Below are 68,872 nucleotides of genomic sequence, written 5' to 3'. Positions count from 1 at the left end.
ACCTCTTGCAGAGAGAGGATCAAAATTTAAATTCCAGTGCCCCTGTCTGATCACTCACAAATCCCTGTGACTCTAGCTCCTTGGGATATGATGTACTCTTCTGACTTTGTCAGATACTAAAAACATAAACATGTGCATATTGGGGAAAAGATATATATGTGTGAGAGAGAGAGAGAGAGAGAGAGAGAGAGAGAGAGAGAGACCCATAGACAGACACATACATATAGAGAGAGGGGGGAAGAGGAGAAGGAGGGAAAGAATGAAGCACAGGCATAGAAACAAATGTCTTCTCCATCTAGACAAAATCCATGGGATCCAGAAGGTGGCCAAGAGGGTCAATCTGGAGAGGAGTTAGAATCTAAAGCTTAGACTTCGAAATCATTTCCAAACTTACCCCATCAGCTTTTCCTCCACTAATGGCACCTCTCCTGATACAGGTCAAGATAGAACTTCACAATTTATTACAAACACTTGTTTACCCTTCTGTTCTCAGACTACATGTACTCAGCCCTTTAAAAAATTCAGACTCTTGAGCCGGACGTTGGTGGTGCATGCCTTTAATCACAGCACTTGGGAGGCAGAGGCAGGCGGATCTCTGTAGTTTGAGGCCAAGCTGCTCTACAGAGCGAGTTCCAGGACAGCCTCCAAAACAATACAGAGAAACCCTGTCTCGGAAAAACAAAAAAAAATTCATACTATTAATGTTCAGGATTTCACTCAAAAATCTGGGCTTGACTGGCCTTGAGTATTTGGTTCTAGCTAGGGTCAGGGGAACAACAAGCTTGGATAGACACTCCCTACTGTCACTCTCTGTTCTTCCCATGAATCAGGACAGTCCCACATCATGGATGCAAGCAGTACTTGGATCTAGGGGCCTGTCTTCCCTGAACACAAAACTCACACCTTAGGGACTCTCATAATTTTCACTTTGCCAATGGAAAATGAGGAAATAACACAATAGGCACTGTGCTGTCTTCTTCGTCTCCTCTGGGCCAACAGCCGTGAAAAGTTCTGCATAATGACCTGTGGTTTTCTTATCAAGCGTTTCCTCTTTCTTACCAAGTGTCTTACCAAGTGTGGTTCCTCTTTCTCTTGACCAGGGCATAAAAGAAAACTGTTCTCTTAAAATATCTTTGTGCCTGCCCATGTCCTTCATGAACACCATCTCTCATCCAAGTATCAATTATACACCAGCTATGTTAGCCCTAACATGTCCAGAGAGATTCTAGCTGCCAAATTTGAAACATGGTTGAATTTGAACACGGCATCACTGTATCAGGTATGCCTAAAATAAAACAGGGGACCTTAAATAAACCACTTTTCATGAAACCTTAGGTAGTTGTGTTCATTTTTCTGATCAACTGGTACATTTTTACAGTTGTGGCTATGGGGGGAGTTGGTTCTATGTGTACATGACACTTGAGATACACAAGTCTGTGAAACTCTTAGTCTGAGAAACATGCTCATCAAAATTCCTAAGAAACTGTATAACTCGAAGCAGTTAAACATGAACCAGCTTGGAGCTGGAGTGGATAGCTAGGTGGTAAAGAATGTATACTATTCTTGCACAGGACCCAAGTTTGGTTCCCCACAACCAATTCAGGAGGCTATAACTACCTTTAACTCCAGCTCCAAGTGAAGTGATGCCATTTTATGGCCTCCACAGACACCTGTATGTACACACACCAACTCTCTCTCACACACATGTACATGAACACAGTTAAAAATAAAATCTTAAGTAAACAAGCTAAAGAAAGTTGGGCTTTACTTATTCCTTGGTGTTGTGAGGCCTCCATGTGGGAAAGCCTGGCTGGCATTAAGAGTTCTTCCTGGGGTAGCTCAGGTACCCAGATCGCCTCCAGCTTAACTTCGCCATGGCCTTGAACTTGAAATAATTCATTTTAATTATGTTTTTTGCATCCTGACCACAGTTTCCCCTCCCTCCACTCCTCCCACCCCAACCCTATATGCCCAATTTTATCCTTTTTCAGGGGGTTTTGTTTTTTTTTTCCGAAACAGGGTTTCTCTGTATTGTTTTGGAGTCTGTCCTGGATTTAGCTCTGTAGACCAGGCTGGCCTCGAACACACAGAGATCCGCCTGCCTCTGCCTCCCGAGTGCTGGGATTAAAGGCGTGCACCACCACCGCCAGGCTTTATTTTTGTGTTATATTTCTTACTAAATTTTATAAGGATGGGTTGAATCAAGACATTTCACACATGTATATCCTTGTACTTCATTCATTCTCAACACCCCATTACCCTCTGTTGTCTGCATCCCCTTCCTCTGTCCCTTCTCGCAAATACTCCCCACTCTGCTTCCATTTAAGAAAAACAGAGAAAGAAAAAGATACATATAAAATATGGTTGACATGTGATATTTGTTTTTCTGACTCTGGCTTATATCCCTTAACACAACGGTTTCTAGTTCCATTCATTTTCATGACCGTGGCATAATATTGTTCTTCTTTATGGCTGGGTAAAATCACACTTTATAGTATGGATAGCGTTTTCTTTATCAATTTATCTGTTGGTGAACATTTAGTCTTGTTCCATAATTTAGTTGTTGTAAATAGCGCCATGTGAAGGAGTCTCTGTATCATGCTGACTTTGATTTCTTTGTTCATATAGACAGGAGTGATATAGCTGGATCAAATAGATTTTAATTAATTTTTAAATAAGTAGTTATATATGTTTAAGAGACCTCCATACTGATTTCCACAGCGACTTCACTAGTCTGTGTTCCCACTGCGATGTATAGAGGAACCTTTTTCCACACACCCATGCCAGCATCGCTCTATTAGAAACTCACTTCTGCTCACATTCCAATAGTTAGAATCAGCCAAGAGCTCACACCTGGGTGTGAGATAGGAGTAGATTTCTGAAGGCAAGGATGTAATTATATCACTAAACCCAAGATAAATGATAAATGGGTGTTCATTGGGGAACAATTACACAGAAAAATACAATGAACCACCAGAGCGTTTTCCTGCTCTTCCTACGGGATCCACTGACCCGACAGAAAAGAACTCACCAAGGAAAGCCACGCCTCAAGTTCCTCTCTTTCTGCTTCCATCTGCCTGTTTCAGATCCACAGATTAGATGCCTACGGAGTTCCTCTTGTGGAAGCTGCCCTCAGGCTGATATTGCACAGCATTAAGGACTGAGGGCTGTTTTCAGGCATGCAGCGCGCTGGGGTCTTAAGGCAGATGTCAGGAAGATCTTGATGCTGGTGCAGAGATGTGGAGTGTGTCCGGCGGTGAGCTGGCCCAGCGGGAAGCAACGGAGGAGACTGAGGACATCGTGGCAGCTCAGCCATAGCCAGGAGTTAAGAAAGTAGCTCTATTCAGTCTGAGAACTGCGTCAGTTCCAAATGGAAAGCAATAACTGGGTGGGGTGGCCTAAAAATGTGTAAGGGAAGAATTGGGATTTCTTTTCTCTCTATTGTGATGACAATTCTAAATTCTTTTCTTCTGATAAATGTTTTTGTAATAGCTTCTGACATTTATTTAAGTAATTCTGGTCATTTTCACCCGTCTTCATTCCCTCCATCTAGCACAAAGACACTTTTCCTCATGTCCCCTTTCTACGCGTGGCCCAGTGAACTTCATTAGACTTGCTTGCTCAGCCCTGGGAAGGGGTGTGTATTTCACGGAGCAAGAAGAACTTATCATTGGTTACACCAATGAGGACGTTGACATCCCTCTCCCAGCAACTGTTAATGGCCGACAGTACGTAAAGACTGTGAAGCTCAGTTCCCATCTGTGATGAAATAATGGTGGCCCAATTACTAAGCACAGCTACAGTAAGTGCACACAGGCAAAGACTATCCCCGAATGACTTGCTTTGGGCACACATCTCCCCATCCTCTGACTCTTACATTCTTTTCGCCTCCTCTTGCATGCTGCTGTTCCTTTAATTTTTTTACTGTTTATTTGCCTCTGTCTTCATGTTTTTCTTTTATCTTCGTCTGCATTTATGTACATCACACACATGCAGCAGTGCCTGCAAAAGCCAGAAGGGGGCATCAAGTCCCCTGGAAACAGAGTGACAGACAGCTGTTGGGAGCCACCATGTGGGTACTAGGAACCAAAGTGAGGGTGGGGGGTCTCTGCAAGAGCTGAGTCGTCTCTCCAGCTCTTCTGGGATTCTCCTGAGTCCTGGAGGGAGTGAAACACCGTCCCACTGACGGCTGAGCTCTCCCTCAACACGGACCTCTTTGGCCAGTTGCAGATGTCGACGTTAACTGATGCCCACTTCGGTAAAGAGATTTTCTGGAGATTTGGGATGTTCTCTTCAAGACAATAAGAAAGATCCTAAGCGTACACGTCACGCAGTCATGTCCTTGCTCTAAAAATCTGTGGGACCACTTCATGAACGGAGAACTGTGGGAGGCGATAAAAATAACAGCTGATGTTTCCTAGATCTTTGTATATGCCAGACACATCCTCTAATCCCCTACAGGCAGCTTATTTAAAATATCTCTGCAGAACAGTTTACCTAAAAATCTCTCTACAGAACGCCACAGCACCCAGATTTGCATCAAATTTATGATAGCCTTGCATCTGCTCCTAGCATACTGGGATCACAAACATGCACCACAGGACCCAACCTCAATTTTTATTATATTTTGATAAAGGTGTTTCAACTGCTAGACCCACTTTACAGATGAGTATACTGAGGTTTAAGGGTCCATTCATTTGGCCTGGGTTGGACATGAAAACACTCAACTGGATTCCAACCTGCCATTGCTTTTGTTAAATGAAAGGGGAAAAGTAGTAGATTACTTGGGGAGAGAGTCCTTGCCTTCCAGTACTGACCTCAGGAACCTGAATTGAGATGACTACTAATATTAAAACAATTATTACTTTAAAACATATTATTTATACACCTATGCATGAAATATATACATATGTAGCAATAATCAAAGAGAAAGCTCTTAAGTTTGAAATTGGGGAGGCATGGAAGGAGCTGGAGGGAGAATATGGAAGGGGAATGATATAATTATATTATAATTTTAAAATGTACTAAACTGAATAAATAAATTATAGCAAATGAAACTTTACGTCTATGTAGCCTTTGTCAGACTGAGAAAGCCTGCTTCTTTTTCTGGTTTGCAAATGTCATTTAAACTCCAAACACATTAAATTTTAAATCAAATGCTTTGATTGTAACTTCCAAGATAATTGCATGAGAGTTTTTTTAATGTAATGGGCTACATGTACAGATTTTTTATTTAAAAATGCCTTTTTTATTAGATAAGTCTTACTTATTCATAGTGTACTTTTAAATACATTGTTGGACTAGACTAACTATCCCTTTGTTTTTAATTCCCATGTTACTGTCACAAAATAAAATGGACTATGGGAGCCCATAACATAAAGAATATTTTCCTTAGAACTTCAAGTTCCTTAAGATTACTAAGTTGTGTTTTTCTTAGGCTATTTTAGACATTTTACATATTTTCCAAAAACTTCACTTAGGTGTTAAAGGTTTTATAATTCAAAAATAAACTTAAGTCAGGCATGGAAGTTCAAGCCTTTAATCTCTGTGAGTTCAAGTCCAGCCTGGTCTACACAATGAATTCCAGGCCAGAAAGCACTGTACTTATCAAGGCCTTGTCTCCAAAATACACAACAAAACAAAAAGAACTGTAAATCTGTTTTTGGAAAAATAAAATGTTTCCTCTCTTCAGCTGGATGGGAGACCTTACCAGTGAGGAGGAGTAGACTGGGATGGACTGGGGGAGAGGTGAGGAGGGGCGGGTGGAGGGATGGGAGGGAGAACTGTGGTTGGAATGTAAAATAAAATCTAAGAGAATAGATTAAAAATTTTTAAGAAATAAAAAACAAATTAGTTAAGACTACAATTTTGGACTCACAGAAAAAGCTCTAGAGGACAGTTGAGATGTAGCTCTTTGAATGAGAGCCCTGGCTGATCCTCCAGAGGTCCCGAGTTCAATTCCCAGCACCAGTTCATAACTACCTGTAACTCCAGCCCCAAGGATAACCAACACCTCTGAGCTTCAGAGAACCTGCACCAATGTGCACACAGTCACATGCACACATAACTAAAAATAATTGTAAAATAAGTAAGCAAAAAGAAAAGTGTCTACATGGTTAACATCAATAACTTGACAAGACTGGATATACATTTTTTTTCTTATGAAATTATCTTTTTTTTAACATTTTTTATTTTAATTTTAAATAGCTTGTTTTACATGTCAATCCCAGTTCCCTCTCCCTCCCCTCCTCCCGCACTCCCCTTCCCCCCTCCCTCCCACCCTATTGCCAAATCCTTCCACATAGGGGATATCTAGAGTCTGTCATTTTACTCTTGGTAGGGTCAAGGCACTCCCCTAAGAGTCCAGGCTGAGAGAGCATCTCTCTTTGTGCTATAGGCACATGAAGACAGTTTGTATACCAGGGATAGACACTGATCCACAGCTCAGGGCCCCATAGGTTGCCCAGGCCTTCTCACTGACACTCACATTTGGGGGGTCCAGATCAGTCCCATGCTGGCCTCTCCACTGTCAGTCTGGGGTCCAAGAGCTCTCCCCTGTTCAGATCAGCTGTCTCTGCTGGTTTTGCCAGCCCATTCTTTGCCAATTTGCTCATCACTCCTCTCTCTCTGTCACTGGGTTCCTTGGGTTCAGTTCAGTGCTTAGTTGTGTGTTTGCCTCTGCTTCCATCAGTCACAGGATGAAGGCTCCCGGATGGTTATAGACATCAAGTTTATTATCAGGAATGGGCATTCGAGGTGGTCCCTCCACTATTGCTTAGCTTGCCAATTGATGTTATACCTTTAGATCACTCGAGGTCACTCTGGTGCCTGATCTGTCTTCGATCCTATGATTCCCTCTTCCCCCTATTCTACCCCCACCCCCTCAACTTCTTGTTCCCCCATGACCAACTCCCTTCCTCTTTACCCCCTCTATTCTTCCCAGGTCCCACTCCCCCCCACCCCTCGCCGTGTTCCCCATCAGAGGATCTTGTCTCCATCCTCTTCCCTTGGGTACTATGCATATATGCATATCTTTTAGGTTCTTTCCTGTTTCCCAGACTCTCTATCTGTGGAAGTGCAGACTGGCACTATCCTGATCCATATCTAGAATCCATATATGAGTGAGTACATACCATGTTTGTCTTTTTGCGACTGGGTTACCTCACTCAGGATGGTTTCTTCCAGTGCTATCCATTTCCCTGCAAATTTCAAGATTCCATTGTTTTTTTCTGCTGAGTAATACTCCATTGTGTAAATGTACCACATTTTCTCTATCCACTTTTCAGTTGAGGGGCATCTAGGTTGCTTCCAGGTTCTGGCTATTACAAACAATGCTGCTATGAACATAGTGGAGCAGATGCCCTTGTTGTATGAACCTGCCTCATTTGGATAAATGCCTAAGAGTGGAATTGCTGGGTCTAGTGGTAGATTAATTCCCATTTTCCTGAGGAATCTCCATACTGATTTCCAAAGAGGCTGTATGAGTCGGCATTCCCACCAGCAGTGGAGGAGTGTTCCTCTCTCTCCACATCCTCTCCAGCATAAATTGTCTTCGGTGTTTTTGATTCTAGCCATTCTGACAGGAGTAAGATGGTATCTCAGAGTTGTTTTGATTTGCATTTCCCTGATGGCTAAGGATGTTGAGCACTTTCTTAAGTGTCTCTTGGCCATTTTAGCCTCCTCTACTGAGAATTCTCTATTTAGCTCTGTACCCCACCTTTCAAGTGGATCCTTTGGTGTTTTGGAGACTTGTTTCTTGAGTTCTTTGTAAATTTTGGAGATTAGCCCTCTGTCAGATGTAGGGTTAGTGAATATCTTTTCCCATTCTGTGGCCTGCCTTTTTGTCTTTTTGACTGTGTCCTTTGCCTTACAGAAGCTTTTTAGTTTCAGAAGGTCCCATTTGTTAATTGTCGATCTCAGTGCCTGTGCCACTGGTGTTATGTTTAGGAAGTGGTCTCCTGTACCAACTCGTTGAAGAGTATCTCCCACTTTCTCTTCTAAAAGTTTCAGTGTGGCTGGATGTATGTTGAGATCTTTGATCCATTTGGACTTAAGTTTTGTACAAGGCGATAATGTGTGTGTGTGTGTGTGTGTGTAATTAGAGAAGAAATAAATTTGAGATAAGGTTATGAATTTGAGTTGGAGAGGTGGGGGAAAAACATGAAAGGGGTTGAAAGAGTAAGGAACAGTAGATATGTTGAAAATACATTCTACTCATGTATAAAGTTCTCAAAATCAATTTAAATGAACAAAATATCAGTCTACTAATGTATACAATTCTCAAGACATTAATTTAAACTAACAAAATACCAAGGAGAAATATAAACATCACTCAAGGACCTTGAATTTCTCTTCTAGTGAATTGATATCCAGGTGTGTTTAAGACCATGACCAGAAGCCGGGCGTTGGCGCACGCCTTTAATCCCAGCATTCGAGAGGCAGAGGCAGGCAGATCTCTGTGAGTTCGCGGCCAGCCTGGTCTACAGAGCTAGTTCCAGGATAACCTCCAAAACAATACAAAGAAACCCTGTCTCGAAGAAAAAAAAAAAGACCATGACCAGAAGCAACCTCACAAAGAAAGAATGCATTTCAGCTTATACTTCCAGCTTATACATCACTAAGAGAAGTCAGGGCAGGAACTCAAGGAAGCTGGAGACAGGAAGAATACTGCTTACTGGCTTGCTCCTCATGGCTTGCTCTATCTGCTTTCTTATAGAACTCAGGACCACCAGTGTTACGTCTGCAGCGTGGCCTGTGTCCGAGAACGTGCGGAGGGTGTCGGGGATTGACAACACAGAGACTCGTTCAATGATATAAAGAGAACTTTAAACAGGCTCCAAAAAGGTTCAAGAAAAACTTCCTAAGAAAAGCTCCCACCAGAGAAGCTTCTGCTCTCTCCTCTACCCTGGCTGGTTCTGCTCTGACCCAGAGGTGGATGTGTGTGGGTTTTTGAAGGTGCGGTTAGTCTCTGGACAAGGTCGAGGTCAGGGTGGTTTCCGTGGGAAGGCCTTTCCCAGGAACTTATTGTATCATTTTTAGTAAACATGTTTTTACTAAACATTGTCTTACAGCTGCCTACTCCCAGGCAGAAGGGGAAGTGGCCAGGAACTTATTGTATCGTTTTTAGTAAACATGTTTTTACTAAACATTGTCTTACAGCTGCCTACTCCCAGGCAGAAGGGGAAGTGGGTCTCTGCTCAAGGTCTGGTGTTCCCACACACCAGCCCAGGGATGATACCATCTACAGCCTCTAAAAACTCTAACACTTTAAAGTTCAGTCTATCTAAAATATCTAAAGTCTCTTCTTGACTCCCCATGGGAAGCCTTACCCTCTCTGAGGAGTGGATGGGGTTGGAGTGGGGGGACGATGCAGGGAGAAGAAGGAGTGAAGGGAGTGATAATTGGATTGGTATATAAAATGAGAAAAGATGGTTTTAAAATCTGGGCAGTAGTGGCTCATGCCTTTAATCCCAGCACTTGGGAAGCAGAGGCAGGCAGATCTCTGTGAATTTGAGATCAACCAGGTCTATTGAGCAGTTCCAAGACAGCCTCCAAACCTACATAGAAACCCTGTCTCGAAAAACAAAGATTGTTTTAAAATAAAATATCCAAAGTCTCTTTCAAAGTTCAAAGTCTTTCTAAAATAGCCAGTGTCTTCAACTGTAGGCTCCCATGAAATCAAAATAACAAATTGCATACTTTCTTTCTTATTCAGAGAAGGAAAAACAATGAAGTTACATTCAAAGCAAAGCAAAACCAGAGTCCAACAATGTAAAGCTTGGTGTCAGACATTGAGGACACACAATCCTCTCTGGGATCCAATGGGCTTCACTTCTCTGGCTCTGCCTTTTGTAACACATACGGCCTCTCTTGTAGACTCAGGCCAGCTCCACTCCACCACTGCTGTCCTTGGTGGTCATCCTTTAGGACTGGCATCACCAAAATTCTGGGGTCCCCAAAGCCACTGGGCTGCACTTTTACCAATGTCCTCTCCTGGACTCTCTTCAGGGACACTGACCCTGTCACACAGTGCCGAGTTTTAACTTCTCTCCCGTGGCTCCTTCAATCATAGGGCTTCTTCTTCTGCAACTGGGGCTGGACCTGTCTCCACGCTTCTTCCATGAGCTCCTGCATTGACTTTCCTGAATGACGGGGTGTCACCTGGAAGATGAAACAAACCCTTTCATCCCCAAGTTGCTTTGTGCTGTAAACACAGTGATAGGAACTCCGAGATAGCAGTTATATGGAGAATAGCCATATCTTATTAGACAGAACTGTAGGCTTATTATTATTTCTATGGAAGGCAAGTGTGGAATGAAGAAATATGTAAAGGCATGATAATGGTTAGACTTGGAAGGATTGATTTCATATGTCACCTTGATGAGCCACTGTTCCCAGACACATGGTCAAATGTTATTCTGGAGGTTACTCTGGTGATGCCTCAGAGTAGTATTAAATTTAAACTTTTTAATCTTACACTGAAGTAAATCATACATACATCCCATAATGTGAATATGCAGACTGGTTTTATGTCAACCTGACACAAGTTGGGGTCAACGTAGAGGAGGGAGCATCAATTGAGAAAACATTTTCAATGGACTGTAAGCAAGCACATAGGGCATTTTCTTAATTGGTGACTGATGTGGGAAGACTCAGCCCATTGTGAGTGGTACCACCTGGTAGTCCTGGCTTCTATAGGAAAGACATATGGAGCAAACCAGTAAGCAGCACACTTTCATGGCCTCTGTATCATATCCTACCTCCAGGTTCCTACCTGTTGGAGTTCCTTCCCTGTCTTCCTTCAATGATGGACTATGATGTGGACATGTAAGCCAAATAAATCCTTTCCTTCCCACGTTCTTTTTGGTTACAGAATTGCACCACAGCAGCAGTAACCCTAACTAAGAGAGTGAGTGAGGTCTGGATGGAACTAGGGAAAGATTTTCTCTATGAAAGAAAAAACTTGCTGGGCATTGGTGGTGCATGCCTTTAATCCCAGCACTCAGGAGGCAGAGGCAAGTGGATCTCTGTGAGTTCAAGGCCAGCCTGGTCTACAAGAGCTAGTTCCAGGACAGCCTCCAAAGCCACAGAGAAAACCTGTCTCTAAAAACCAAAAACAGAAAGGAAGGAAGGAAGGAAGGAAGGAAGGAAGGAAGGAAGGAAGGAAGGAAGGAAAGAAGGAAGGAAGGAAGGAAGAAAGGAAGGAAAGAAGGAAGGAAGGAAGGAAAAAGAAAAAACCCACTGGCAGATAGCTTCTGATCTGAATATCAAGTTCATTTGTCCCCAAGTCTTCCAACTTGTTGGGTCCATGTGCCAATTTTAGAGTTGCCAGTATTAATAATTGTATGATCAGTTGAGCATGTGTGTGTGTGTGTGTGTGTGTGTGTGTGCATGAATTTAGTTGGTTTTGATTCCCTACAGAACTCAGACTACCACATTAAGTGTTTCTTCTGGGTAGAATAGAAATGTCTTAGAACTTGATAGGTAGAGGTACCGATTACACAAAGTACCAAATGCAGCAAATGTCACTGAACTGTACAGTTCCAATATGTAAGGCATTAATTTTGACCAGTGAAAGATACAATAGATTAAGAAACTCCTATTCAATCCAGTTAAGCAACTGACTAAGAAAGGATTCCATGCCAGTCCAAATTGATAAATTAATTATTTAGTTAGGGTCACTTACAGAAGCATGTCTGAGACATCATTTACAGACACATGGTCACTCAAAGGCCAAAATATCTCTTAAAACCTTATATATCCCACTCCAGCAATTATGCTCTTCATATATAATCCCGGGAAGGGATGGAACCCCATGAGTCCCATGAAATCACAGTTATAAGCATTAGAAACTAGGAAAGAATTTATTTGGCTTACACTTCCAAATTTTAATGTCTACACATGCGGTGTACATAATAGACACTGAGAGAAGATATATTGTCTAAACTAATCCAAGCCCACATCTTCCTTGATAATCTTCCTTCACTTGACATAGAGCAGAATGTATCTTATGATCTATCTAGATCCCATCAATGTCTTAAGCTTCTTAACCTCCTGCTAAATTCTGAGTCCTCACGTGGATATGCCCAGAGTCTAGAAACCTTTCCTTATAGTTTCCTCATAAGGATGCAGCCTCAAGAGGATGCCTTTTCAGATCTCCTGAGCAGACTGGGAACATGGGGGGAGAAGAGAGGGAACCAGGAAAAAGATAGGGGGATAAGAGGAGGGTAGAAGACATGGGGAAGCAGGAAGATTGAGTCGGGGTAAAAATAGAGGAGACCAGGATGAGAGATGCCATAATAGTTGGAGTCATTATAGCTTTTAGGACAGAATGGACAGTAGTGAGATTTTTAGAGATCTACAAGGATAACACCAACTTGAAAACTAAGTAATAGCGGAGAGACTACATTAATAGCCCCTACCTAATAATAAGGTTAATGACTTCCTTATATGACATCCTAGAACCTTCATCCAGTGACTGATGGAAGCAGAGAGAGATACACACAACTAAACACTGAAATGACCCACTGGAACCCAGTAACAGAGATGGAGGAGTGATGAGCAAGGCAGTCAAGACCGTGCTGGTGAAACCCACAAAGACAGCTGACTGGACAAGGGGAAGCTCTTGAACCCCAGACTGATGACTAAGAGGCCAACAGGGGACTGATCCAGACTCCATGAATGTAGTGTCAGTGAGGAGACCTCAGAAATCTCTGGGGCCTTGGGTAGTAGACTAGTGTTCACCATGGCATACAAATGAACTTTGGGAGCCCATTCCACATGGAGGGATGCTCTCTCAGCCTGGACATGTGGGAAAGGGCCTAGGTCCTGCCTTGGATGAAATGACAGACTCTGGAGATCCCCCCCAAGGAGGGCCTCACCCTCCCTGGGAAATGATGTAGGGATTGGGCTGGGGGTGGGGGGATGGGTGTGGGACTGGTGGAGGGAGAAGGGGGGGAGCTGGGATTGACATTTGAAGCACGGATGTTTCTAATTTAAATAAAAACATACATAAAAATTAATATTTAAAATAAAAAAGAGGGTGCCTTTTCTTATTGCTGTCCATAGTGCTGATCATGATGTTTTCATTCTGTTCTGAGTTCAGCACCATGGTCAGAAGCTATGGGCTCATGCTGCTTCTTCCAAGTACTGCTGCTGCCTGAGTTGGAAGAAGTACCCAGGCTAAACCAGGTGCTTTTCACACACGTAGTCTTCCTGAAAAACTTTCATAAGAAATATGCAGTTGGATTGAGGATATAGCTCAGTAGGCAAAGTGCCTGTCCACCATACATGAATCCTGAGGTTCTAGTTCCCTCATCACAAAAGCGGCATGGTGGTACATACCTGTAATCCCAAAACTCACAAAGTAGCAGTGAGAGAATCAGACGTTCAAGGTTTCTGTCACTTACTCCATAGTGATCTCTAGGTCAGTCTGGGTTATGTAAGACCTTGAAGGGAGAGAAGGCTCGAAGGAGGGAGAAAAAGAGAGTCAGAGCATGAGCAAAAGCTTGAAATAAGCAAAGAGATGTCCATGCTTAGCATCAAATTCAATTTCTCTCTGCACTTCATGTATTCTGACCAAAAGGAGACTTCAGAAGTCCAGTTATCCCCCTTATGCCTCAAAGTATTTTCTTTTGTTAACTACACAATAGCACAGCCTAGTGAGCTATAAAGAATTATTTGACTCATTTTTCTGTTACAGTATTGAGTCCACATCTGGTGACTGCTTTCTTGATGTCGGAGTCTTGATGTTACATTTGACATCAAGTGGAGACAGACAAGGAACACCTGACAGATCTAGCCAAACAAGCTAGATATGCACGTCTGTAATCCCAGAATTTGGGAGCTGTTGGCAGGAGGATTGGTGGTCCAAGGCCATCTTCTGCTTATAGCAAGTTTAAGGGTAGCCTAGATTGCATGAGACCCTGTCTCAAAAAGTAAAAGCAAGAGAGAAAGAGAAAAGAAGGAGGGAGGAAGGAAGAAAGAAGGAAAGAAAGACAGAAAGGAAGGAAGGAAGGAAGGAAGGAAGGAAGGAAGGAAGGAAGTGAAAGACCTCGGCATCAAAGTGCCGGGCGCTGAACCGAACCCTCTGCCCAAGAACCGGGGCCAGACCACTGGCTGCAAATGCAAGAGGTGATTTATTGAGTACACAGGCGCCTGCGGATGCTACTGCAACTCGGGTGCAGAGCATACTGGGCTTGTAGGGAGTACAGTATTTATAGAGTTTTAATGGTTACATAAGTAACAGGCATTTCATTGGCTCATCTTGGGGGCAGGGGTAGTTCCCACGGACTAGGTTTCCTACATGAAAGACCCCGGCACGCTTCAGCAATTAGTATCCAGGTCCCATGACTGCTATAGTGATCACAGACATCCTGTTTTGAGGGTGAGACACCTGGTCTGGGTTTCTTTCAGTAGGCAATGGCCTGGCCTTGCTTTTCTTTTCCTAGGGGGTCCTGGCTAGGGATCTTTCAGAAGGAAGGAAGAAAGATAGAGAAATTGACTGGTAAGATTGTAAGATGAGTAAAGCCACTTTACTCATCCAGCCTTACACGATCCCCAGAATCCTAATGGTGGAAGGAAGTTACTAATTCCTTCTGGTTGTCTTTTGACCTCTATATGTACACTGTGGCGTAAGCTCAAAATGTGTGTGTGTGTGTGTGTGTGTGTGTGTGCGCGCGCGCGCGCGCACGCGCGTGCGTGTGAGAGAGAAAGAGAGAGAGACCAATACATACGCAAAAATACATAAATGTAATAAAAAGTTCAAATGAAAAAAGAAAGAGAAGAGAAAGGAAAAAGTCAATTCTAGGGTAGTTTGCTAAACCTGTTTATGGGGTAGGAGGGCTAAGAGACAGAGGAGACATGGGAGAATGGATAGGACCTTCTTTTTTTTTCCTTTTTTTTTTTTTTCTTTTTTTGGTTTTTTCGAGACAGGGTTTCTCTGTGGCTTTGGAGGCTGTCCTGGAACTCGCTTGGTAGTCCAGGCTGGTCTCGAACTCATAGAGATCCGCCTGCCTCTGCCTCCCGAGTGCTGGGATTAAAGGCGTGCGCCACCAACGCCCGGCTTGGATAGGACCTTCTATTGTGGATATGGTGACAGTGTCCTGCATGAAATTCTCCAAGGGACAAAGAGTATTTCAAACAGACAGGACAGAGTCCAGCAGAAGAACAGGCACAAAGGGGTGAGTCCCAACATACCTGGAATCACTGCCGTCATGGTTTTCTTTGCATTGCTGAGGTAAACACCATGACTTTGGTGGTTTAAATGAGAAGGCCCCCACAGGCTCATATGCTTGGTCCCAGCTGCTGGAACTGATTGGAAGGGATTAGGAAGTGTGACCTTGCTAGAAGTGTATCACTGAGGGTGGGATTTTGAGGTTTCGAAAGCCCAGCCCAGGCCCAACCTCTCACTCTCTCCTGTCTCTCTCTTTCCTCCCTCCCTCCTTTGCCCCCTCTCTCTCCCTGTCTTTCTCTGTCTCTCTTTCTCTGCCTGCAACGTTCACATCAGGTGTGAACTCTCCGATACTTCTCCAGCACCACGACAGCCTACTGCCACCTATGCCTTGCTCGGCCTGCTGTTTGATAACTCCCAGGACCACCTGCTGGGGTGGCCCCTCCCACATAAATCACTAATCAAAAGCATGCCTCATACACTGGCCTACAGGCCAATCTTACGGAAACAGTTTCTCAATTAAGAGTCCCCCTCCCTGATCTGGCACTGGTGAGATCTCCAGAGACCTACAAGGATGACACCAACTGGCAAACTAGGCAGTAGTGGAGAGACTACTTTAAGTGCCCCTCCCTGATAATGATTTTGATGACTATCTTATATACCATCCTAGAACCTCCATCCAGTGACAGCTGGAAGCAGAGGCAGACACCCACAGTTAAACACTGAACTGAACTCCTGGAAACCAGTGACAGAGAGGGAGCAGTGATGAGCAAAGGGGTCAAGACTGGGCTAGTGAAACCCAGAGAAACAGCTGACCTGAACAAGGGGGAGCTCTTGGACCCCAGCCTGATGGCTGAGAGGCCAGCATGGGACTGATGCAGACCCCCTGTACTTGGGTGTCAGTGAGGAGATCTAAGCAATCTTTGGGGCTTTGGGTAGTAGATCAGTATCTATCCCTGGCACACAAATGGGCTTTGGGGATCCATTCCACATTGAGGGATGCTCTCTCAATCTGGACACTTGGGGGAGAGCCTGGGCCCTCCCCGGAATGAAATGACAGACTCTAGAGATCCCCTGTGAAGGGCCTTACCCTCCCTGAGGAATGGAGTGGGGATTGGGTGGGGGCTGGGGGGGCAGGAGAGGGGCAGTGGGCGTGGGGGGAGAGAGAGGGAACTGGGACTGACATGGGAAGCAAGCTTGTTTCTAATTTAAATATATAATAAATAATTGTTAAAAAAAAGAGTCCCCCTCCCTGGATGACAGTTATGTGACTTGATCTGTTTCGAGGTGGGAGGGGGGCTGGCTGTGGCACCAGGACCTATCCCAGGGGCACGAACTGGCTTCTTGGAGCCCATTCCCTCAGGTGGGATACCTTGCTCAGCCTTGACACCATGTTGTGGTGGGGTTAGTCCTGCCTCAATTTGGTATGCCAGACTTTCTTGACTCCCCAATGAAGGCTTTACCCCCTATAAGGAGTGGATGAAGATAGGAAGGGGGGAGGTAGGTGGGGTGGAAGGAAAGGGAGAGGGAACTGGGGTTGGTATGCAAAATAAAAAGATAAAAAGTTTTGCCGGGCGGTGGTGGCGCACGCCTTTAATCCCAGCCCTCGGGAGGCAGAGGCAGGCGGATCTCTGTGAGTTCGAGGCCAGCCTGGTCTACAGAGCGAGTTCCAGGACAGCCTCCAAAGCTACAGAGAAACCCTGCCTCAGAAAAAAAAGTTTCTCCCTCCCAGGTGACTTTACCTTGTGTCAAGTTCACACAAAAACCAACAAGCACAACTGCCTATCCTTGATATATTATTATTATCATCATCATTTTTGTTATTATTATCATCATTGTTATTATTATTATTATTATGTGTACCCTGTCTTCCTGCACACCAGAAGAGGGAGTCAGATCCTATTACAGATGGGTGTGACCCACCTGTGGTTGCTGAGAATTGAACTCAGGACCTCTGGAAGAGCAGTCAAGTGCTCATAACCAGAGTCATCTCTCCAGACCCCTCAATACTCTTGACCCCCAATGCCTTTCGAACATGTTGGTGTCTGCGAAGTCACCAACTGAGCTACACTTCTCTCTCATGTAAAAGCCGAGGCCCCGAGCCCCTTCGGGAAAGGTGCAGATAGGCAACCTGGACACCATAGGTCAGATGCATCCACATGAGACATCAGTGTGGAACCTGGCCATGTGGCACATTAGGCTGCATGAGGAATCCCGTATAATAACGTTGCCCTGTGACCTCACCCAGCAGAGAGACAGAGGGACTATCGCTTTTTAGCCCACTAGAGGGCGGCATCGCTATCCCGAATACCAGTTAGTTCTAGGTAGCCAGCTGTATGCAAAGCCTTCTCCAATTCTGAGTCTCTGATCCTGCAGGGAATGCTGAGGCCCTTAAAATTATTCCAAACATTCATTTTCCAGCTCAACGCCACGATGAGAAGCCGCACTACTACACTTGCTACCAAAAGCACAAAAATTGACAAGGGTTGGTGAAGAGATGGAGAAATCAGAACCCTGAACAGACTGGGTGTGGCGGCTCGTGCAGGTGACTTCAGCACCAAGGAGGCAGACAGGCAGAACTCTATGCGTTGGGGGCCAGCCTGATCTACGTACTGAGTTCTAGGGGCACAAAGAGAGACATAGTCTCAAAAAACAGAAAGAGGAAGGAAACAAGAGAAAGAAAGGGAAGAAGGAAAAATAGGAGGAAGAGAAAAATAATTTGGAACCCTGGTGGGGAAAAAACAAAAAAGAATCTTCAAAAATTAAAAGTTGACTTGCCAAATCAGGCACAGTGCTGCACACCTTTAATCCCAGTACTGGAAAGGTGCACACGCCTCTGTGAGTTCAAGGCCAGCCTCATCTACACAGCGAGCTCCAGCCCAGTCAGAGCTACATTATGAGACCCTGTCTCAGAAGAACAAGAAGAAGGAGGGGGAGGAGATCCTGTTATGCACTGTAATGGACCAATACCAAGCTCCACGTCTCTCCCCCAAAAACAAATGCATTATGACTGCACTCATCTAAAACGTCTAAGTGAGTTAAAACTATAGGGACAACCCGGTTGCAATCCCCAGGTGTTCAAACTGCTGAAGCAAGACTATTGGCACAAGTTCAAGGCCAGCTTGGACTAAATAGTGAGTTCAGTGCCGACCTGGGAGATGCTGTGTCAGTAAGCCCCAACCCCCCACCCCGCACAAAGCAGAGGTGATTGTCAAGGACAGGGGACAGGGAGGAGTGGGAGTTATTCAAAGTGCCTTAAACAGTCAATACTGCTTTCAATCACAAGGTTTTTGGTGTTGGTTTTGTTTTTTTTTTTCGAGACAGGGTTTCTCTGTGGCTTTGGAGTCTGTCCTGGAACTAGCTCTTGTAGACCAGGATGGTCTCGAACTCACAGAGATCCACCTGCCTCTGCCTCCCGAGTGCTGGGATTAAAGGCATGTGCCACCTGCGCACAGCCTAAAGCTTCTTTCTGTCACTATTCCTGCCCCAAAGTGCTGACAGCCCGAAGTCCCTCCCCTCAACCTTTCACACCTTTTTTTTTTTTTTGGTTTTTCGAGACAGGGTTTCTCTGTGGCTTTGGAGGCTGTCCTGGAACTAGCTCTTGTAGACCAGGCTGGCCTTGAACTCACAAAGATCTGCCTGCCTCTGCCTCCCAAGTGCTGGGATTAAAGGCGTGCGCCACCAACGCCCGGCCCGGTGTTGGTTTTTTGTTTTGTTTTGTTTTGTTTTTTTAGTTTGTTTTCTGCTTAACCCAGAAACACAGATACTGGTGTGGGTGGAGCCAGGAGTCACAAGCCAGCTACTCCGCACCAGGTCTTCCTGGCTCTTGCTATAATCCTACCCACCTGAATTTAGAGTCAGGCAAGAGAGCCCTGGTGACACAGCTAAACACTGAACTGAACTCCTGGAACCCAGTGACAGAAAGGGAGGAGTGATGAGCCAAGGGGTCAAGACTGGGCTGGTGAAACCAGAGAAACAACTAAGCTGAACAAGGGGGAGCTCTTGGACCCCAGATTGATGGCCGAGAGGCCAGCATGGGACTGATGCAGACCCCCTGAATGTGGGTGTCAGTGAGGAGGCCTAGGCAATCTATGGGGCCTTGGGTAGTAGATCAGTATTTATCCCTGGCATACAAATGGACTTTGAGTACCCATCCCACAATATGGGATGCTCTCTCAGCCTGGAAACTTGGGGGAGAGCCTAGGCCCTGCCCTGAATGAAATGACAGACTCTGGAGATACCCCATGGAGGGCCTCACCCTCCCTGAAGAATGGAGTGGGGATTGGTTGGGGAGCTGGGGGGCTGGGGGTGGATGAGGAGGGGAGGGAGAGGGAGCTGGGACTGACATGTGAAACAAGCTTGTTTCTAATTTAAATAATAATAATAATAATCAAGAAAGCAGCCCTGGTGAAACCGGAAACCTCACGAAACCCTCTGTCAGGATTGTAGACATCTTCTCTTGACACTCTCCTACTTCCTGAGATTTTCCACTTATTACCTAGGCATCCAATGCTCTCCCCAGGCCCTCGGTAGGCTTTCGAGAACTTTTCCTGATGTAAAAGGTGTGAAAGGGCCGGGCGTTGGTGGCGCACACCTTTAATCCCAGCACTTGGGAGGCAGAGGCAGGCAGATCTTTGTGAGTTCGAGGCCAGCCTGGTCTACAAGAGCTAGTTCCAGGACAGCCTCCAAAGCCACAGAGAAACCCTGTCTCGAAAAACCAAAAAAAAAAAAAAAGGTGTGAAAGGTTGAGGGGAGGGACTTCGGGCTGTCAGCACTTTGGGGCAGGAATAGTGACAGAAAGAAGCTTTAGCCTGTGCGCAGGTGGCACATGCCTTTAATCCCAGCACTCGGGAGGCAGAGGCAGGTGGATCTCTGTGAGTTCGAGGCCAGCCTGGTCTACAGAGTGAGTTCCAGGACAGCCTCCAAAATGATAGAGAAACCCTGTCTCGAAAAATCAAAAAAAAGGAGAAGAAGAAAGAAAGAAAAAGAAGCTTTAGCACCCCTATTAGAATAGAGTGCTCCTCAGCTAAACACTAAGCTGAACTCTGGAATCCAGAGTGATGAGCAAAGGGGTCAAGACCAGGCTGGAGAAACCCAGAAACAGCTGACCCGAGCAAGGGACTGCTCATGCACCCCAGACTGACAGCTGAGAAACCATCATAGGATTGTTCCAGACCCCCTGAATGAGGATGTCAGTTTGGAGGTCTGGTTAACCTATGGGGCCTCTGGTAGTGGATCAGTTTTTATCCCTACTACACAAACGGACTTTGGGAGCCCACTCCACATAGAGGGATACTCTATCAGCCTAGACAGATGGGGAGAGGGTCTAGGCCCTGCTCCAAATGATATGACAGACTTTGAAGATCCCCCAGAAGGCCTCACCCTCCTTGTGAGCAGAAAGGATATGGGGCAGGGGAGGAGGGGGGGGGTGAGGAAACTGGGATTGACATATAAAACAAGCTTGTTTCTAATTTAAATAAAAACAGGGGAGAATAGAGTGCTCCTGCCCCCTGGGTGGGGGAGGCCTTTAATCCCAGCACTCGGGAGGCAGAGGCAGGCAGATTTCCGTGTTTGAGGCCAGCCTGGTCTACAGAGTGAAGACAGCCAGGACTGTTACACAGAGAAACCCTGTCTCAGAAATCCAAAACCAAAAAAAAAACAAAAAAAGAGTAGAGCAGACATAAATCACCGACTGGAGAGCATTGACTCTCTCCTCCCCCACTCTCTGTCTCTCTTCCCTTCCTTCCTCACCCCTCCCTCAGTCCTCTCTGAACCGAGACAGCACTCTCTCACAAAGTCCTATTGTTGCTGGGCACCCCAACCCTGAGGTACTCTGGCTGTGGGCGGTCCACACCTAACAGCCAGTTGTACAAATTCGGGAAGCCCCAGGCACCAGGCGCTGCAGTTTTATGGCCCCTGGCTTTATGGACTTTAGTACAGGCTCTGCCTAGATGACTCAGTTTGGGTGATAGGATGGAAAGAGAGATAACATACCACGTGCATAACACACCTACGTGCTTGTTTTCTGAGTCAGAGCCCTGCTGTATAGCCCAGGCTGGCCTCAAATCTGCCTTCCTCCTACTTCCTGCTCAGAGTACTGGGATTATAGACCTGTGCCCCCATATCTAAGTAGATGAGGGAGGGCCTTAAGTTCACCAAAAGTTCTGAGGATGCTACCCTGATGTCCTCCTGGGCTAGGGCCAACCTGCTTCCAGAGTCCTTTTTCTTCCTCCAGCTGAGGCAGAGGCCCTTCCCCTTCTCTGAGACCAGCCCAGACAGCAGGTGCCTCAGGGCTACGCCCTTACACTCTCCTCCTCCCTCCTAACCCATTTGCAGAGGAGATTGACTCCTTGATCTTCAATACTCTAGGCCTGAGGCAGTCATTGTGGGATGAGGCCCAAACCAGTAGTGGCTGTTTCAACTGGAATAAACTAAAATAACTAAACCAATCTAAAATTCCATTTTCTTGGTCTCACTAGCAGCAGGTGACCATCATCTTAGACAGGGTTAAAAGTCAATGTCACGCCGGGCGTTGGTGGCGCACGCCTTTAATCCCAGCACTCGGGAGGCAGAGGCAGGCGGATCTCCGTGAGTTCGAGGCCAGCCTGGCAGCCTGGTCTACAGAGCCAGTTCCAGGACAGCCTCCAAAGCAATACAGAGAAACCCTGTCTGGAAAAAAAAATAAAAATAAAAAGTCAATCTCATGCCCCCAACCCCGTACCCTCCCTCGCGATAGATAGATAGATAGATAGATAGATAGATAGATAGATAGATAGAGTAAAAAAATTAAAAAGTTCAAGGTTATAGCTAGAATAATATTTTCCTTCTACTCTTTGGAATTTTCATACAATACACACAGTACATCTTGAACGCGTCGAAAAGGCAAGAAAGGAAGGAGGCAGGAAGGAAGGTGAATGAAAAAGATAAATAAGTAAAAAGGAAAGAAGCACGAGGGCTCCCAGCTATGGAGGAGGAGCACAGCCAGAGGCAGGGACATCTAAGAGAGTCCAGAGCGGACTTGACCCTGAGCCATGGGAGGAGAGTAGGAGGAGAAGTGAGAAGGGAGAGAGGAGGAACCAGATTTAGCAGTCATGAGGCCCAAAGGTACAGAGAGATCCTCAACCAAAACCGTTAGCTTATAGGCGGAAGAGCAGCCCAGCATCCTGGGATGGAGATTTCGGGCTAGAGGACGGGGTATGCAAACCAGGGGGACCCTGTAACAGGTAAGGACAGGAGGGTGCTGGGGTAACAGGCACCGGCACCGGCTCTGAAAGGTTTAAAAGGGCTCCTCAGCCCTTTGTCCCAGGTTTGAAGCCTCACCACAGAAGAGAGGGAAAGAAACAAAATAGTAGCTAATGTATCCAAACTACTGAAGAAAGAAAACACTTTCCTCTGACCCTATCCACCCCTGTAGATATCCTATCTCCCTCCCTGTCCTTCCCCTTCTGCAGGGCTCCCAATGTTCTGCATTCTCTTTTCTGCATTCCCTCCCCTCTCCCCAGACCAGTAACTTCTACCTAGTCAGCCCTCCTCGGGTCTCAGCTCCTACTCCCACAGAGGCAGCCGTCTCTGGGCTTACTAAATCCTTTGAACATTTCGTTTGATTATTCTGTTATCCTTGGCCTGATTTTGAGACCCCTTGGCCGCCTTGTTTTGCTTTCATCAATAGGTTCAAGCTAACAGGATAACAGTTTCAGACCTGAATTGTTAAATTATTATAACTAGGCTCAAAGACATCTTTGTTTATTAATCAGCATAGGAGCTGGGACAATCCACACACTTTTTTGCCATTGAGAAGTGTTTTGTTTTGTTCTGTTTATTCCTGTGGCATAGAAATCTGAGTTTTGGAACTCAGCAAGCTCCAGGGAAGTGTTTCCTGCATCCTACTGGTTGTGCAAGTGTTTTCCCTGTAAAGAAATTGAGCAGCAGAGTTCAGTCTCCACATCCCATCGCAGCAAGAGGGACCTTGACTGCTTTTATCTCTACGTGTGAAGTGTGGCATGCATGTGCCTGCACACACAAGTGCTTTACTAATAATCATAAATTCGCAAAAGTGTGCATAATGCAATAATACTTATTAACTTAGTTGTTTTACAACAGCATTTATTAAGAACGAATTCCAGCCGGGCATTGGTGGCGCACGCCTTTAATCCACGAATTCCAGGGCTAACAATATGGCTCAGTGAACAGGTGCTTGCTGCCAAGCAATACAGCAGGAGTTCGATGTCCAGGACCCACATGGCGGAAGAACCAGCTCCCTCAAGTTGCCCTTGAGCCTCCACACATGTGCTATGGCATGTGCATTTGTGTGTGCTCACACACAATAAGGGCATGAATAAGGCAAATGGTGTATTCCAATGTCAAATGTCTAGTGTCAACAGCAACAACAAAACAATTACTTTTGCTGTAACTGGTCATACTCCCACTACCGCTATAAGTATAGGAAAGGGACTCAAGCTATTCCTGGGAAGTTTTGAGTCTTGGGTAATTTTCAGATGTTATCGTGGGTTTGTTTAGTTTGGGTTTGTTTGTTTTTTATTGCTTGCTTTTGTAACACTAAAGTTCATGCTCTCTTTTTAAATATGTTTTTATGTATGATGAATGGATGCAAAAAAATAAAATAAAATGGAGCAGAGAAATATAGTGAACCATAGTCTCCTCTCCTTCCCTCCCTATCTAACTATTTATGTCCCCAACTGACCTTGAACTTGCTGAGAGCTGATGACCCTGAACTCCTGGTCCTCTGGCCACCTGAGTGCTGGCATTCTAGGCTTGTGCCACCACACCTGATTTTCCAAAATCATCTCAAGCTGAAGAGATTGCTCAGTGGTTAAGGACACTGCCTGTTCTTCCAATGGTCCTGAGTTCAGTTCCCAGCAACCCAGAAACCACATGGTGGCTCAGATCTATCTATAATGGGATCTGACTCCCTCTTCAATGACATTATAAAATAAATAAATATTAAAAAAGAGAACACTTTGGGAGCCTTGGAGCACAGTCTATATGGGTATCAATTATTGCAAAGGTGATTTTTCTACCCAGTAATATTTGGTACCAGTGTCTGTGTTAGGATCTGAATGTCTGTATTCCCCCAGACACAGGAATCCTCACCCCAAAGCTTATTGGAAGGGTACATGACAAAATGCTTGGAATTCATGTCCCTGGAAAGGGGATCATTGCCACTTACACCTTTAGAGGACCCAGCCCCCGAGAGGCTGTGTGTGAGCAGCAGCCTGTCACCACACTCCGGATCTGTTCTGTTCTTGGAGTTCACGGTTGCAGAACCCTGAAAAGTAAATGCTTTGGGCAGTTGTGGTGGCACATATCAATGAACCTACCACTGGGGAGGATGAGACCGGAGGATTGTGAGTCCAAGGCCCAGCGTGTGATGTTTAGTTATAGAATATAAACAGCTACCCCATAAGCAAGCAACTCACAGGCACAGAAAGCAGGAGAGAGAGAGATGGGGGGAGGAGAGAGAGAGAATTAAAAGCAAAACCGAAAATTATCCAGTCCCAAATAGAAACATCTGAGAGTGAAAAAGTTCAGGTCTGTTTGTAAGAGCCCCTGCCAAGGTCAGAAACTGTATCCGCCACCCCCAAAAGTAACTTCCAAGAGATGCATAGGATGCCAAATGCTGAGAGCAGGAGAAAGCCATGAGGAAAAAGTCAACAGCAATGGGTCAACCCTACAGGCAGTCTTACACAGACTGAGCAGTTGCATTTATGGGTGGAAGGATATGTATGCGTGTATGTATGTATGTAACAACCACTGAAGAAAAAAGAGGCCATTCATTTGAGAGGGTAGTGCATGAGAGAGGTTGTGGGGGAAAGGGAGAGGGCAGAGTAATATGATTATATTATAATTTCAAAATGTACCATATTTTTAATAAGAACGGCGCTAGACTGGAGGTCACTAAAGCTTTACTAGCTAATGATACCCCCACAAGGGAAGGATGCATCTGTGTGTCCTCAGTGTCACTGAAAACTACTTTTTGTTGTTGTTGTTGTTTTGTTTTGTTTTTCGAGACAGGGTTTCTCTGTATTGCTTTGGAGGCTGTCCTGGAACTCACTCTGTAGACCAGGCTGGCCTCGAACTCACAGAGATCCGCCTGCCTCTGCCTCCCGAGTGCTGGGATTATAGGTGTGCGCCACCAATACCTGGAGAAAAGTACTTTTAAAAAAATGAGAAATGAAACTATTTTTTTAAATGAAACAAAATAGTAGCAAATGTGTCTAACCCAAACAAAGAAGAAATCTTTCTAACCTTCCACGTAGACTGCCTGTCTCCCTGCCCCCTGCTGTCCTGCCCTCCTCAGAGCCTCCCTCCCTCCCTCACCCCTGCTGACCCTAGCCTTGCATTCTCGGTCTCTGCACTCTCTAGCCAGATCCTACCCAGGCCCTCAGTTCAGTCTTATTAAATCCAGCAACCCTGTTTCTCTCCTTGTGTTTTAATTTTACTGTCCTTGGCTTGCTTCTGAGACCTGAGGAAGGTTTGTTGTCGCCTCTCAACCCTCCTCCTCGCCTTTCTCCCAGTTCTGAAACAGCCTTACCCCGGGATTCACTCCCTCCGCTTATCGCTCAAACTTTGCACTTCAAGGAGATATTGCCCTAGGCCTTACCTTCTTGATCTTCCTTTCCAGGGCCTCAGAATCTACAGGGTAGTGCTTGGGGCAAGTAAAAAAAAATGAGCTTGGTCTCTAAAGTGTGTGTGTGTGTGTGTGTGTGTGTCTGAGCATGGGACCCTGAGTGGCTTCACAGAGCACACATTCACGAAGCTGGCCCTGCTCCGGCTCATAACACCTTTAATCTGGGTCCTCTGAAGGCAAAGTCAAGCGGATCTCTGTGACTCTGAGGCCGACCTGTCTACTTAGCAAGTTCTAGGGCTTACACAGTGAGTGAGCTGCTGTCAGCCCAGCTATACAGGGTATTGAAGTGGGAGGAAGTGTAATTGGAGTTCAGCCCGGGCAACGTAACAAGACGCCTTGTATGGAAAACACCATGAAGGCTAGAGGAGGGAATGGTATATATCTCAGTGGGACTAACATGCAGGAAGCCCCGGGTTCAAACCCTACTGTCACCAACGGAACAATTCATCATCAGCAATGTGTACCTGTGTGCATGAGTGTGTGTGTGGGGGGTGGGTGTGTAGAGAGAGGGGGGGTGTTAAAGAGAGAGAGATTGTGCAAATGAGACTTAGTAATTGTCTTTCTCGTTCTGGGTTGCTAACACAGTGACCTCCAGGTTCTACCCATTTCCTCAAAAATGACATAATTGTGCTTTTCTTTACGACCGCACAAAACTCCATTGGGAATATAGACCACGGTGTCTTTATCCATTCACGTATCTGCTGACGGACATCTAGACTAATCCAATGACCCCCGGGCTCCTGCGGAAAAAAAAAATTGGAAACATGTGGGCCGGCAGGTATGCAGCATGCTAACTTAGATTCCTCCTAGTGGCTTTCCAGCTGACCTCTCAAGGTATAGCAAAGTCACTGTGTGTCTGAGTCCCACGTGGTCTCTGCCCACTGTTCCCCCGACCCAAACTTCTGAGACAAAGTGTCTCTATGAACCTGCGGAATTCTCTGTGCAGATCAAGATGGCCTGCAATTCATAGACATTCACCTGCTTCCCCTGTGCCCAGCCTGGGCATTTCTCTTATCTTGCTCCCTCCTCCCTGGGCTCTACAAGTTCCCAGTAGTACATGGGGGCTGGTCACTACACCTTCAGAGTGCCTCTCAAAGGGACTTGCTTCTTAGATCTGTACCTCGCTCTCCCCTGCACCCGGAGTCTGGCCACTAAGCCACACCACGCCTCAGGGCAGCACACTCTTAACTCCCACCCTGTTAGGATAAAGCACGTGGGAAACCTTGGCGGACTCCGTGGCAGGCGAGGGCGACCGAGGCGGAGGACTAACACGCCAGGCAGACCGAGCTTAGTGAGAAACTTTATTAGAAAGGGGGGGGGGGAGAAGAGGTAAAGAGACACAGGGACAGAGAGAGGACGGAAGAGAAAAGGGAGACAGAGAAAGTCCTGTCTGCCCCCAAGGGAACAGCAGGAAAGAGAAAGGGAAAGAAATAAGTGGGCGGGGGTCCTTCTTTTAAAGGGCTCCTTTGCACCTGCGAGCAGACTACACAACCGTGGAACCCTGGGCTGACCAGGACACTGCCCGAGTGCATTCTGCCAGGTGACAGGGGCAGGCCAGGGTAATGCCTGAATCCTTACACACACCACCCCAACTCCCTGCTCCAGCCACGTCCCATCAACTTCAGAAGGATGCTCTGAGCACCAGCCTATCGTTTTAGCCACAGACACAGGCACCCAGAGTAAGGAGCCTTCTCTGGTAGGTGGCTGAAATAGGAACATCCATCCGGGGAACTCTCCAGGGAGCTCCGAGCTCCTCTCACACCACGTCTTTCTCCAGATGGGACTTTAATTCTCTTTCCTTCTTTCCTCTCTTCCTGTCTCCCTCTCCTTCTCAACACACACACACACACACACACACACACACACACACACACACACACACACACACACACACACACACACGCTACACACCCCAACCGCCGCTCCCCCAACAGCTGCAGTCTGGAAGAAATTACTCTTCTAAACAGCCAGACTTCCCTGGTTTCAGGAAATTCCAAGCTGGGAAGGGGAGGGGCCGAGCTGGGGGTGGGGGGCGCGCCTGTCCCTCCCCCTAGCTCTGCCCCGGCTTCCAGCTCGTCCAGTTCTGGTTTCCTCCTGCCCCCATCAGGGCTCTCAGCTTTTCCACCACCGTGGCTTTTTCTAGTCCTTTAAATCCTAGAGGCAAACTTTGGGGGAAATAAGGAAGGCTGGGAGGGGCCTAAGGCTTAACCCTCTCAACCCGGGACTAGAAACCAAGACCAGCTAAGCTGACTGGGCGTTGACTCCGCGCTCGCCTGGTAGGCTTACCATGGCCCCCGAGAGGGGCTGAAGCTTACGTAGTTCCCGGTGCAGGTAAGAAGGTACCACAGCCAAGATTTGCCAGACTCTGGGATCTAATCTCCTGGCTCTGAGGGAGGAGGGCAGTGGTCTGGATTCCCGTAAAAGATAAGAGTGCAGAAGCCTGGACCCCTGGAATGTGAGAGCGGAGAGCAGGGGAAACTCCCAGCCTGTGAAACCAGAGCCAGGAGGTGGGGCTCCTGGGACCCAAGAGCGCAGAACCCGGGCCGAGGTGGTGGCTCTCAAGTCGGCATGTCTAGGTCCTGGAGCCCCTTGCAGGCTGGGCATGACACTTGGTTTTTTTGCCAGGTGAGATCCAGCTCCGAGAAAGAAGGAAAAAGGAGCCAGCGAGGTAGCCTCCGAGGCCGGGAGGTACCACAGCTTGAGTCGGAGCCCAATCCAGTCAGGACCACGAGGTGAGGAGGCTGTGGTGGGCAGGGGTCTTCAACCGGAGGGGCGCGGGGAAGAGACAGAATAGTTACCGAAGAGACCAGGGCCTTCGAAGTCCCTGCAGCTTTAGGGCTGCCAGTCCTAAGATCCCAGGGGTCTCCAGGTGGGGTCCCCTGCCAGGTCTGGGCTCCACCCTCCTTCCAGCATGAGAACCAGTCGGGCCAGCTCCGGATCGGGTTGTTATTTCCGTCCTGGCAGGGACTAAGAGGACAGAGGTGAACCAGGTGTGCCCCCCACCCCTGCAGCAGGAAAGAGAGTGGAAATGGCCAGATCTGCTTATCTGTGTCTCTGTCCCAGCGGGCTGGGTCCCCTGTGTGTGTGTGCCGGCATCCAGTCCGCTTTGCATTGACCCCGGACAACAGTCCCTCTGTCAGAGCCTAGGCTGATGACGAACTTTTTCCAAGAATGAGCGCATTGCCTTGAGTGTGACAGCCTTGCGAGGGACATATCCGAGCTTAGAACTGGATGTGCAGAAGGACACTCGGGCTAGAGGAGAAAGCGACTCCGTCAAGGTCTCAAAGCCAGCCAGGAGCTGCAGGGGCACTAAAATCTCCCTGCGCGCCTGTAAGAGGCATGCATGTAGTGTGTGCATGCTTGTATGCTAGGGAGTGTGAGGGCCTGTGTGGCATGTCCTGCTCGATTATTCTTCAGATGGGGGAGGGTCTCTTCTTTTTGGTTGTGAGCCAAGCCTTTAACGGCTGCGCTATCCCTCCAGTCCTGGGAGGGTCTGTTATTAAAATCAGAGTTGAATAAACCCAACTATCTTCCTGTCCCTGCCCTCTCTATAGCACTGGGATTAGAACAATCAACCATCTTTCCAGTCCAAAGAGCTCTTTTGTTTTTGAGACTGGATCTGACTGTGTCCTGTGTAGTCCCTGACTGTCCTGGAACTCTACATAGACCAGGATGACCTCAAGACTCACAAATCTCTGCCTACCTCTGCCTTCTAAACACTGAGATGAAAGGCACATGCCACCACGGCCACCTCCAAAAGCTGCTTTTGGTTGTCACCCCAGACTTTAACAGCTGAGCCAGCTTCCTAACCCCACAAAAGCTCTTCAAAAATATAGAATGGAAAACAAAAAGCCAGATAAGGTACCAAGGAAAGCTCTAGCCTTTGTAACAAAATAAAACATTTTTCCCCGTTTCCACACGGTCCACCTCCTGTGAGCGAATATGAACTGTTATAGCTTTGTTACACTTCACGCTTCACCAGCCTATTCTAAACCGTGTCTGACCCAGGACCAGTTAGTGAATCTTTTTGTTTTTCACCTTTGAAAAAACAATTGGATTACCTTCTCCCCTGGATTGTTCTGACAACTAGATGAGTTTGTGCAACCTGTCAAGGCACTGGGGCCAATGCTCGGCCAGGAGAAGGTGCTTGGGAAGTAACGTAGGCTGTGCGTGGGTTGCCTGCCACCCCTTAACAGAGCCTGCTGACTCCTGATCTCCGCAAATAAATCCAGCAAAAGACTCAGGAAGCTGATCAGGGTCCCAGAAGAAAGAAGTGGCGAATTTCAAGCCCCAGTATATGTAATGTTACAAAAGTGATCCTAGTTGAATCTAGTGATGCAGGCCTAGAAACTCTGCCACTAGGAAGTCTAGGTTGAGGCAGGAGGATCACTAGTTCAAAGTCTGTCTTTGTTAGAGAGTGAATTTAAAACCAGTCTGGGCAAGCTAATGACGTCCCAACTGAAAATTATTCTTCTTCTTCTTCTTCTTCTTCTTCTTCTTCTTCTTCTTCTTCTTCTTCTTCTTCTTCTTCTTCTTCTTCTTCTTCTCCTTCTCCTCCTCCTCCTCCTTCTCCTCCTCCTCATTCCCTTTTGGTTTTTCAAGACAGGGTTTCTCTGTGTAGCACTGGCTGTCCTGAGGCTCACTCTGTAGACCAGGCTAACCTAGAACTCAGAGATCTGCCTGCCTCTGCCTCCCAAGTTCTGGGATTAAAGGTGTGCGCTACCACAGTCCACTAATTTTGTTTTCTTTTAAAGGCTAATGGTATAGCTGAGTGCCAGAGTGTTTGCCTAGAATTCTCCCAGTGAGGTGTGGGAATATGGCTCAGTGGTAGAGTCCCTGCCTAGAATCCTCCATTGAGGGTCTGGGAATACAGCTCAATGATTGGTAGAATGGCTGCCTGGAATTCACCAGTAAGGTAGTAGGGGCTTGGATCAATTGCTGCCTAATACCCAGAGTGTTAGCTAACTCTAGGTTCTATCTTCAGCCATCCAACAAAAAGGGGGTAGACCTCCATGCAGCATTTACTCAGTGAGCACCTACTGTTTGCTCTGCTACTATGGGGCATTCTATTGGTATCCCACCTCACAGATGAGAAAACAAGGTCAGAAGGGTCATTGCTTATCCAAAGCCACACAGCAATGGCCCTAGACAGATTCAAACCTAGGCAGCTGGTTTTCTGAATTTTACCTCTTTTCACTTCTAACTGCAGAGCAAGAACTAAGGTGAATGGCATCATTTGCAACCAGAGAGGATTTTTTTTTAAGGGGGGCATTTTCGAGACAGGGTTTCTCTGGTTTTTTGTTTTGGTTTGTTTTGGTTTTTTTCGAGACAGGGTTCCTCTGTATTGTTTTGGAGGCTGTCCTGGAACTCGCTCGGTAGACCAGGCTTGGTCTCAAACTCACAGAGATCCGCCTGCCTCTGCCTCCCGAGTGCTGGGATTAAAGGCGTGCGCCACCAATGCCTGGCCTCTGTATTGTTTTGGAGGCTGTCCTGGAACTCACTCTGTAGACCAGGCTGACCTGGAGCTCACAGAGATCCGCCTGCCTCTGCCTTCCGAGTGCTAGGATTAAAGGCGTGTGCCACCAACGCCCAGCTCAGAGAGGATTTTTATGGTTAACAGTGGCTCAATAGTCGGTAGTGAGTCAAATACACCAAAACAAACAAAAACCAAAAACAAATAAAACAAACAAAAAAAACAGGGAAATTAAAACAAAAAATCCGAGAACCTACTAAATTGTTAAGGACAAGTCTTAGTCTGTCAAAACTTTTGTTTTCATTACAATGGAAGGAGGGTGTAGTGGTTGTGCGTCAAGTTCCAGTAAAAGTGTTTATTCACCTAGTTTAAGGGCTGAGTGGAACTGGTATAGCAAGAGTGGTTTCAGAGACAGGCAAGATGGTTCGTATGCTCAGCACATGGGGAGGCTGAGGCAGGAGCATTGCCCTGACTGGGGCCCAGCCAGATCTGACTTGTAGGATGCTATCTCCAAGATAAACAACAAACGGATCTTCCCAAATCCAACAACAACAAATACCAATCCTGGTGGCTACGCCTGTAATCACAGCTACTCAGGTTGCTGAGGGAGGATAAGGAAGTTCAAGTTCTGGGTTACAAATCGAGTTCAAGGACAGTCTGGACAACTTAGTAAGATCTTGCTCCATAATGAAAATCAAGGAGAGGTTTGGGAGGGGAGAGGGGCGTGGCAGTGTTGCAGCATGACTCAGACATTAGGAGCACCGACTGCTCTCCCAGAGAACTCAGGTTTGATTCCCACATCCACATGGCAACTCTCGGCCATCTGAAATTCCAGTTCCAAGGGATTTGACACCCTCTTTCTGGCATATGCAGGCAAATCACTCATACACATAAAATGATTATTTTTTTAAGAGATCTGGGGATGAGCCAGGAAGAGATGGTGTACGTCTTTAATCCCAGTACTCTGGAGGCAGAGGCAGGCGGATCTCCGTGAGTTCAAGGCCATCCTGGTCTACAGAGCGAGTTCCAGGTCAGCCAGGGTGGTTACACAGAGAAAGAGTTGGGAATGTGGCTCAGTGTTAGAGTGCTTTCTGGAATGTGTGAGATTCTGGGTTCAGTCCCTAGCAGAGGGAAAAATGTGGAAGTGTGCGCGTGAATTCGGCAGACCTTAGACTCCATCCAACTAAGTTATTTCGAACAGTTTTGGCTGTACTTTGTGTTCCTATCACCGTTGGTGCTTCCCAGTGTACTGGATGCTGAAAGAACAATGCTGACTCCATTGCATTCCTCTTACAGCTTTACCAACTCTAATCTCTGTTCCACAGTGGCTGTTCGGGTGGCACGGCCCTTTCTTCTCCCAACACTAGCACAGCCAGTTGGCAGCACTCGGTATTAAAAACATGCTGCAGCTGGGCGTTGGTGGCGCACGCCTTTAATCCCAGCACTCGGGAGGCAGAGGCAGGTGTATCTCTGTAAGTTCGAGACCAGCCTGGACTACCAAGGGAGTTCCAGGACAGCCTCCAAAGCCACAGAGAAACCCTGTCTCGAAAAAACAAAAACAAACAAACAAACAAAAAACCCAACATGCTGCAAGTCACTGTTTCTGTGTGCTCTGCAGGCAATCGGCCGCGTCATTTTGTCTGCCGTGTAAACAGGAGTGCCAAGGATTATAATCGGTGGGGATTTACTTAACTGGAAAAGGGTGTGGTTTTTGGCAGAGATAGAAACGAGGGATTTCATCAGAGTAGCAGTGAGTGTTGAAAGTACAAAGTTGTCAAAGCACCTGCAACAATTTCCGTGGAAAAAGACCAAGCTCCAGGATATGGGCCAAGGCTTGCTGAGTTTCTATTTGGCCACACCCAGTCAGGTGCAGCAATCTAGCAACTGAGCATCTGGTTTAGAGTTCACAGGCCGACAGCTGTAAACATACGTCATCCTTACCAATATTCATTAGAGTTATTCCTTTATTTTACCTGTGAGCGTTTTGCCTTCATATGTGTGTACACCACATGCATGCTTGGTGCCCATGGACGTCAGAAGATGGCCTCAGGTCCCCTGGAACTGATAGTAATGGATGGCTTTGAACCACCATGTGGGTCCTGGGAATGTGTATTTTTAAAGATTTATTTACTTTATGTATATGAGTGCTCTATCTGCATGTATGTATGACTTTATGCCAGAAGAGGGCATCAGATTCCACTATAGAAGGTTGTGAGTCACCATGTGGCTTCTGGGAATTGAACTCAGGGCCTCTGGAAGAGCAGCAAGTTCTCTTAACCATTGAGCCATCTCTCCAGCCCAGGAATGTATTTTTATACATGCATGTATGTGTGTGCAGTACCCAAAGAGGCCAGCAGACGGCATCAGACTTTGGCGTTGTAGTTACAGGAAATTGTAAACTGTGGTACTTGGGTACTTGGATCAGAACTTCCCTTTCCTGGAAGAGCAACCATACACTGTTTTTGTTGTTGTTTGGTTGTTTTTTCTTTCTTTCTTTCTTTCTTTCTTTCTTTCTTTCTTTCTTTCTTTCTTTCTTTCTTTCTTTCTTTCTTTTTCAAGACAGGGTCTGTCTACACAGTCCTGGCTCTCCTGGAACTCGCTCTGTAGACCAGACTGGCCTCAAACTCACAGAGATCCGTCTGCCTCTGCCTCCCGAGTGCTGGGATTAAAGGCGTGCGCCACCATCGCCCGGCATGTTATAGGTCTCCCCGCAAAAGCATATCATCTTAAATGTGAAATTCTGTGTAAATTCACAACTTCCCTAGACCACCCATGAGAATCTTCATGTGGTCCATACAGTGAATTTTGCACATGCTCTGTAGAGCCTTCCTGGCCCACTTCCTCAGTGTGTTTGGAGGGAAGGGCGCATGTGTGGTTGGTCCTAGACCTGTGCCCGGGATACTCACTGCACAAAGTCTGCCCTGTCTTCGAGGATGGGCACTGGTAATCTTCATCTCTACTTCATCTATAGCTAATGCTAACTGGAGTTTTTTACTGTTTCAAATATTAGTTATTGGGGTGACCCACATAGCGTAATGGTCATGGCCGTGTTAGACTCAGGAAAACTTAAAATATGCTCTCTGAGATTTGAGCCAGCAGTAGTGATCTTGGGAACCTCTCACAGAGTCCCTTTCCTCACTTGTTAACTGAGAGTAATAGTCCCACAATAGGCCTGCCTAATCAGAGCATCCTTTCGGCTGACTAGGTAGGTCTGGGACATAGAGTTGGGGCTCCAGGGTGAGGCATCTCTGATATGCCTGTGCCCCCCCACAGATGCCGGTGTTGAAGCAGCTGGGCCCTACGCAGCCCAAGAAGCGACTGGAGCGCGGTTCACTGTCTATCTCAGCGCCCCTCGGAGACTTCAGGCACACATTGCACGTGGGGCGCGGTGGAGACGCCTTCGGGGACACTTCGTTCCTGAGTCGCCACGGGGGAGGCCCGCCCCCGGAGCCCCGCGCACCGCCAGTCGGGACCCCACATTCTGTCCCTCCACCTGCAGTCCCACAGCCCCCCGCACCCGGCCTCTGCGTGGCTTCACCCGTCGACCCGCTGCTGTCCTTCCACCTGGACCTGGGCCCCTCTATGCTGGACGCGGTGCTAGGCGTCATGGACGCGGAGCGCGCCGAGGCAAAGGCCCCCAAGCCCATCGGGGATGTCCACCCTGGAATGCAGCACCAGAAGGCGCACTGCCGCTCCAATCCTGACCTCCAGCTGGACGATGTCATCGGCCTGTAGTGTCCTGTCTGCACCCCTCCCTCCCCCCAGCACCCCATTTTTGTACACATAAATGGCCGAGTTTTGCGCCATGGGCTGTGCTGTGTCCGTTCACTTTATACGGGAAGGGGTGTGGAGGCGACAGTGGTGAGGTGCCACCAACTAAAAGCCTAGTCTGCATAGTGGTGTTCCTTTAAGAGTTTGATCGTGTAGACTTGTCATGCCCCTCTCAAACGGCGGGAGGCTCGCACCTAGCCGCTCGCACACGCGTATTCGTTCTTCAAATATTGACCCAGTCTCCCAGCCACCTGGGAAAAGTGCAGCCCCCATAGCTTGCTAAGTACCACCCAAGGTAATATTTGGTTTGAAGAGTCACAGACGCCTGGCCCTCCACAAATCTCCCCAGGTGCACTCCGACCCGGCTGTCTGTCTTTTCTGGGAGTGGCTGCAAAGGGGTGTGGTTAGGGAACCTTTGGAGCCCCGAGGGGTGTGGTCCCCATGGGGAGGGCTTCTGGTCCTACCAACTGTGCGTGGCCATGTACCGTGGCTGTTGCGTCACAAATCTGGGCACAAAGTTAAGCTTGAGCCCACAGATGTCCAGCTGTTTTAACATACCAGAGGACCGGGACTCCCTGTGCTTATACCTTGGACTGAGGGTCAAGCCAGATTCTCGAAGGTTCCCAGCGGGGAGAGGGTCGATTTTAGGTCCCTGGAGGGGCAAGACCAACTTAAACTAACCGGACCGGAGGCAGAATAAGGTCTTTTGAAGTTTCCAGAGGGGTGGGTCGTATGTCTCAATTCCTAGACTGGGGACAGGAGCAAGACCCGTACCCCACAACCAGGCTCAGGTAAAAGGAACCCAGGAGAGGTCGGGGAAAGGCCAACGAGAGGTGGGACGTATGTAAATCATGCAGGTGGGTTGGGTCAAGCTAAGCCACACTCCCAAGGAAGGCAGGGCGGGGCCTTTGCTCACAGTGATGTAAGGTGTGGGAGGCAGTCAATGGTATGGGGACTACAAACTTTAAGGACGGTCGGGGGCGGCGCCAGGATGCCTGAACGGGACACACACACAGTGCGGTGTACGTGTAACTCAGATGAAGCCGGGTGGTGCGGGGAGGGGGAGGGGCCGGCTCCCTAGGGGTCCTGCGAGAGGTGCTGGGCACAATCCAGGTATTTGGTTGCGGAAACCCGGATCCCTAAGCGCCACCCCCACGTCAGGGGTGACATATATGTAAACCAGCTGGCTGGAGCGAGGGGGCCTCGCTCCGATGCTCCCTTGATGCCCTGAGAGCGGCGGGATACACCTAAACTATTTTGCACGGGGCGCCGACTGCCTCGCCAAAGCCCGGGAAGGGAGGAGCATACATGAAGTAGTTGGATGGGCTGGAACCTGGCTCCCTTGCGTTCCTGAGAGGACCTGGACACACCAGTTAATTGGCTGGCTGGGAGGGGCGGGGCAGGGCCAGGTTCCCCTTCGGCTCCGAGGTCGGCAGCACTGTAAATAAGCCGGGCAAGGCGGGACACCCCGGGGTCCCGCCCAGTTTAGTGGGCTCCCGGCATCACAGTCGGGGCTCCACGCTGTGGCCTGAGGCTGCGGTACCATGGAGGCAGCGGCCGGTTCCCCCGAGGCCCCCGAGGCCTGCCGCTTCTTCCTCGAGGGCCGCTGTCGCTTCGGCTCCCGCTGCCGCCAGCCACACCCCGGGGCCCCAGAGCCCTCCCCCGAGGTCGCGCAGCAGTCCCCGGAGCCTGGGACCAAGAAGCCGGCGCTGCGGACGGCCGCTGACGTCATCCGGCGCATCCGCTGGGACCCGCGCCTGGACCCTGCCGACTTTTCGGTGGGCTACACCGACCGCTTCCTGGGCGTGCAGGAGGAGCCCTTCGGCGCCTTCTGCTGGGACGAGCCCCTGGCGGCGCTCGGGCCCGGCGTGCTGGCGGTCCCGCAGCACCGCATCCGCTACTTCCGCTTCCGGGGCCGCCTGGTGTGGGACCGGGCCTCGCGCACTGACCTCATTTTTGGCTCAGGCTCGGCGGCTGGACGGGGACCCACCATCCTCGACGCGCTGGACGGCGGCGGGGGCGGGCGCCGGGCAGAGGTTGCACTAGAAAGCCCTGACACAGTAGAGACCGGGGCGGCTTCCCAGGGCCAGGGCACCCAGGATGCCTCTAGGGAAGGGGGTGGAGACCCCGCAAGAACTGGGCTCGATCCGGGCCTGGAGACACCCGACGAGGGCGGGACAGCCGGAGAGAGCAGAGCCGGGCTCGATCCGGGCCTGGAGACACCCGACGAGGGCGGGACAGCCGGAGAGAGCAGAGCCGGGCTCGATCCGGGCCTGGAGACACCCGACGAGGGCGGGACAGCCGGAGAGACCGTCCTGGATGGGGCGGCTGCGTCGAGACCACCAGGCACGCTGCTTCCACGGTGGCGGGCACAGGCCATGGGAGCTCCGGGGCTTTCTGCTGGAGAGATGAAGAGTGAGTGGGATCCAGGGGTTTGGCCTGACGGAAGGTCCCCTCGCCAGCCGCGCCCCACACATTTTGTGGCACTGATGGTGACAGAGCCCGGGCTTAGGGCGGAAGTGGTCAAGGCCCAAGAGCGTCTGGTCCAGATGGCCCCGGCTTGTGCCGCTTTCCTGGTTCCTGCGAAGGATCTGCACCTGACAGTGGCCCTGCTGAGGCTGACAGGCCCCGGCGAGGAGGCTGCCGCAGCCGGGGCTCTGCGGAGGGCCCTCTTGAAACCAGGACTTCAGACACCCTCTCAGCTACGGTTCAAGGACTTGGTTCTCCTGGGCCACCATGTGCTCTGCGCCACGCCCTGCCCCGCACTGGGGGGCATGGCCCAAACTCTGAGTCTGAGGCTGGAGGATGAAGGGCTGAGGGTGGTGCGGCCCTCAGGGGGACTCCAGCCGCACCTCACTCTGGCCAAGGTGCCGCATGGATCCCAGCTTTGCATCCCTGAAGCTGGGCTCCTCGTTCAGGACGAGGAGCTGGGAAGGCAGCCCCTGGGGAAACTCTGGCTGTGCCGTGTGGGCAGAGCAGGGCACAGCTACAGGCCCCTGGCTGAGATTCCCCTAAAGTGACCACCCAAACCTCAGAGAAGAAACTAGCCAAACAGAAACGTTCTCTCTCTCTCTCTCTTTAATTTTGGTTTCAGCTTCCAAAATGTACTGTACTCAATGCTCAAGGAGAACGAGGGGAGGGGAGGGGAGAGGTGGGGAGGGGAGGCAGGGAGGCATCTGGAAAAAAAGCAGCCTGACAGTCCAGCTGTTTGCAACCTCATAAGCACATCCTCCAGTTACATGGCAGAAGAGGGGAGGGGTGAAAAGAAAAAGGGAGAAAGAAAACTAACTTAAACACACACAGAGAGAAAAGAGGAAACATGACGTGAGCTGGTGATCCATGAAGGCAGAGGGGAGGGAGGAAGGGAGGGCAACCATTTTACCTGTGTTGAACCAGGGAGCAGGGAGGAAAGAGGAAGAGGAGGGAGGGGAGGGAAAAAAAAAATCAGAAGAAACATTGGGGCAGAGGGAGGAAGGGACACGGAGACAACTTAATACAACTTTAGTAAGACGAGGCAGCCCGGCCGGCATGGTCCCGCGAAGGCCCTGGAGTCCTCAGTGCGGTGTGGCGCTGGTCTGGCTGTGTTGGTGATGCTGGCATTTCTGGGGTGAGGGGTCGAAGTGGGGCATAGTCTTTAAGCAGCTCCCCTCACCCTGAACACTGAGGCCCCAGTGGCTGGGCAACAAGAGTCTATGAAGAAGCAGACGAGGCAAGGGTGCGGCTGGTGCCCCGCTGCGGGCGGGTACGGGCTGGACGGCCTGTCTTCTTTCTGCTGGCCCCCCAGCTTGGGATGGGCCAGCGCGGCAGGGTCAGGTGCTGGAGAACGAGCTCGAAAGAGAGAGAAAAAACACTGAGACAGCATTAGTGGAGGTGAGAGGCGGACACAGAACCTGTCCCCCACCCCGCCCTCCTCCACTATACTCCCATATCCCCTCTGAGACAAAAATAAAAACGTAGAAAAATCTCTGTACAGATCCCCGGTGGGAAACGGGGGTAGGGATGCTGGCTCTTCCTGGAGCCCACTCCCCACAAATTAATTTACAACCCATGTCCATGGCTCAAAAACAAAACGCAAAGGCGGCGCTGGGCCACAGCCCTAACCCCGCCCGTGCTCGATGGGCGCTCAGAAGGCTGGCAGCTGCGCCAGGCTGAGGCGGCAGTCCACGCTGGAGTTGTCCGGGCCCGTGTAGGACAGGCCCAAGGGCTCTAGGAAGGCCCGGCAGGCGGCCTCGCCCTCGAAGGCCAGCTCGGCCTGCAGGTAGGAGACAGGCAGCGCAGGGCGGAAGCTATGGAGACAAGAGGAGAAAATGATGAGGCGAGCAGACAAGGGAGGGCCCACGAGCAGGGAGCAGCACTCCCCATCTGGGCTCCCAGAGTTTTCCTCAGCAAGGAATCTGCTGGCTTCTGCAGCCCCTCCCGACCTCCCCAAGTTAGGGGCTTGGGGGGGCCAGGGATGGGGTTGTAGCCCCAGTGCCCAGCTGCCCCCCCTTGCCCACACTTACCTGTCCAGGAAGGAGGGGGCAGGAGGGAAAGGGCCAAGCTGGCTCCTCTGCTGGCTGAGGGGCTGGAGCCAGACAGAGTAAGTGATACAGGGCTCAGAGGGTACGGACAGTGGTGCCCCACCCTCCAGGGTGTTTGCAGTGTCACTCAGCAGTGCCTCCCGATTGGTACTAAGGTGCCTTAAGTGTGGATGTGTCCTACTAGCTCTGGTGACCTCTCCTGCAGGCCACCGCAGCCTTTGGCCACTCAGGAAGCCTCACCTATTTATCATTATCTGGAACCCAGGCATCTTATGGCTCTGGGACAGGGCAGCCTCCCTGTCTCTCAAGTGGCCTTCCAGGCCATGGCAGGGATTTGTCTGCCAAGAAAGGCTGTGCCAAGTTCACAGGGAGGGCGCTGTGTGACTGAGGTCAACACGGGCCAGAGCCCCGAGCACTCACACAAGGACCATCTGTGCTGTGCAGCCTTGGCTGACTATGAACAGAGTTAAGGATCACTTGCACCACTGAGGAGGTTTGAGGGCTGCGCACAGAGGGAGGGGCCTATGGAATCACAAAAGGAAGGCTCTAGTAACGAACTATAGAAATGATCCCTTGGTGGCACACGCCTTTAATCCCAGCACTCGGGAGGCAGACGCAGGAGGATCTCTGTGAGTTCGAGGCCAGCCTGGTCTACAAAGTGAGTTCCAGGACAGCCTCCAAAGCCACAGAGAAACCCTGTCTCGAAAAACCAAAAAAACAAAAAACAAAAACAAAAGGAAGGCTCATCATCTCAGTCAAATCTGGAGCCATGTCCATACCAGAGCCCCTCCCCTGGGACAGACTGACCAAAACAAAATCCTAGAGCAAGCTTCCTGACGCACAGACTGCAGGTCCCACCGTAACAGCACCGCAATGAAAAAATGCTGCTGCTCAGCCTGGCATTCAAGGCCTTGAGACTCCTAACAGACCTCTTGACCAGGTTTCTCAACCTTGGAAAGACTGGCACATACTGCTGTGGGGCTTTTTGTTGCACCGTATCCCCGGTGTCTCTACCCACTAGTTGACAGCAGCATCCACACCCATGTGACAACGATGGGGGGCGCACACACCTCTTCCCCACATGGGCAGGCCCGATGCAGTCTGACACCTAGAGGGCCTGGCGACACCACCCTGTGCCGCAGGTCCCCTCCCTATCACACTGTCCCAAAATATTTCTCATGCTCGAGAGTGAAGTGGGCACAAGGCCTCACCCCTCAAGAGACTCCTAGCGTGAGGCAGGAGACCCTTTCTAGCCTGTCAGAAGAGCAGCAAGGAGCTGCAGGCGAAAGCCCAGAAAGGGGAAGAAAACCCAGGTTCCAAGCTGATGTGAACAGAGAGTAGGAGGCAGAGAGGAGGGTATGACACCAGGAGCCGTGACATAGGAAGGGGAGGAGAGCTGAAACTGAGTGGCTGAGGAGGAAAGGAAGGAAGGACTGGGAGGGAACTCCAGCAGAGGAGCTGAAGGCTGACCAGGGTGTGAGGGGGCGTGGCAGAGCCACGGCACAGAAGCAGCGGAGTGCGGTGCCACATACGTTTTGATCATAGCCTTGAGGGCAGCCTTGCGCTCCCGGTCTGCAAACTTGTCCACAAGGTAGCCAGACATACAAGGTGCATGGCAATAGAGCCGGAAGAAACGGTGGTAGTTGCCTAGGGCCCAGGCTGCCCTCAGCGCCAATGCATGGGACACGCAGGGGTCCGCCTTCAGCTCCCTCGTGAGGTACGCCAGCTCCGTCGTGATGTCTGCACAGGACACAAGCGGGGGTCTGGGGGTCAGGCGGCAGGGTCCCGTCCCGGGCATGGTACCCTCCGTCTTGGGGTTGGCTTCTCACCTCCAGAGTTCTTGGTGAAGATGTAGTAGAGGATTCGGTATGCGGTAAATTCACCCACATTGCCTGCCAAGTTTTCTGCGTACAACGACTTGAGCTGTGTCTGGCACTGGTTGAATTCTTCATGGTCACCCTGAGGGTCGGGCGAGGAGGGAGGGGTGTGAGGAACAGGCACGTGGAGGAGGCTTCAAGGGTGGGAGGCCCAGGGGGCCGCCTGGCTCGCTCTCTTACCTTCTCCAAGGCAATGCGGGCATGCGTCTCATACACCTCCACAGTGAACTCCGTGCGGACGCCTTGCACCTGGGCAGGGGCAAAGAGCAGTCAGGCTGGACAGACAGGCAAGATGGCCGACCCTGCAGCCCTCTCGGCATGTCAGCCTTACCGTCAGGTCCTGCCGAATGGACTTCATCTGCTCACAGGCGAAGGCATAGTCCTGCTTCTCCTTCCAGTGGGACTTGACCATGCACAGAGACTTCTTCAAAACCTGCAGGGGACGGAATCAAGGCTGAGTGTAGAGACAGCTGGCAGGCCAGAGCCGCTGCGACAGCCCGCATCGGGGACTCGCCACTGCTACGAACAAAGTCAGCATCAGCAGGACCGAGTGCCCAGCTTCCTGCTGACTCAGCGTGTGCCATCCTCAGGCACAACAGCTGCCTCACGAGGCCACCCGGCCCCGGGGCTGACTGTGGCCAGCCACAGCTGCCAGCTCAGACACCCACAGGCCCCACCCCCCATGTGAGCTCCCTGACCTAATGCCAACACGCGGGGGGGGGGGGGCGGACGCACTGCCAGGACTTACAGCCACAGGCCGCACAGTGGACGGGTCTGGGGCGCAGGTGAGCCGCAGATAATGCTTTGTGATGTCAGGACACGTGCCCACAATCTGCAGCTCCTGCCAGTCAGGGTCGGCGCCGCTGCTCTCCAGGCTGCTCATCTGCAGCACCAAAGGCTCGAGGCGCAGGCGGCGCGAGTGCCCGTGCTGGAAGCGCGCTGCCCTCTTCTGCTTCTTAAGCTCACGCTCGGGGTCCTCACACTCCAGTGCTGCCATCTTCTTGCGGCTGCGCTTGGTGGGAGCTAGGTCGTGTCTGGGGAGAAAGGGCAGCAACACCAATGTCTTCGGCCACTCTGAGGGCTATCTACCCCCCTGTGAGACCCAATAAACTCACTTGTGCCTAGGAAGAAACCCCACCCAGAGCCTCACCTCTTTCCACGCTGCGCCCTGCCTCGGCCCCGATCCATGTGGGCCCCACGACCACCCCGACCCTTGGGGGGTGGGTTCCTGCGGCCTACAGGGTGACACTCATTCCCTGAGTAGGAGCTGTCAGAGTCTGAGTGGGAGTCACTGAGTGAGAAAACAGGAAAGTCAGGCCTGAAGCACAAGGGCTTCGCTTCGGCCCCTCCCATCACCCTCCAGAGCACAAGCCTGCTCACCTTCTGCGGAAGTGACGGGGAGGAGACCTGGATGAAGAGCGGGAGCGCGAGTCTGTGCTGGAGGAAGAGCTGTTGTCCTTCATGAAGACGTTGCGGTTGCCGAACTTGGCGAAGCTGCTACCCCGGGCTCGGCCAGCACCCCCAGCCCCAGGTGTCCCTCGCTGGGATTGGGCACCCCCGCCCCTGGTCACAGAGCCTGCCCCCCTGGGAGGGTGAAGGCTGCTAGGGGCCTCCCACCGCTTCTTCTTGGGGCTCTCAGCCACAGGCTCCCTGGTCAGCCTGAGGATATAGCAGGGCAGGGCATTACCAACCAGCCACCCACCTGCAGGACTACAGACCCCACCTCAGAAAGGAGAGGCACTTACCCCGGCAACTCTGCCACTGTGGTGCAGGAAAGGGACCAAGCCCAAGATTGTCTGTGTCCAGGGGATGCTCTTAGCCATTAAGCCACCCGTACCTCCCCAGCAAGTCCTGGCTGCTCCAAAGACCCTATCTGTGACAGTCCTGCGCCTTCTACCAACCCCACAGGGTCCCCACAGAGCCATCAGCTTCCTGGCCCACTTCTCTGAGGCTGCGGCTAGTTTAAGCCCAAGTCCCCAGCCCACACCCAGCAGCCCCACCGTGTCACGGCCAAGCAGACTGACCCAGGCAGAGGCTCTCGGCTCCAGTCGATGGTGTAGGCAGAGCCATCCTGGAGGCGGGCCTGCAGCACCTCCTTGAGCAGCTTCTCCGTGCGGTCCTTGTCCTCTTCTGACTCACAGGCCGTGAAGCACCGCTCCACATACTCCTTCATATCCTGCGGCCAATCATCGGGCTTCCCAGACAGGTTTCCCCGGCCAGAAGGCCCACTGCGGGGACGGGAGACAGACGAGGACGCTCAGGCGACGCTAGCCTGCATCGACCTCGGCAGAAGCGTTCCTGTGATCTGAGAGGGCAGTCCTACACTATACATCCCCAGCGTCCCCAGGCACTAAGAGGGGCTCCTGGAGAGGGGCCCTGGGGCAGACACTGAACACAGAGCTCGGGCGGTAGTGATGGGCAAAGAATCACCTATGGCTCTGAGCTTTCTCCGAGCTGGGCTGGGAGCCAAAGCTGCTGTGCGGACTCTCTGCACTGGAGCTGAAGTTCTGGTTGGTGACAGCAAAGGGTCGCTTCTGAATGTTGAACTTGAGACCTCCAGTCCCAGGGGCTGCTGTGGGAGGACGCAGAGGCTGGAGTTAGGCCCTTCCCCAGACATTCAAAACGGCAAGCTCTGGAGCAGCTCTCTAGCATGAGCATAGCACTTCCAGAACAGTCCTCCCCTAGACTTAGGGCCCAACACAACACCGTGACAAAGGTGTTGCTAACTCACGTTTCATGCGGGTCCACAGCTGCTGACCCTTCTTGGGCTTGGCAGGCTCGCTGTAGTTGTGTGGCCCATAGGTCTGCCCTGTAGGTGCCCCTGCCTGGCTGTGCTGAGTGGCTGGGGCTGTTCCCGGCTGCGGGCCATTGTTTAGACCGTGTGTCCCATGCTGAGGGTTTGAGGGCTGAGGGGGCTGGGCTGCAGGTAGCTGCTGAGCAGAGGCCTGGTAGGCCATACTCTCATCCATGCCAGGCACTGGAGGCTGCAAAAGAAGCAGAGGTAAGCTAAGGGTAGCAGGCAGGCGGCACCCTGATTCCGGATCACCTTCTTCAACCCCACGCGCCAGCATCCCACGGGGTGGTGACTCCCTGGGGCGTCTATTCTTATTAGCTATCCTTTCCACAACTGCGAGGACTCAGACCCATGGAGACTGAGCAACTTCCCACAGGTCCCGCTATGTCAGGCAGCAGCTACCACCCACGCCAACACTGGAGCCTGACTCTACTATACTAACAGCCACGGATGACACATCCACATGACACCACACCTGCCCAAACCCCACGACAAGACTGCACTCGCTCCTCTCTCCAGGGGTCCTAAGGTGTACAGGCCAGGGCACAAAGCAAGGACTCAATGTTCACCCCGTGCTCCAGGGCACCCCAGTCCTCTAGCCTGCCCCAGATCAAAGGCAGCATGGAGGGAGATGTGGGCGCGGGTGTGTGTGCACTGTGGGTGTGTGTGCACCACGCTGAGTGTGTGGGGGCACACCTGCTCCTGAATGCAGCTGTGAGTGCACATGCTGGAGGAAAGACAGACTGCCAACGACGACCTCCTCCCGCTGTCTCCCCAACACTACGGACTCAAGCTCATCCTGGCCTTGAAAGCTAAGATCTTAGATCAGGGACTGCTTGACAAGAAAGATCAGGGCGGAGGGGAGGGAGCAGCTTTGACACAGTGCAGACCATTCCTGGTTGCGAGTCCTCTCAAAACCCGGGTTCCTGCTGCAGCTGAGCAGGAGCAGCGAGGCACAGCGTTACCTGGTTCAGAGTCGCTTGGTGCTGGGGAGCCGATGGCTGCTGGGCTGTAGCTGAGCCGTAGGAGCCGGCCATCCCATACTGGGAGGGGGAGCCGTAGCTCTGGTACATGCTCTGCCAAGGCACAGGGGAGCCGGAGTTAGTGAAGGCTGCTCATGCCTTCGGCCTCCCTTGGAACCGTGCTCAACTTAAGAGGCTACATATAGTCGCCAGGCCCTGTTCTCCCCACCACATGGATGCACCGAATCATGTATTCTCCAAAAAAAAACAAAAACAAAAAACAAAAGCAAAGTCCTCTTCATCCCACTCATGCCAGCGCCCAGAGCTCTTGCTAACGAAAAGCAGTGAGGGACAGCACTTCTAATGCTGTGATAGAGGCAGGAGACGGGGACGGTGGCTCACCCCTTTAATCACAGGTCTCGGGAGTAAGGGTGGAGACAGGTGGATTGCTGTGGAGTGTGAGACCAGCCTGATCTACATAGCTAGTTCCAGGCCAACCAGGGCTACACAGTGAGACCTTGTCGTTAAAAATAAATAAAAAATAGATACAAAACAAAAGTAAGCTTGTGGTGGTGGCTGTACATTCAGGTGGCTGAGGTAGAAGGGGATGTTGAAGCCAACCTGGGCTGTATAGAGATCTCTGACCCAAAAAGGAAAACAAACCCCAGGCTTTAATGAAGTCTACACACAGCTAGCTACACAGCTACGGGTGTTAAGTGGGAAGCATCCCACAGGAAGCAGCACGGAAGAAAACAAGGCAAAGAAGAGAAGCAGGACTATGACTCGAAGCTTCGAAAGTGCTCTCTGGGGAGCAAGAAACCATGGCGTAAGCACAGCAGACAGAGCCGCAGTAGCGCAGGGGACTAGGATACACACGCTCCTGCCCTGCGGTCTGGGGGCAGTGACGGTGCACCTGCGCAGACAAGTCAGATCTTGGAGACCTGAGCAGGAAGCTGGGTTACCTTAGGGACTACCAGAGGGTTTCTCAACACTGCTATGTCTTCTGTCTTCCCTCCCACTAACCGTTTCCCCACACGGACGGAAGGCTCCTGGGCACTCACCATCGGGTAGTAATAGCTGTAGGGATAGGCATAGTTGTATTGCTGGTACCACTGGTAGTACTGTTGTTGCTGCTGCTGCAATGCCGAGGCTTCTGCCTGAGAGACATACTGTGGAGACAGAAGCATGGATGTGTCAGTAGCAACCACAGGAGCCCATGGGCACTACAGTCCCAAGAGGGCAGGCCTCCACTGCAGAACGGGAACGGAGTCCATGCCTCTATAGTAAGAGTAGGCTTCTGGAAGATGGGGCAGGCCTCCCTCCCTCCCTCCTCAGACCCTGGCTGACTCCAAGCTGTTGACTTTTCTCTTCACCATACTCAGTTAGCGAGAAAATACATTTACAGTCCGCTGAGGCACGCCGTCCTCTGGAAGCCAGCACCCTCCCATCCTTCCCTCGGCAGCAGCCCCCCCCCCCAGGTTCTGCTCGCCCTTCTCACTTGTGCGCTGGCCACAGGCCCACTGCTGCTGGCTTTGGAGCTGCCGGCAGCCCCTGCTTTGCTGATGCTGGCCAGGGCCTGCCGAGCCTTCTCCCACTCCGGGTTCTCGTGCATGGGAGTCTCCATGCCGTTCTCTCTGCTGGCACCAGCCACCATGCCGTACTGAGAAGACCTGCAGAGGCGACCGAGTTCTGTTCTCTACTGTGCCCGGGGTAGACAAGGCCAAAAAGTTCCAGAGCTAAGCTCCCTACCTACCAGAGCCCTAGCTGAAGCTGGCCCATAACAAGCGCCAGGCAAACAGAAGGCTGACCGGCATGCACAAAACTTTGCACGACCTACATCCTCAGGAAGATTCCATCTTTACAAACCAATGAATTCTGATATGGCCAACCGTGGGGGGGGGTTACCATAAATACAGCCCGAGGGGACAGGAGAGAGAGGACTATGTCTAAGAGCACTAGCTGGTCTTGCAGATGTTGAAGTTCAGGTCCCAGCACCCACGTCAGGTGGCTCAGACACTTCTAATTCCACCTCCCAGGAATCTCATGCCTCTTCCCACCTCCGTGCGTGAACGTCCCACCCCCACAGAAAGCTCAGAAGGGAAGCTTGTCCCTCCAGCCTAGCCCCCAGCATGTGGATTTCTTTTTCCAGGCCATTCCAGGGCCCACTGTGTCTTGCTCCTCTTTCCCTAGCCCTACTAACCAATCTGCGCTGCGCTGATCACCCACGTTGGCCGCCATCTGGACCTTGGGGTGGAGGGGGTGAACCTCGGGAGCCAGACTGCTTTTTCACTGTCTGTAAGAAAAGAGATCAGTTAGGAGGACCAGAGCATGAAGCGAGTAGGTTGGACCCATGAGAGTACAGGCAGGACAGAGTTTCTCACAGAAGGAACACTGGCAAAGCATGGAAGAGAATCCCAGCACCGTGGTGCATGTCTGCAACCCCAGCACTCTTTGGGAGGTTGTAATCCTGTCTCTAAAACAAACAGTCAAAAGAATCACAGGGAATTCCTAGGGTGGAATGAAGAGCCCTGAGCACGAAATGAAGACACTGGACTCCTAAAAATGCAGGAAGTCAGAATGAAAGACAGAGATGACAAAACTGTCATTTGGAGAGTGGACATGAGGGGAAACCAGGCCCAGGTGGAGGATGGAGAGTCCTCAGTCCTGGGCAGGGAATCTAGAGAATTCCTAGAGTATTGACTCGGGTTCTGAAAGAAGCAGGAGCACAGCCGGGCTGGTGGCGGCGGGAGGAAGGCATCCCAGTGAGTAATTAGCTATCTAGAAGTTTGGCAAGACTGAAGTTTCTGGGGACACACTAAGGAGCACGGAGCTGAGACTTCTGAGAACACTGGAGAACAGGGCCAAGTTCCCAAAGGAAAAAAAGGCCCTCTCTGGATGTACTACGTGAAGTCACCGGCTGTCAGCACCTGAATCATTCGAGTCCCCAGAGGACAGGGAAGAGGCTTGTTTGGGTTGTTCCCAGGAGCCGGTCCGGGAGAAACTACAGGCAAACCCCCTTGGGTGGTGGGGTGTCTGCGGTTAGCGCTGTCGGGATGCCATGGGAGGCCAGCAACATTCCTAAGAAACCACTGGGGGACGGTGGATAGTACTGGAAGAAACGTGAAGGACGGGACTCGACGGGCCGCGAACAAAAGGATTTACAGAGAATCCCAGCAATAGGATTTACAGAAAACAAGTCCACTGAAGAAGCCGGTATCTTACAGGAAGCCTAAGGAGCACTGACAGGCCTCGAAGAGCTTTAAAAAAGATAGACAGACTGCTGGGTGGAGTCGAAGGGTCGAAACTAAGGGTACAAATGGGAGAGCGGGGGAGGGAGAGGATGGGATAATTAATTAATTAGTATTAGGAGTGAGGCCTGGGCGGGGCAGGGGTCTGATGGGAGGGACTCTGAAACTCAGGAGCACCTGGCTGTCCCGCAGGCATGGGGTCCACGACACCAGGTAGAGACGGGGCCGCCCTGAACCCAAGCGACCGCCCGCCCGCCCCCTGCCCGCTTCCCGCCGCGGCCAGCCACCGGCCCGGCCCGCGCCTGCGCACCGCCCAGGCGAGGCCTCTTCGGGTTGCCCCGGGCAACAGGGCGGCCGGCGTAACAAGCGGGTCCAGGGGGCCGCCGACGGGGGGGAGCGAGCGTCCAGGACACCGGCCCCAGGCGGAAGCGCGTGCGCACGCGCGGAGGCGCCGGGCGCCAGCGCGCCCACCCACCGGGCGCAGCGCGCAGGCGCGGCGGCGCCCTCCTCCCCCCCCCAACCACCCCCCGGCGGCGGCCACACCCTTTGCGGACGCCGGGGTGGGGTGCGGCGTCGGTAAAGCCTCCCCGAAGCAGGCCCCGGGGGGCTCGCCGAGCGCGGAGGCCGGACTCGGCGTCCCCGCGCCCGCCCGCCACTCCACTCCACTCCGCTCCGCACACTCACCAGGGCCGCTTGCTCCCGGGGTTCGTAACCGGCGGCCCGAGGCGGCTACCAGACAAGCGCGAAGGCGCTCGGTCACCGGCTGGCTCTCCTGGGGGGGCGGGGGCTGGAACGTCCTGGCCGGCGACGTGATGGCGTCACCGCGACGCCCGGGACCCGCCCCCGCGCGCGCGCACGGGGCGCGCACAGCCAATGGGTGTCGGCCGCTCGGCCGGAACCACGCTCCACCCTATCCCCGCCTACGCAACGGTGGGGAGGGAGGAGAGAGGGAGGGGCCTTATCGGCAAGCCGGAAGCTGGGCGCGGACGGCGGCCCCGCGGGGACAAGCGCCCCCGCCGGCGTTCCTCCTACGACCGCCCGAGTTTTGACCCGATCTAGTTGGGGAAACTATAGGGACGTGAGTTGTGAGGCTGCGCACAGCGCTACGACTTTTGGTTTGTTTGTTTTTAGTTTTTTTTTTTTTTGGTTTTTCGAGACAGGGTTTCTCTGTGGCTTTGGAGGCTGCCCTGGAACTCGCTTGGTAGTCCAGGCTGGTCTCGAACTCACAGAGATCCGCCTGCCTCTGCCTCCCGAGTGCTGGGATTAAAGGCGTGCGCCACCAACGCCCTGTTTGTTTGTTTTTAAAGGAGTGGGATGAGGATAGGCTTGCTGGGTGAATAAACTTGGCGTGGGGAGCAGTGACTGCGAACCCAGGGGAAGCAGGAAATGCGCGTCGCTTGAGGGATGGGAGTGGCCTTTGGGCTGTGACGCTGGAAAGGTAGCTGGGGTAGAGGGGCGTGTAGGCTGGGGAAGCTTCCAGAACCCATAAGTATGCGCATGAGTGTAGATCAGGCCGCCCTCCTATGGGACTAAAGTTTTGCGCCATCACGCCCGGTCACAATAGGCTTTTCTTTTTTGTTTTTGGGTGTTGTGTTGGCTTTTTTTTTTTGAGGGGGGGCGGTTTTCGATTCAGGGTTTCTCTGTGGCTTTGGAGGCTGTCCTGGAACTGGCTCTTGTAGACGAGGCTGGTCTCGAACCCACAGAGATCCGCCTGCCTCTGCCTCCGGAGTGCTGGGATTAAAGGCGTGTGCCACCAACGCCCGGCCACAATAGGTTTTTCTTAAAGTTTATTGTTTACAGCAGGAATGATTGGATTGTGCTGCCCAAATAGGGATCCCTGTTAAAATAGTCTATGAAACAGTACCTCATAACCCATAACACTTTGTACTATCGACTTTTGGTAATTACGCAACACAGATAACTTTGTATCATTTTGTTAGTATTAGCATGGTAGGATTTCTTCCCATCTCTCTTTTTTTATAATGAACTTTTATTTTAGAATAAATTTGGGTTTACAGGAAAATAAAAGTTGCAAAGATAACACAGGAGTTGGGCTTAGTATGCCCAGTTTCCCCTATTGCTATCACCTCGGATTCACCATGGTTTATTTGTTAAAGGTAAGAAACTGACATTGCTTCAATACTCTGCACTAAGCCGCAGATTTTACTTAAAGACATCGATACTTTTCTCATTAATGCTTTCTGCGTGCCGTAGTGTAACCCAGAGATTCATACGGCATTTATTTTGCTTTTAAACCTGTCCTGCCGGAGCTGAGGTTTCTGGATTTATGATACCCATTTCCTTCATGATGAGCAACTGAGTTCAAGGAGTCAAACAACTTGCCCACGTCAGCGCACGGTGCCTCGACTGGAGCCCAGAGGCGTCCAGCCACCGTGAAAACCCCTCAGGCTATGTCCCTTGGTGCTCATGCACCCACCCAACTGCCACTGTTTGTCACGCCCAGCTTGAGGATCCTGCCCTACCAGCCTCCCATACAGAGATTCTGGTCTTCCAGAGAGTTCTCCTCTGCAGATCTTCTCTTCCTTCTGTGACCTTGTCTGCAGCATTTAACTAAGTCAAGTGTTGTCTGGACAGATGGCTGGCTCTCCACACACCTCTTGCTTTGCTTGTTGTCTTTCTGGAAGCTCTTTCCCCAAAGGGTCACCAGGTCGAGATAGAGTTTTCATTCTCTCACGTATGAGCAGGTTTTCCTTTTATTTATTTTTTTTCATATATCCGGGGATTCACAGCATATTTTGAGCACCTCTTCCCTGGGCTTCTAGAACAGCACCAGGCAGCACCCCACTATATTGTCACAATAAGTACTGGTTGGGGGAGTGCCCACTGTGTTTGGAAATCACTCCAGTTTGAGCAACTTTGAGTCTGTCTGGGGGTTTTTTGTTTCTTTGTATGTTCATCTCAGCTGCTTAGTTTTAAGTGGAGTTGTCTTTTTGTTAGATAAAAGAAACTTCTGTGAATTATTTGCCATATGGGCTATTTTTTTTCTTTTTACAATACAATAAATTTCCCTTTTTACTCTGCCATATTTATATGTTTGTACTTTATTGACTGCCTTATCTTTTCCTGTCTAGATTTATATCTCCCTTAAAGTTTCCCCCTCTACATCACCCTGGCAACACTACATGCAAACGTTCTACTTTCTCTTTCAGTACTTGTGTCCCCTTACTGCCACACACTTAGGTTTTCTGACGTCTTGTGCTAGATTTGAGCTGCTGGGGAGCGAGTTGATTCCACGCCGCTCCTAAACCCACCAGGCCCCTTGCACATCCCACATGGCTGGAAGCTTGACTTGGTTCCTGTGGATGTACGCGTGCTTAGATCTAGTGCTAGGTTTATTCTCTTCCTGGGGTCTGCATCTTCCCTTGTCGGGATGCGCCTGTGATTCAGAACCAGAGCGATGCTGAGCCTGGACAAGAGGAGAGTTGCTTTTCAGCTACCAGGGAAAGGGGTCTCCCTAGCCCAGTCGGGACTTCCTCTCCCAGGAGGGAAGAAATAAGAAGGTCCTAGCTACTTGTAAAATAATCTTCCCTTTTATTTCAAATCAACCCTCTTCCAAGTTAGTGCCACAAGTTGAGATGGCTGGGATGTGACAGGAGCAGAGACATCCTCACACCCCATATCCAGCTTAGTCCCTCCGAGGACAGTACTGGCAGCCAGCCAGAGGTTAGGGACACCCGGACCCTTCCCAGCTAGCCCTGGTCCCTGCTCTGCCACCTCAGCAGTCCCCTGTGCTAAGGGTGATGTGGGAATGTTGGGACCAGAGCAGAGCGTCAGTCATCCTATGTGAGGTGTCCGTGGCCAGCAGTGTTAGTGGTCAGAGCCCAGTCAGGGCCAGGTTAGTGGGGCCTTCTCCAGCAGCCAGGAAAGGAGCTAGAGAGAAGGAGAGATTAGGAGCTGACTTAGGGAGGGGGGTTAGACACTCCCACGCACACCCACCCAGCATCAGAGGACCATAAGCCAAGGCCCAGTGCAACACTGGGGTGTCACGGAAGCTTACCAAAGAGGAGAGACAGGCTCCAGGCTGGAGAGGAGGCTCAGATGGAAGACTGCCACTGCACGAAGCGCTTGGATTCCTAGCAAGATAACGGGGAGAAGACAGACAGTGAGAATCTGTCACGTACTGTGGGGCCCCTCTGTCCTCTCTCAGACCCAGGAGTCCAATACCCATCTCTCCTACCCTTAGACCCAGGATCCCAGTCCCAGTCCTCCTCCCTCAAACCCAGCCCAGCCCCCTCAGACCCAGGGGTTGATACCCGGCCTTCCTCGCCCAGGGTCTGTACCTGAGGGTTGAAAGGGTCGTCATCATCTGTGTCATCGTAGTCATCACTGAAGTGTGATTTGGGGGGCGGCAGAGAAGCAGGATGGGAACCCATCAGGAGGCTGCCCCATCCCCACCAGTGGCCCTGGGTGCTGCCTCCTGTCCCCTCCCTGGGGACCCTGCCCTCTCTCCCCTGCTGACCTGGGCGGGAAGAGAACCCAGGCACGGGGCAGGCTGCAAAGGGTGGTGGCCAGGGCCCCCGCTGACAGGAGAGAGAAGAGCATCAGGAAGAGCAGGCCCTCCAGAGCGTCTTCACACAGGCCTCGGAGTGCCGAGCCGTAGTCCTGAGGCAGAGGGTAAGCCTGAGAGTGTGTATGCACGCGCTCTGTGCACAGGTCCCAACATCCAGCCACCTGACTGTGTGGTATTGTATGACCCAGACTCTCTGGGCCCAAACGTGATCTCCTGCCAGAGAGCTGTTCTGAACATGCAAAATCATCCATGTGTCCGCCTCGGGGCCGTTACTGAGGTGCGGCCCCACAACCATTCCTGTTTTTTTTTTTTTGGTTTTTCGAGACAGGGTTTCTCTGTGGCTTTGGAGGCTGTCCTGGAACTCGCTTGGTAGTCCAGGCTGGTCTCGAACTCACAGAGATCCTCCTGCGTCTGCCTCCCGAGTGCTGGGATTAAAGGCGTGCGCCACCAACGCCCGGCCACCATTCCCGTTTTATCTCACGTCTCCACCCCACAGGCACAGCGGCCTAGCATCTCCACTCAGCTCCCACGGAACTGCTCTCCGGGGATTCTCGGTGGGCGAGCCTCTATCCTGCTGCCTCCCGCAAGCACCAGCCCTGCCTGTCCTTGCAACCAAGTGCTCCTGACAGATGAGGATGCCAGCCTGCACCCTTTCCCAAAGTTGTGAAAGCCACATCCCCACACATTGTCAAATGCCCCGTGGACCCCACAAACCGGTGGCTCACATAATACTCAGGATTGGACATCACACATGCTACACACGCAGAGAAGGCTGACTGCCGGGACTACCACCCTGGAGGCCAGCAGAACCACTGTGACCTCAGTGACCAGTGGCGTGGCCAACATGCCGGTTCATTCGGAATGGACTGAGCCACCTTTTTCTCCAGGCATGCCCCCCAGCACCAAGGAGGCCACTTTGGAGGCTGGAGGGCTGGTAGGACAGTAAGATGTTAGGGCAGCGCCTAGTAGGGGCCATTTAAGAAAGGACACAAGCAGCCAGGCAGGTGGTTAGATCTAGACAGAGGCAGGCGGCTGGGCTGATGTGGGGGAGAAAGGCAGAATCACCAAGGCTGAGGCCACAGAGCTTTCGCTAGGGCTGTCTACACAGGCTCTTCTAGACCAGGGCCGGGAGCCCTGGCTTTAATCCGTGTGCACGGGGACTCAGGCAAGGGCTTTTAGAGGAAGACTCTGATCCGATTGTGTTGGAAAGCATCGCCAGCTGTCACTGCATGAGCAAGATGGGCACTCAGGAGGCTGTGGTCTTGGGCAGGAGCTGAGGAGGGCCAGGGTCTGCAGCAGCGAGCAGCAGATGCGGTGGGAAGTGAGGACGAGGAGCTACAGGAGCATTCCTGACTTCCTGGTTCAAGCACTGGGGTGAAGGAGGGTCGCCTGCCTACTATTGGTTAAATGAAGCATGGGGTGAGGGGCCCACCAGGACACTAACCGGTTAGGTTTGCATCATACACACATGCGAGGCACACCCATCCTTGCAACAGTCCCACGCAATGCTGCCTTTGGCAGTTGTGGAAAGAAGCTTGGCCTAGAGTGGGCAATCTACTTGTACAGAGTCACACATTCTACAAGGGATAGAGCTGAATCTTGAACCAAGTCTCACAGGTTCCAGAGACACCTGTCGCGTGCCTCTTATTTAGACACGACCTCTCCCTATAGGTCTGGCTGCTCTAGAACTCACTTTGTAGACCAGGCTGGCCTGAAACTCATGGAGATCCACCTGACCCTGCCTCTGTCTCTGGAAGGACTGGGTAACGGGTATGTACCACCACACCCAACCCATTCTTTACCTTTGTGTCTCTTGTCTCTAATTTAGTGTGTGTGTGTGTGTGTGTGTGTGTGTGTGTGTACTTGTATGTGTGCACATGCAGAAGGGGTGTTTGGATGCCTGTGCATGTGGGGTGGGGACAAAGATTAAAGTTTAAATACATTTTGGGTTTGTTTTTGTTTTTCCAAACAGAGTTTCTCTGTGTAGTCCTGGCTGGCCTCAAACGCAAGATATCTGCCTGGCTCTGCTTCCCAAATGCTGGGAGTAAAGGTGTATACAACCATTGTCAGCCAGCAAGGTTTTATTTGTTTTTGAAACAGGCTCTCTCACTGGGACCTGGTGCTCACCAACTGGGCTAGGCTGGTTGACCAGCAGGCACCAAATATCCACTTATTTCTGCCTTCTTAGTGCTGAGATTTTAAACCAGCACCATATGCCTGGCTTTTTACGTGGTTTCTGGTGATCAAACTCAGGTTCTCATGATTGTGTGGCAAGTACTTCATAGGTGGAACAATGTCCTCATTCCTGTCTCCAATTTTAGCATGTGGTTAAAAAAAAAAAAAGATGGGAAACCAAAGCCCAGGGTCATATGGCTTATCAATGGTGGACCCAGACTCTGACCCCATCTCTCCCTTCATAGTCACCTTGGAACCACAATTGGAGCTAAGCATCTGCATGAGTCATAAAACAGGGTTGGGGCCCCAGCATGCCATTGTGTAAAAAACAAACTCCCTGGCCCTTCTCGAAAACCTATTCAGTGCCCTTTGGCTCACTTTTTGGTACCTGCCCTCTGGGGCAGGATGCCACATGATTTTAGACTTTGGATACCCAGCAAAGAGCGATTTGGGACAAGGACCTCCCAGGTGTTGCTTATGTCTCCTTGTAGAGAGGAGTCTGTTTGCTGAGTGTAGCCTAATTCTAAGGTAGACCAGATGACCAGAAGATGATGAATAAGCGTGTCCTCCAGATCAGATCTGCAGGGAACCCTTGGGTGGTGGATGGGTAAAAATGTGTCAAAAGCAGAAGCAGACAGACTAGCCATGCTTAGCAGTGCAAACCAGAAGCAACTCAGTACACTTCCATGGCGTCCTTGCTCTCTGGGCAAATCACTCAGCTGTCTTCTCTCGGCCTCTGGGTTTGTAAAAAGAATGTAATAATATTCCACACTGGGTCTGGAAAAGCTTGTTGTCCCAGCTAGTGCGGAGGCTGAGGCCCGAAGATTAGGAGTCCAAGGTCCATCTGGGCAACTTAGTGAGACTGCCTCAAAATGAAAACTACTGAAAAGACTGGAGGCTGGGGACATAGCTCAGTTGGTAGAGTGCGTGCTTGAAGCCCATGAAGCCTTGGGTTCCATCCTCGGTACTTCATAAGGTGTGTCATGACACACACCTGTAACCTCAGCACTCAGGAGGGAGGTGTGGACAAAAAAATCAGAACTTAGGGTCACCCTCTGCTATGCAGCTAGTCTGAAGCAAGCATGGGCTACATGAACACACACACACACACATGTATAAATCAATAATAGGGTGCTTATCTAATAGGCTGGAGTATGGAGTTCAATCCCCCAGCACTATAAAAGAAATATGGTCATCCTGGTATTGTTATGGGGGTCAGTGACCAGTGACCCCCATAGAGTCAGGATCATGGCAAAGCCTGTGTGCATGGAGGGTATCACTGCGGAAGACTATAGCCAGGGAAAGCAGTTAGGTCTCTGTTTACAACAACACTCTATGTTGTAAGGGGGAGAGTCTTTGCAACGCTCACAACTGTTCCCCCCGACGGTGTAAAGGCGGGGAAACTGAAACTCGGAGATGCTGGCCTGCTGTTGAGGCCACATTGCTCACAGCTGAACCCACGGTGGGGCTTGAACAGGCTGCGCTGCCTTTTATCCTCCTGCCCCTTTTATATCAAGAGAGCCATGAACTGGCATTCAGCCCAGGGAACTAGGACCCTACCCAGGCTCTCGTTCCACAGTTTAAGCGGCTGAGCCGCTTTCAAGGAGGAGGGGAGAAGGCGGAAGATGAAAAACTTGGGGGGATGAGAGATGGGGAGAAGAGGATGAGAAAGAGAGGAGCGGAGAAGAGGAGGGAAAGAGAATGGGCGGGAGAAAGACAGAGGGCAGGGCAAGCGAGCACACAGGCGCACACCTTGTGCAGACCGCGGCAGTGCAACAGTGCCACCAACTGGTGGAAGCTTCCCTCCGTCACATTCAGCGTCTCCTCCAACGACAACAAGGGCTTCTGTTGTGGGAGGGAACAAACACAGTTACCTAGCAACGGACGCTCTGCCCTCAACTCACCAGCCCCACTTCCCAAAGGGACCAGCCCCTCCCGTTCACATAGGTTCAGCAGCGTTCTAGAGCGCCTCCCTCACCTCCACTGCTCTCCCAGCCCCAGGGGACAACTCTACTTCTGTTGCTGCCACAGCTCTATCGTTCCACCCCTTTCCATAGGCTCCGCCTGCTTGGAGAAGGGAGGGCCCGCTCCACGAGGCTATCCGACCCAGCCAACCGGCCCCTTCATATGAGAGCCGCCAGCATCCCACAGGTTCACCAGGTTGGGCTCTCTTCCCCCTCTTGTCTGGTGCCATCCATTGACTTAACCTGTGCTGCCGGGAACTGAGGGACGGCTTCCCGCTCCAGGCCGTGCAGCTGGGAATGGATGCTGGCTAGAGCTCGCTGGGACAGAGTCAGCCTCTGCGGGGAGGGATAAAAAGAGAGGACGACTCAGGCCAGGGTGTCCACCATGCCATCTGTCCACTAGAATACAGAACTCTAGACATCGGCCCCCTCCGCCTCCCAGGGAACCCAGGAGTGCAGCCCGGCATACGCCCGTGAGGTTCCGCGTTAGCCATCTCCTCGATTCCCGTTTCTTTTGCCCACGTTCCTAACCTGTTGGAAGGGGTTGGAGACCTCCTGGTTGCACAGGAAATAATAGTTGAGGATGTCTGAAGTGGAGGGAGAGAAAGAAACAGGCTATGAGCCTGGGCCCGGGCTCTCCATGAGCAAAATCCGGAGGGCCATAGACCAGGGGACCTTCCCCACCCAGTCTAGAACTTTCTTGGGGTCTCAAAGACCTACAAGTCAGCCGGGCGTTGGTGGCGCACGCCTTAAATCCCAGCACTCGGGAGGCAGAGACAGGTGGATCACTGTGAGTTCGAGACCAGCCTGGTCTACAGAGCGAGTTCCAGGGCAGGCTCCAAAACAATACAGAGAAACCCTGTCTCGAAAAAAAAAAAAAAAAGACCTACAGGTCACTCTGCTGTCCTTTCCTTCCCCCTTTCCTTCCTTTTCTTTTCCTTCCCTCCTCCTCCTGTTTTGTTGTTCATTCCGCTGCTGTTGTTTTGAGACAGTGTCTTATGTAGCCCAAACCAGCTTTGAACTTGTTATATACAGCTGAGGATCGCCTTGAACGTCCGTTCTTTCTTCTTCCACTTCCTAAGTGCTGAGATTTTCGGCACAAGCCGCGTTTCGCGTGGTTGCTGAGAACCAGACTTGCAGCTTGCAAGAAAAGTGCTCTACCAACTGAGCGGCATCTCCGATTCCATTCTGGGTTTGTTTTTGGTTTAGAAACAGGGTGTGACAACGTCTGCATAGCCCAGGCTGCCCTTGAACTCATGCCTCTCAGCCTCCCGATCGCTGGGATTATAGGTGGGCAATATCACACCCCATACTTTGACCTGCCTCTGGAAGCAGATTCACCTGACCTAACTATGCTCCCCTGTTCTCCCGCAGTCAAATCCTCCTGTCCGAGGCCGAGTTCCCCTCACCCTTTGCCTCATACTCAGGGGTGTTTTGATCCTGCCCCTTTACAACCCTGCCAGGATTGGTAGACTATCTGAACTCCACCCTACAATGGACTGGGCACTAGGGGGTGCCAGGGCATGCTGAGGGCCAGCAGGGATTTAGGAGGATCACCTGAGCTGAGCCCTGTCTCCTCCTGGGTCAGGTTCAGCACGTAGGCGTCTGGGTTGGAGCAGAAGTCACTGAGGCCCTGACGAAGGAAGCAGGAAGGACTCAGATCGGAAGTGCCCGCTTTTATATTTCCACAGAACCCAGAGGTCCAGGCTCCAACCCTCCTGCCTCAGACCAGGCATCCAGACTCTCACTCTCCACAGTCTGAGGAGGGAGTACAGTGTGGGCCCCAGCCTCTGCTCTCTCAGGACCCAGCGAACAAGACTGAACCCTCAAAACTGTGACCACGTTCCCCAGACGTTAATCAGGTCACACCCACCCCAGGGTTCAGCACACCCGAATCCAGAGCCCTCTACTTACCACAGCTGTGGCGGCCTCCAGGCCCATGGAACCCCAACTCAGGACAAGCACCAGGAGACTCATGGCGGTCATCCTGGAGGAGGACGTGGTTGGACTCAGGTCTCTCAATCAGCCTCGCCTCTTTCTACACGCCACGTCCAACCTCAGCCCTCCCCAATACCCACCAACCTCTGTAGCCCAGAGGTTTAGAGTCAGAGACTTGGGAGTAAAGCGCGCGTGTGTGTGTGTGGGGGGTAAGGCCCAGACTGACGTCAAATAGAACATCTGTTCAGTTGGGAAAGGACAGGGGAAGGTCTTGGTTGGCAGGTCAACAGCCACTATCCTAGCTGTTCCTGGTCCCTACGAGGCAGCTGTCCACCCATGAGCTAAATTTCCCGGGATTTCATTGCACAGGGTCCGGTAGGTTCTGAGCTAGCTTGCGGGCCCACCATAGCCTGTTTTATTTAGCTGTCCTCTCCCCACGCATTCCACCTCCACGCCGTAAGGTGTGGGGAGCAATCTAGAGTTGATTTCTGAAATTCAGAGCCTGGCTTATTTAAGACTTGATGTATGTACGCCCAGGATTGTGAGGGGTCGAAGAATTCTGGGTCATGGGGTGGTAGGAGATGTTGACAGCTGTTGTCAGCTGGAAGACGTGCCTCCCCCCCGCCCCCCCCGCCCCAGGCATATAACTGCTCATCACAGTGTATTCTATCAGTCTCCAGGCTTTGATGAGGGCCCAGATGCCATAGTTGGGCATCCCTCCCAGAGGGAGTCCACAGACAGTTCTCACCAAGGGAGGAGGAGGATGGGCTCTTCCAATGATGGGCAGGCAGAATTTGAGCCCTACCACAGTACTTCCATGCTATGTGGCCGTGACCTAGCCACAACGGGCTTCTACCACTTCCCACTGTTAAACGGAGGCCAGTGCCTTCATCCCTGGGTGGCTGAGTGTGAGAGGCCCATGAAGTCCTAAGAATGCTATCTGGCACACAGGGGACCGTCCAATAAGAGCACAGGTCTTATGTATCCCCCACATTACTTCAGGTCCCTCATCTGCCACGCAGAGGACCTGGCGGCACTTCCTCCACGGGGCTGTTGTGGTGACCAAGGGAGGAAGCATCTGTGGCATGTCAGAGAGCGCCTCTCCCCCTCCACAGCAAATGCAGTCTCCGTCTTTCCCCGTGACTTTAGCAACGCTGCTGCGTGCTGGAAGCGCGCCTGTTTCCCTCCCCTACGCAATGCGCCCCACTCACACAACCACCAGCCACTTGCTCTGCTTCGCCAGCCCCAGGAGGGTGAAGAGGCAAACCAGAAGCACCAAGAGCAGCAGGAGGACGTAGACCAGCCACCTGCGGGAAGAAGGGTCAAGCAAGACAGTGGGCCTCAGGAGCCCAGCAGGACCTCAGACTCACCCCAGCCCAACCCGATCCTGCAGCCTCCCCGCTGCCCAGTGAAGTTCCTTGGTGAAACGGGGGCCTGGGCCCACAAGACTCTGGAATATTCTTCAGCACAGGGTCTCGAGTTGAAGCACCTGGGGCCTACTCTGACCAAATCACCCAGAAGTTCTGTGGTCTCTGAGTAGGATCCCCAAGCCAGCACTGTAGGGTGTCATTCACCCGGGATCCTATTGCACACCAGAGATATGAAGCCTAGGTCTCAATCCCTCAATTAGCCATGTGACCTATCTGCCTCAGTTCGGTTTCCCTACCAGTAACATGAGTGGCACAACAGGATCAGTTTCAGAATCTGTTGCCAGGTGAATGCATGGACACATGTATAGGTCATAGGAGAGTGGGCTTCACCGGTGAGGCTCATGTTAGCTAAATCACCACGCAGGGGGAGTTCTGAATGCTACATAATATGTGATTAACTAATACACCGGGACTGCGGAGGAGGCTGCATGGAAGGCCCAATCTCAGTGCTTGGTATACTGCAAGTGCTCAATAGTGTCATTCTCAGCAGTCACCGTGTGACTATGGTTTGCCCTGTCTGAGACCTTGTCCGTGTCATACCTCCAGACTCTCTTCTACGGCCACAATGCGTTTGTTGAGGGCATCTCTAATACCAGACGAGTGAGTGTCTGCCGAATATCATTGTCACAGTCACCTCTAGCTCCCCGACCAGGCTTCTGTGATCCTAGGTTGGCCCTTGACACAGAACCTGTGGCCCCTGGACCTAGGCCCACCTGCCTCCCAGCGTCTGATCCCAGCATGCGCCCCCTGCTGGGGGTGTCTGCTGAATGCAAGAAGTAATAACTCGGTGGAGATAACCTGGTATTGCTGCTGCACAATGAACTCAGTTGCCTCCCGGATAACCTAGTAGGCAGGCTTGCTACTGGGTTGGTCCAAGAGGAACTGTGTGTAACGTGATTTTGTTGAATGAATGAGTCAAGGAACGGCTGAGTGAATGAATGAATGAATGAATGAATGAGAGAGGAGATCATTGAGGGGGGTATGTAAGTGTGAGGATGGGTCCTCAGTCTCTAGGTCTGTTCTCACAGCTGGGTTTATCAGCCTCGCCTTAGAATCACAACTGGGTTAATTCTCCACAGTGGAGCTGGCCTACAGGATGCTGAATAGCATCCCCGTCTCCACCTTCCGGGTGAGACAGCAGCTTCCCTTCCAACCAGTGGGACAAATCAGACTGTCTCCAGATACTGTCCCCCATCCGCCCCAGGGACTAGTTTGAGACTATGATGCTTTAAAAAAAAATTAGCAAAGGCCTTTTCCCACCTGTACTCCTCCACAAAAGTCACATCTTCAGCCACCTGCACCGGGCTGAGGGACACTCCTTGCCAGAAGGCCAGTCCCTGCAGGTGCTGAGCCACAGCCTCGGCCTGCCTCCGGGCTCCCCGGGCGGCGGCCACCAGCTCCACGCGTTCTGACAGGACTTCCTCCAGGGTGGTCAGCTCTGTCTTCACCGCCTCGCCCAGCCTCTCCACTGTTTCCAGCACCTGGGGCGATGGATGACATGGTCTCAGGTTTAGGACGGCCTTTTCCAAAGCCTGGGGTTGGGGCTGAGGGATGGGGTGTTGGGGGCGAGGCAGGGGTGAGGAGTGTCAACTGCCTGAGATCTGGGGTCCCGGAACATCCGGAGACTGGGGGAAAGGTGAGTGAAGGCGGGCCTCCCAGGTCCCTGTCATCTGCTCTAAGTCGGCCGGGGTGACATCTGCTCTAAGTCGGCCGGGGTGACATCTGCTCTAAGTCGGCCGGGGGCTTGAGTCCAAGGTAAAGACTCCAGCATTGAAATTGAGTCAAAATGGAAGGACGGGTCTTTTTTTTCGAGACAGGGTTTCTCTGTGGCTTTGGAGGCTGTCCTGGAACTCTCTCTGTAGACCAGGCTGGTCTCGAACTCACAGAGATCCTCCTGCCTCTGCCTCCCGAGTGCTGGGATTAAAGGTGTGCGCCGCCACCACCCGGCTATGGGTGCGTCTTAAGTCTGGAATTTGTATAAGCCTTTCTGAGTCTGGGGTCTCAAATCTGATTCCTTGTCTCTACCCAAGTAGAGCCTCTGAACTGCAACGCCTGCATCTCAGCCCTGAGCTCTGGAACCCTGGAGTAACAGATCTCACAGTGGGAGTCCCAGAGCTTGCATTTGGGCCAAGGATAGGGTCTGTAACCTTGGGCCCGCCTGCAGACTGGGACTGGGGTCGTTGGTGTTTTGTCTCTCTGGCTTGGGATATAAAGGGAAGTGCAGCAGGCCTGGGCCTGTGTGTGAGTCTTCGGTCTGAATCATCTTCTCAATCCAGCTCCAGGTTGCAAGGTTAGGGTTGACACACGGTCTGAGTTTGCAATTCTGAGTCTGGGGATTAGGTTTCTGGTCTGGGATCTGCTTTGGTTTTGGTTCCTTTTGTTCCTCAGTGGGGGACCCCATTCCCATGCGGAGACTCTGCAGTCCGGCTAGCGGGCTGGCCCCCTCACCAGGTCATCAATGGTGCTGAGCGTGTGATTGGCGTGCAGCAGCGCTGAGCTGAGCTGGGACACCCCATCGCTGGTCTCGCTGTTGCCATAGAAACCAATGCCAATGCCCGCACTGAGAGAAGAAGGAAGAAGAAACACCAACCAGCCTCAGACCCTGGAGGGCAGGCACCAGGACTCCGCACGTACCCGTCCTCCCCTTTGCGGCATTTGCCTATCCCAACTCTGCGTCCACCCTATTGGTTCATTCTCCGTGGGAAAAAGAACAGCTCAAGGTTGGCCGCCACCAGTTGCCAAGGTAACCTGAAGACCTCACCCCACCCCCCCAAAGCTGGAGAGACGTCATTGTGATGCTAATGGTGGGTGGAGTGGTGGAAAAGGAGCCCCAGATTTAACTCGCACCTCCCCAGAGTGGAACCCTGGTTTTGCCTAGCCCTGGATAAAAGGTTATCAATTCCCGATTATGATCAGCTCACAACCAACTGCCACATCCTTTGCCAAAACACCCAGAATTCACATCCTTTTCTGAGGAGGCATTAGGCCATCAACACCTGGCTCCTCCTAGCCCAGGTGTTCCATGCCCCTGCCTCCTAAAGGTTCTTGGGAGCCCAAGGTCCCAGGCCCTATTCTTTTGTAAAAGGCATTGTGCCCAGAGCTCTTAGCCTTTCCCTCTGCTGCCCAGGGATCCAGGCATCTGGCCAGCTGGAAGAGGAGTAAGAGAATGTGGGAGGGAGGGCTGCAGGCCAGGCCAGGAGCTGGGCCCCGGTCCCTGCGCAGCCAACACACAGACTTCCCATTGTAGGGCTTGAATATGGGGACCCACTTTCCTCCCTGAGTCTGCGCCTCGCTCCGGAGGGGGCGAGAGCCTGATGGCCTCACAGTTCCCAGCCTTGAGCTGCTCAGGCCCCCACCCCGTCCCCTGGATGGGAGCCTACTGCCCCTGCCCCATTGTTCAGAACCCTACAAAGCTCCTCTTGTTCCCAGACTCTGAGGGGGCTGGGGCTGCGTCTCTCCCCCACTGATCCTTTGTCAGCGTCCCCCGTCCTACCCCCATTCTGGAGAGCCTGGTGAGAAAACATCTTGGATATAGGGCGCCCAACCCCCATAGACTCCCAAACACACACCCCCTTCTTCCTACAATAAGGAAGAGTGGCCCACAGCCCAGGCTGGGGTGATTACTCCAGGACATAGCCCCTGCTGGCTGGAGGGGACACCACATTCTTATAGGGCTCCTGCTGACCATACATGAGGTTCCCGGTGGGTCTCAGTCCCCTCGTGTCCTAAGTCCTCTCGTATGTGATGTAAGCCAGATAACTAACCATGACCTAGGCAATCTTGATGTGAAGTTCACTGAAGTTCCTATTGAGGGACCTGGGTTTGTTTTTTTTTTTTTTTTTTTTTTTTTCCCTGAGTCTGTCTCTCCACGTATGGGCTTGAAAAGTCTTGTTCCCTCCCCTCCCTGAACTTCCCTCATTCAGAGCCAGGTGTGGCCATCTTCAACACAGTTTCTTAACATGAAAAAGACTCAGACCCAGCTTGGGTGTGGGCTGGACAGGAGCTGCTGCTGGTGACCCTGTGAGGTCTGGTTGTTTCCCTGACTGGGACTCTGACTGAAGTCACAGAGTGCCTAGGTTGGCGCGGTCAGTGTCTGGCACATGGTACTTATGCTCCGTTGTTGAATGAATTAACTCTTTGATCAGTGTTAACTCAGAGGATACCCCCAGCACCCAGGCAATGTACACTTTCTAGTCTTACTGGAACTAGGGTTTGGGTAGTACTGCAAAACCCACTTCATAGATGTGGAAACTGAGGTCTAGAGAGAGTATCTCATTCCCCTTAGGTAGCACAACTGGCTAACAGAGAACCATTAAAAACCCCAAACCTGTCCCAGGCTTTCAATTCTGCAATAGGCTTCATCCCCCTTAGGGCTCTAGCTCTCCACTCACTAAGCAGACACTCTCAATGCCTAGGGATTCTCTCCCCTAACTCCGGGGCCCACACCCCAAGATGCGGAAGAAGACTAACAGCAAGTGTAGGGAGCTCTGTCTGCACTCCCCACCCACCCTGGGGCCCCATTACCAGCCCACGAGAAGGGCAGCGATACAGCTCCAGGTGACGCAGCCTCCTCCGGGTGGGGGACTCTTGGCCCCAGGGGGGTTCCGGGGGCCGGCAGCAGCAGAAGCGGATGAGGTAGACAGCAATGAAGATGAGGCTCAGGCCCAAACCCAGGCCAGCCAAGGCTGCCACCAGCAGCAGGGCCTGAGGAAGAGGTGAGGAGAAGCCTCAGAGGGTACATTCATGTCCCAGACAAGAAGTTCCTCCTCGGAGCCGGGCGATGGTGGTGCACGCCTTTAATCCCAGCACTCGGGAGGCAGAGGCAGGCGGATCTCTGTGAGTTTGAGACCAGCCTGGTCTACAGAGCTAGTTCCAGGACAGCCTCCAAAACAATACAGAGAAACCCTGTCTCGGAAAAAACCAAAAACAAAAGTTCCTCCTCGGCTGTGTGGCAAGGGGTTGGGGGAGGGGGCTTGGGGGGAGCGAAGCCCAGCCCCCTGATGACGTTACTCAGGCTGTGGGAAAACATGAGATACCCATTCTCCATATTGGCAACTGAGGCTCATCCAGAATTTAGCGCTAGATTGCTGGAGGCAGCGTCCACGTAGGGGGTCCCAGGTTTTGGGTTCCTGTCAGTTCTTCCCAGGTTGCGTGGCCTCAAAAAGGCCCCTCCTCTCTCTGAGCTTCCTCACTGCAACCAGGCAATTGGAATGCTGCATGTCCCGAGGCCTTCCTGAGGTTCGCTCTGAACCAACCATATGGCATGAAGGGCAAGGGAGGCTCCCATTTCTATCCTCCAGGAGAGCAGGAGAGGCAGCAGCCTTCTCTATCCCATCTCCGCCCTGCTGCTGAGCTCACACACCCACTGCCGTTGAGTCTGTCACCCCAGGGTTGGGATGGGGACAGGGTGCTGTGACAGCTTGTGTGTGTGTGTGTGTGTGTGGTTATGTATTATGGCATATACAAGGCTCAGAGATGGGGAGCTAGGGAAGGAAGACACATTAAGCAACAGAGAGGAAGACGCCGAAAGAGGCAGGCCAGGAGAGAGACGAAGGCCAGAAGAAAGAGGGATAATGGAGATAAGACACACAAAAAACACCAGCAGAATCTAGCCAGAGATAGGGGAGAAAGAGAGACAAAGGCAGAGAGATGAGGAGACACACAGAAACTACACAGAGAACCAACTACAGAGAAAGGAAGACTGATGTTGGTGTGTAGTGATACCCAAAGCATGGAGACGGGTAGGCAGAAAGGATGCTAGTACCTTACAGAACAGGGTGGCTGTGAGCTTGGCAGGGCAACACACCCCTGTAACCCCAGCACCCTGGAGGCAGAGGCAGGGAGATCACCACAGTCCAAGTTACATAAACTCCAGTCAGCCGGGACTACGGAGTGAGTCCGTGTCGCAAATAAATGATAGGATTGTAGGCTCTGCATGTGGTAGGGTCTTTCAGGAGACCTGTGTCTCACACCTCGGAGGCCCAGAGCTGGAGCAGGGTTTGCCTGGAGCCACACCGCAGGGTAAGGGCAGTCTGAGGTGTGGAATCACAGCCCTGCATTGCCAGCGACTGCTGTCCCTAAACCGTAGCCTATCTGCAGTCCTCCGCATCACCTGTGTGAGTGACAAGCGTGTGCCGCGTTTATGTGGCTGTGGATCTGCCTTCCACCAGATGAGGGCATATGGAGTGTGAGTATAAGGTGTTTGTGTGCATCACGCTGCATTTCTGTGCGCAAGAGAATACTTGTGGGCTCCTTCAATCAGGGAGTGGTGACTTGGGGTGAGTTTGAGTGTGTGTGTGTGTAGTGTATGAGTGTATCCTTGTGTGTGATGGTGTACACATGAGTGTGCTGTGTCCATGTTACTGGGCATGCGATCTTGAAGGTCGAGAATCCCTCGTAGTGTGTCTTGCTGTGCTCATGGTGGTCATTTCCATGAAGAAGAGTGTCCCGGTGATGGGACTGTGTGTGCTGACTCTGTCAGCTAGGCATGAAGTTGAGTGAAGTGTTCTCAGTGTCTGTGATGGGGCTGGGGGCCAACGGGGGATTCCTCGCGGCTGAGGCGCTCCCCAGAGCCATAAGCCCCGTGAGTCTGGCTGGGAGTGGGTGGACCCACCGGCTGGAGGCTGCGATTGTGTAAGCGGCTGTGGGCGAGGGGATGGCGGTCCCCGTTTGGAGGGGAGAGGGGGCGGGTGGAGTAGGCAGGGAGGAGCCGCTCAGGCTGTGCCAGCCATGACCCAAATAGCAAGCACACAGCACACGTTCCCCCTTGCTGCTTTTCTGGGAGCAACCCCCTCCCTCGAAGCTCTCCCAACCCTGTGCCCCTTTTCCAGAAGCCACCCTGGACAGCCGCAGGGGTTCAGACTTGGGGGGAAGGACAGCTCTGACTCCCAGCCCCCCCACCCCCAGTCCCCCAGCTCAGCCAAGCTTTTCTCATTAATCTCAAAGTCAAGGACTTGAATTAAACTGGGTCAGGGGACAGCCACCCCCCACACACCCAGAGCTGCAGCTGAGCCCCTTTCCCTGGGGACCCAGCTTCTGTGAGGTTCCACCACCAGCCTAATCCTCCCGGGACCCAGGCCTGTCGTCTGTAGTAGCCCCAACCCTAGCCTCATCTCCACCGGATCCTCTCTGTCGCCCTGACAGCCCCTTCTGTCCTGGGACGGGCAGAAAGCACCCTGAATCCTCACCTCACCTCATTCCCCAGCCCCGGCCCTAAAATCTCTCTTCCCTATTTGAGGGTACCAATCCCTGTCCCAGACCTCGGCTGCCTCACAAGCCTTCCCGCTCTCGGGTCCTCTCTTGGGTACCCCCTTATCTGGGACATATTTATTAACTGAGACCCTGTGGGGGCGGGGTCCCCCTGGCCCAGGACCTCAAGAGCGGACATTTCCTTAGATGACCCTGGAGACTGGCTTCCAAGGCAGGTTTCAGGAGCCCAAATGCTGGGGACTCGTCTCCTCCCATTTAGGACTTTTGCGGGTCTAGGCTTCTGGCGGTCTCTTATTTAGAGAGAGGGGGGTCTACACCCCAAGACCTCGTCCGAGAGGGAAAACCTCAAGGTATGAGCTCTCTATCTCCAGTCTTGCTCTTGTATCCCCAAACGCAGACAGGCTCCCCGGCCCCCAAGACGCAGGAACTGTGACCCAGCCTCCTGCTCCCGGGGGACCTGAGCCCTGTTTGCCATCCCACCTGCTGGTACTCTTGGTCGCGGGGTGCAAAACCGCTGGGCACCGGTCGGAGCTGGAAGTCGGCGCGGGGCAGCTGGTGGAGGAGATGCACCCAGGCAGAGGGTCGGTAGCCCGGGGGTGTCCCCATGGCCCCGGGGAGGGGCAGCTGGGCGGACCGGGCCGGGAGCCTCGGTGCTGTGCGGGGCGCGGGCGGAGCGGGGTTTGCGGGGCTCCCGGGAGCAGGAGCCCGGAGGGCGGGGGGTGGAGATTGGGGAGGGGGAGGTGCGGCAGGCTCCTCGGTGCTGCCCCTGGCGGCCACCGGAGGCAATGCGGCGAGAGCAGTGGGCCCAGTTGCTCCGCCCTCTCCCGGGCTCCCACCTGCTGCCTGAGCAGGTGCAGGGTCTTCGCTCAAGTCAGTGGCATCCAGGGGCTGGGCAATGCTGAGAACAAAATCGAGTAAGCCTGCCTTGTCCCCGTACGTGCAAGAGCCAGGACACTGTGCTTTTTCTCCGAAGCACACAGGCTCTTTATCCTTATGTAAAACCTTCACCTTGGGGTAAAGGTCACTAGTATTTGAGCAGTATTTTGCAGGTAATAGCCAAGCACGCCAATGAAAATCCATCACTTTTCTAAGGGCGTTCTTTGTTGTAAAGAGCGCTTGTGCTTGGATAAAAACCTTTCCACCACTTTGTCCTAACCTGT

At 51.6% G+C, this 68,872-nt stretch overlaps 4 protein-coding genes and 1 long non-coding RNA gene across 10 annotated transcripts; 3 read left to right on the top strand and 2 right to left on the bottom strand.

The window, feature by feature from the left end:
* The first annotated feature begins 27,864 nt into the window (after positions 1 to 27,864).
* Cdc42ep5 (CDC42 effector protein 5) lies at positions 27,865 to 35,099 on the top strand. 2 transcript variants are annotated; one of them, XM_005084136.4, is made up of 3 exons: positions 27,865 to 28,151; positions 28,446 to 28,552; positions 34,567 to 35,099. In XM_005084136.4, the coding sequence occupies exon 3, from the start codon at positions 34,567 to 34,569 to the stop codon at positions 35,026 to 35,028; it is 462 nt and encodes a 153-aa protein (XP_005084193.1). In that variant the 5' UTR covers positions 27,865 to 28,151; positions 28,446 to 28,552; the 3' UTR covers positions 35,029 to 35,099. The 2 variants fall into 2 exon arrangements, with proteins under 2 accessions (XP_005084193.1, XP_040589740.1); XM_040733806.1 differs by lacking the exon at positions 27,865 to 28,151 and adding an exon at positions 28,304 to 28,327.
* A 1,062-nt stretch (positions 35,100 to 36,161) lies between these two features.
* Positions 36,162 to 38,122, top strand: Leng9 (leukocyte receptor cluster member 9). 2 transcript variants are annotated; one of them, XM_021235319.2, is made up of 2 exons: positions 36,162 to 37,235; positions 37,296 to 38,122. In XM_021235319.2, the coding sequence occupies exons 1-2, from the start codon at positions 36,609 to 36,611 to the stop codon at positions 38,082 to 38,084; spliced, it is 1,416 nt and encodes a 471-aa protein (XP_021090978.1). In that variant the 5' UTR covers positions 36,162 to 36,608; the 3' UTR covers positions 38,085 to 38,122. The 2 variants fall into 2 exon arrangements, with proteins under 2 accessions (XP_021090978.1, XP_005084194.1); XM_005084137.4 differs by having other exon boundaries at positions 36,163 to 38,122.
* Positions 38,123 to 38,124: 2 nt separating this feature from the next.
* Positions 38,125 to 49,282, bottom strand: Leng8 (leukocyte receptor cluster member 8). 4 transcript variants are annotated; one of them, XM_013123701.3, is made up of 17 exons: positions 49,150 to 49,282; positions 47,418 to 47,510; positions 46,716 to 46,887; positions 46,279 to 46,386; positions 45,221 to 45,331; positions 44,193 to 44,445; positions 43,892 to 44,033; positions 43,486 to 43,689; positions 43,207 to 43,257; positions 42,842 to 43,120; positions 42,612 to 42,752; positions 42,210 to 42,495; positions 41,793 to 41,894; positions 41,642 to 41,710; positions 41,414 to 41,543; positions 41,117 to 41,324; positions 38,125 to 39,350 (listed from the first exon to the last, which is right to left on the bottom strand). In XM_013123701.3, exons 2-17 carry the CDS (start codon positions 47,453 to 47,455, stop codon positions 39,188 to 39,190), a joined length of 2,457 nt encoding a protein of 818 aa, XP_012979155.1. In that variant the 5' UTR covers positions 47,456 to 47,510; positions 49,150 to 49,282; the 3' UTR covers positions 38,125 to 39,187. The 4 variants fall into 4 exon arrangements, with proteins under 4 accessions (XP_012979155.1, XP_005084195.1, XP_021090973.1 ...); XM_005084138.4 differs by lacking the exon at positions 43,207 to 43,257; XM_021235314.2 differs by having other exon boundaries at positions 39,208 to 41,324.
* Positions 49,283 to 51,994: 2,712 nt separating this feature from the next.
* On the bottom strand, positions 51,995 to 68,422 carry Ttyh1 (tweety family member 1). The gene is given in 15 exon segments (XM_005084140.4): positions 51,995 to 52,356; positions 52,484 to 52,559; positions 52,767 to 52,812; positions 52,946 to 53,088; positions 56,924 to 57,016; positions 57,379 to 57,471; positions 57,667 to 57,722; positions 58,693 to 58,768; positions 59,050 to 59,122; positions 60,285 to 60,380; positions 61,764 to 61,984; positions 62,952 to 63,063; positions 65,028 to 65,104; positions 65,106 to 65,207; positions 68,193 to 68,422. Coding segments are annotated over 14 exon segments (1,353 nt in total). The 5' UTR covers positions 68,319 to 68,422; the 3' UTR covers positions 51,995 to 52,356; positions 52,484 to 52,520.
* On the top strand, positions 56,966 to 60,776 carry LOC121135286. Its single transcript, XR_005872470.1, has 2 exons — positions 56,966 to 57,331; positions 60,076 to 60,776. It is a non-coding gene; the product is annotated as an uncharacterized LOC121135286 (long non-coding RNA).
* Positions 68,423 to 68,872: the final 450 nt, after the last annotated feature.

The sequence above is a fragment of the Mesocricetus auratus genome, unplaced genomic scaffold (genome assembly GCF_017639785.1).
Source record: "Mesocricetus auratus isolate SY011 unplaced genomic scaffold, BCM_Maur_2.0 Super-Scaffold_100037, whole genome shotgun sequence".
Classification (NCBI taxonomy): domain Eukaryota; kingdom Metazoa; phylum Chordata; class Mammalia; order Rodentia; family Cricetidae; genus Mesocricetus; species Mesocricetus auratus.
Note: the sequence above shows the minus strand (reverse complement) of the source record. Positions and strands in the feature narration are given on the sequence as shown.

Excerpts from the sequence above, each read along its gene's own strand:
- Cdc42ep5 (XM_005084136.4), top strand. The coding sequence starts at position 34,567 with ATGCCGGTGTTGAAGCAGCTGGGCCCTACGCAGCCCAAGAAGCGACTG.
- Leng9 (XM_005084137.4), top strand. The coding sequence starts at position 36,609 with ATGGAGGCAGCGGCCGGTTCCCCCGAGGCCCCCGAGGCCTGCCGCTTC.
- Leng8 (XM_021235314.2), bottom strand. The coding sequence starts at position 47,455 with ATGGCGGCCAACGTGGGTGATCAGCGCAGCGCAGATTG. Across the intron at positions 45,332-46,278 it reads ACAGCTATTACTACCCGATG|AGCATGTACCAGAGCTACGG; the intron begins GTGAGTGCCCAG and ends GTGCCTTGGCAG. Across the intron at positions 41,325-41,413 it reads CTTCACCAAGAACTCTGGAG|ACATCACGACGGAGCTGGCG; the intron begins GTGAGAAGCCAA and ends TGTCCTGTGCAG.